Raw genomic sequence first — 72,089 nt, forward strand, 5'->3', positions numbered from 1 at the left:
TGAAGGTGCTGTAACAACTGCACACTCTTTCACTTTTAACAGTGTTGTTTTCTTGTTGGGCGCAAGCCTGTCAATTATTGAACCCCTTTTTAGCTCTTTTCCTTTCCACAAGTCTCTCTCGTGCTCACTCTCTCTCTCTCTCTCTCTCTCTCTCTCTCTCTCTCTCTCTCTCTCCTCATCTCTGAGAATCTACAGCAAAAACAGCAAAGCATGTTCCATCTATAAACACTAACCACTATGTTTATTGTATGAGATCTGGAGGCAAGTCTCTGCATTAGTTTCATTCTTTAACAGTGAGTTGTGTCAAATACATTCCATCTGTATGGTTCATTACAGTACGTATAATGGAGAATATGGGAGGACTGTGATATGCCTGTGGAGCAAGTACTGATTACAGAGATGCTGTTTGTATTGACTGCATTTCAGGGGAGCTTATGGAATCTCATTATAAACAAGCCAAAAAAGAAGTTTAGTGGCTTGTAAAAACCAAGGGAGAGATTTTAGGGCTTTACAGGCAGGGCAAGTATGGCTCAGTCAGACGAAATAAATCAATTAAATACAAATGAACTGTAACTTGCTGTTAGAAATACATGTAGCCTAACATTTGTTACTTAAGCCAGTGTTGTAGGACTCGGACTCAAGTCCGACTCAAGTCATGATATTCATGACTTGTGTCTCATCTTGGACTTGAACTCAGTTTATTTGGACTTGGATTTGAACATATAAGTGCATTCTGACATGGAGGAGAGGACTTGTTACAACCGTTAACTTGTTTAGTGCAGGTTTTGGAAAGAGGGGGCGTGGCTAATCAAACGGCTCAGCTCGTGGAAGCTACAGAACGGCTAAAATCGCTTACAGCACCTTTAAAATTCATTCAGCCAATACAATAACATTCGCTAGCTAGCCAGAAACCTTTAACATTACATCAACATGCCAGTACCCCATGTTGTCAGTGTCAGGTATATTTTGTTGGTTCATGTTTTTCATGTCTTTTATTTTGAAATTCTAGTTCCTGTTTCATGTCATCTGGTTCCCTTTTCATGTGATTTCATGTTCCCTCCATGTTCATGTGTCTTGTTTTCATTGGTTGATTGTCTTGTTATCTTGTTTAGAGTTCTTTGTGTTTATTGGTTATCTTTGTCATGTGTTCCCCCATGTCATGTATTTAACCCTCATGTTTTCCATGGTCTAGTGTCAGGTATTGATGTTTGTTGTTGTAACTTTGGTGGTTAAGTCAAGTTTATGTCAAGCCAAATTATTGTCAAGTCAAGGTCATGTTCATGTTTTATTCACGTTTGTAGTTAGGGTTTTTGGATTTCATGTTTGGAATAAAACTGCAACGTCTTTGTCATTACCAGCGCTAGCCCATCGTTACAGACAATACAGAGAGAACATTACAGAATACCTGACCGACACAAGATGAACCCAGCAGTTCAGCTCCTCTGTCTACGCCAGGGGAGTTGTCCCCTGGAGGATTATGTGGAGGAATTCTGTGCTCTGGCCTGCAGGGTGGATTTTAATGAGGTGGCCCTCAAGGACTGTTTCCGATTTGGACTGAATGAGCCCATCTCTTCTCTGATGCCAAACAGTCAGAGTACCCACAGCCTGACTCAGTATATCGACCTTGCCCTGCAGATTATTGGTTCTACGTTCACTGTGGGGGAGGCGGATGCCGAGCCAGAGTTCCACGTCATGGCCGCCGAGCCAGAGTTCCACGTCATGGCCACCTAGCCAGAGTTCCTCGTCATGGTCGCTGAGCTAGCGCTATCTTTTGCCCCGGATCCTCAGCCTGCTCCATGCCGTGTCACAGCAATGCCTGAGCCTGATCCATGCTGTGTCACAGCCATGCCTGAGCCTGCTCCATGCCGTGTCACAGCCACGCCTGAGCCTGCTCCATGCCACGTCACAGCCACGCCTGAGCCTGCTCCATGCCACATCACATCACAGCCACGCCTGAGCCTGCTCCATGCCACCTCACAGCCACGCCTGAGCCTGCTCCATGCCACGTCATACTCACGCCTCAGTGTGCTCCATGCCATGTCACAGCCAAGCTTCTGTCTGCTCCATGCAAGGTCTCAGGCTCATCTCTGGCCAACGAACCAGCATTGCAGGCCTCGTTCGTTCCAGAGCCATCTTTCACTGGGCTATTTGAGCTGGAATTGGTTCCTGCCCTTGTGCCCACCCTTAGTTCTCTTGATCAGGCAAGGGGAACTTTCGACCTTCCGACCCCGCTTAAACCCTCCGAGCCCTGGACTCCACCTTGGCCTGTCGATCCCTCAACATCAACTCAACTCTACGTTCCCTCGGCTCCACTGCGGTCCTTCAGTCTGTCGGCTTTACCAGGGTCCCTCGTCGCTCCAGCTCCTCTTTGGTCTGTTGGTCACTTGGATCCTCCTTGGCTCTTCGATCCTCTGGCTATGCCTCGTCTCTCCGATTCTTCAGCTCCACCGGGGACCTCCATCCCTACAGCTCCACCTTGGTCCTCAGCCCCACCGGCTCCGCCTCAGTCTTCCGATCCCCCAGCTCCGCCTTGCTCCTCCGAGCCTCCGGCGCCGCTTTGGTCCTCCCTGCCTCTGGCTCCACTCTGGCCCTTCGAGTCTTTGGCTACTCTCTGGGTACCAAGATCCCTGGTGTCACCCTTCAAGTCTCTCATGGCTCCGACTTCCATGGCTCTGCCCCTCAAGTCTCTCAAGACTCCACCCCTCGAGTGTCTCATGGCTCCACCTTCCACAGACTTTGCCCTGATCCCATGCTCCATGCCCTGTTTTACAAATCCACGCCTCAAGACCCCCCCACCCCCCACCCAGCTCCCTACAGAACTTTGGGATTATGCCATGTTTCATGTTTGTTCATGTGTTGTGTCGTCGGGAGCCGCACCTAGTGGGGGGTGGGGGGTGGGGGGGCGTTGGGGGGGGATATAACAGGTGTATTTTTTTTCAAGTTTTTCATGTCTTTTATTTTGAAATTCTAGTTCCTATTTCATGTCATATGGTTCCCTTGTCATGTGATTTCATGTTCCCTCCATGTTCATGTGTCTTGTTTTCATTGGTTGATTGTCTTGTTATCTTGTTTAGAGTTCTTTGTGTTTTTTGGTTATCTTTGTCATGTGTTCTCCCATGTCATGTATTTAGCCCTCATGTTTTCCATGGTCTAGTGTCAGGTATTGATGTTTGTTGTTGTAACTTTGGCGGTTAAGTCAAGTTTATGTCAAGCCATGTTATTGTCAATGTCAAGTTATTGTTTTGGTTACAATGATTTTACCTCAGATGTGAAGAAATGTTTAGCAAAATGCCAAAGTTGTCAAAGAGTGATCGAGAAGAAGCAGGGGACAACCTCCAATTTAAACAGGCATCTCTCTCGGGTGCATTCTGAAAGGTAAGCTATCTCCTAGAGTTCTCACTCATCCCTTATAATAAGTGATTATTTATTTTTAAAAATAAAACGTTGCGTCCTTTATTGAACTAAAAAGGGAAGCGATTTTGTCCTGAATTTTGTATGGATTTTGATTGTTGAAATTTTTTAGTCAATGAGAGAACCTGAGAGCTGAAAGCGACATAAATGAAAGACAGGCAAACGCTGTAGGCTGTGTGAGAAATAGTACTCTGTGTTGATCCCAAAAAGAATAGAATCTACCACGATACAATGGTTCATCATTTATTTTGGTTCGCAATATTTTAAAATTCTTTATATTGTCTTATCACTACTATTTGCTGTAAAAAGCTGCGCAGAGGCAGAAACCTTTAGTGTAGATTTTATTGTGTGGCTTATAATGTGATAGACAGTGATGGACTGGGCATCTGGTGCACCGGGCATTTTTCCGGTGGGCCGGTCGAGCATTGGACGAGTCAGTTGCCCCACTCTTATTTAGTAAGCGCTGCCATTTACTGCTGTGCATGGAAAACACCAAATACTCAAAAGTATGACGAAATGCCGCCACCCGATTAAACCACGCAGCGCAAGAGCAGATCAGGACCGGCCCTCCTGCGCAACACATACACTGGCCACCATCCAAGAGCAGAGTGGGACCGGCCCACCTGCACAATTCATCCACTGGCCACAGGCAGCATGAGAGCCGAGCGGGACTGACCCTCCTGCGCAGCGCTGACGAAACTGCTCTGGGCCCCCTGACTGTATATTGCTCTGGGCCCTTTACCTATTGAAAAATACAGTTTTGAATTTGTTGTGGGCCCCCCTGGACCATTGGGCCCATAGAATCATTACCACCTTTCACCCCACTAGCTACAGCCCTGATTGCAGTTAGTAACACTCCCAGTCCAGCCCTGGTGATAGATGACATGATATGATGTCAGTTGGAGTGTGTCAGTAGTTATGATGTCATATGAAACTCTGGGCTTTGGGATGTTCATTAAGTTTGTTATGTGTACTTTAAAGTAAGTATACGTTGGAACAAATCTTGAGTGAACACCCTCCCTCCCATCCAAACACACGTACACACAAATTAGGCCGAACGGCATGCCCATTAAATTGCTGGGAAAACACGCTCATTGCAAATACGAAATTCCAGTTGTTTTAGTGGAACACCCAGCATTAACAAAGGGATTAGATGGGAACTATCACCCACAGCAGTGAACTCCCTCAAACCCCAGAATGCTTGAGAGGTTAGAAAATTAATGGGATATTTGAGGAGTATTTCACAATGGGTGAATGAGTTCACTCCAGGCTAACCTGGCTCTGGGTCAGCACTCACTCAATGTGATTAAATCTTGTTTTATTTTATCAACTTAATTCTTTCAAACTTGTGCTCTGAGACAATACCCATCCTCCTCCACATTCAGACCATCTGGAGCCACACATAGCATACACAAAATGTATGAAATGCTTTTTGATAGTTAAAAGAGTTCAAATAAAAAAGACAGTTTTCCTGAGAAAAATATATAATGAATTATACAGTGTTAGACTATCAGTTAGCGACAGCCCATAGCCCACAGCCCATGGATATGCAATTACTATTATCTCATATTAAACTTGAATAAATGATGTGTAGCTGGTGGGTTATGAATAAACAACACAGGATACAAAAATATATTTTGGGGGTTTAATCTGACGTCTGTAAAAAAAAAAAAATGGCTAATGTTAAATGAAAACACAAATGGCATTGCTTATATAATTCACAGCACCCTATTTACTTGTACTTGCTCAAACCACTCAAGGCATCTAATGCATTTAATACATGCTTAAATCACTCAAAGCATTTTATGCATTTAACATTTAATATTTTAACCAGGCTTTAAGGATGTGCATAACAGTTTAAAACAATAGAATTATCATATTTTCACATATAACACGTATTACACGTATTCACTAAACTGGAAAACGCTGGGCTATAAATAATTAAATAAGATATGATTCATTTTTTAATTTACATACCCAGCCATTGCATGTATGCAAAACGAGGTCGAACTCCACACATGCAGTCCATATCCACACATATAACCCATAACAAACACTCAATTTTAACATATAACTCTTGTGAACACATATTTCTATCAGGAAGACTTGCAGACTCGAGTGAAATTCAAGATGACATTTATTTGATGAATATAAAACAGAAAATGTAATGTCTCTCTTTGGCGTAAGCCCCGTCTGGCTGTCTGAAGAAGTTGTAGAACTCGGAACCGTCAAATCCTGCCGGAGATAGGAGGCAAGGGCGAGGAGCCTACCCCCATGCAGGACGGGACTCAACTGGTGGTGGTGGGGTGGTGGAGGTTGCCGTGTTAGCACACTGAAACAGCAATGTGATAGATTGTGAGCAGACTTATAAAGCAATGGCTTACATGTGATTGGCTAGGAGTTACCTAGCTAATGGTGCGATGATGTACAGCTGCTAGTCTTCCCACTAGAACTACGCTGTGTTTACATTTAATGCAATTTATCAGCATTTTGTGTCAAATTTGATATTTACCCAAAGAATACTCTACCAATGAAAAAAACTGGGAGCTCTTTTGCACAATGTTTATTTTCACATCTCTAACATGAGTGCCAGAAAGCGGGTGTTGCAAAACTCTTAAAGGGGCCAAGTCCAATTTTTGACTGGAGCTAAATTACATGAAATTTCTCCACTTGGCTACATATAAAGGCATAAAAATCTCAAATGTTTTTTATTGCCTCTGTTTTTTCACTTACTGAATAAAGATGCATGTGCATGCTCACCTTACTTGACTGTTGTAGAGAAGTGGCAGGTGTGTTGAGGTAATTCACAGCTTCTGGTGGTGCCTGTGTGAAAGATGCTCTGCAGACAGCTCAGTAAATATGACACATGTGTCTAAACAATTCAGATGAGACCATGTAACTTGGAGGAAACTGTTTCAGCAAGCCTTCTCTAAGCTGGGAAGGGTAAATTGGAGATACTGTATATTAAACTAATATTTAACTTTATACTCATGAAAATTACATGTGAGTGTAATTTTGTGTAATCTGTGTTACTGTGGTCACATTATTTCAAAATTACGTGGCTCCTTGCACATACTGCAGCAGTTCTGAGATAAAATGTTCACTGTTTGGCACTAATAGCAAGTATAATGTTTCCCAAACAGGGTTTGGGTTAATTCTCTATAGAGTTTTAAAAAAACAAAACCTCCCTACCCTAAACCTAAACTGTGAGATGAACAATGCAAAACTGAAACAACCACATCATTTTGTGGTGCATCAATGACACTTTCGATTTGAACATGTCGACTCAATTCTCTTCAGGATTCATGCCCAAGTCCTTTGCATCTCTGTGATAGAGTGCAACGCTCTATCAGCTGAGCAACTGCATATTTGGACCACACTCAAACTTGTAAATTGGTTAAGTTCTGTAATGCAAATTAAAATGTATTGTCTTACACTATAGTCAAGAAAGTCATGCACTATAGTAAAAGTGTTTAAATGTCATAAGATAGCATTGTGTAAGGAACAGGGCGAAACGTAAGTGAACTTATTATCTGCCGTTTTATCCGTGTGAAAGGGAATAAAAGTCATTGTTGCTGTAGCACCTCTATCTTTCATTTCACTAGAAAAGTGCTGCAATACCTACAATGAGCCATGTTAAAAATAATTTTACAAAGATGTAGGTACAGTTGTGCTCAAAAGTTTGCATACCCTGGCAGAAATTGTGAAATTTTGGCATTGATTTTGAAAATATGACTGATCATGCAAAAAAACAAACTGTCTTTTATTTAAGGATAGTGATCATATGAAGCCATTTATCATCACATAGTTGTTTGGCTCCTTTTTAAATCATAATGATAACAGAAATCACCCAAATGGCCCTGATCAAAAGTTTACATTCCCTTGAATGTTTGGCCTTGTTACAGACACACAAGGTGACACACACAGGTTTAAATGGCAATTAAAGGTTAATTTCCCACACCTGTGGCTTTTTAAATTGCAATTAGTGTCTTGTTTCAAGGAGCACAATACGACGATACTTGAACAAAAATGAGCTGCATGGTCGAGCTGCCAGAAAGAAGCCAATGCCACAAAAAAGCCCGGTTACAATATGCCCGACAACACCTTGACACGCCTCACAGCTTCTGGCACACTGTAATTTGGAGTGACGAGACCAAAATAGAGCTTTATGGTCACTTGTTACATACACACAAGGTGACACACACACGTTTAAATGGCAATTAAATGTTAATTTCCCACACCTGTGGCTTTTTAAATTGCAATTAGTGTCTGTGTATAAATAGTCAATGAGTTTGTTAGCTCTCACATGGATGCACTGAGCAGGCTAGATACTGAGCCATGGGGAACAGAAAAGAACTGTCAAAAGACCTGCGTAACAAGGTAATGGAACTTTATAAAGATGGAAAAGGATATAAAAAGATATCCAAAGCCTTGAAAATGCCAGTCAGTACTGTTCAATCACTTATTATGAAGTGGAAAATTCGGGGGTCTCTTGATATCAAGCCAAGGTCAGATAGACCAAGGAAGATTTCAGCCACAACTGCCAGAAGAATTGTTCAGGATACAAAGAAAAACCCACAGGTAACCTCAGGAGAAATACAGGCTGCTCTGGAAAAAGATGGTGTGGTTGTTTCAAGGAGCACAATATGACGATTCTTGAACAAAAATGAGCTGCATGGTCGAGTTTCCAGAAAGAAGCCTTTACTGCACCAATGCCACAAAATCCCAGTTACAATATGCCGATAACACCTTGACACGCCTCACAGCTACTGGCACACTGTAATTTGGAGTGACGAGACCAAAATAGAGCTTTATGATCACAACCATAAGCGCTATGTTTGGAGAGGGGTCAACAAGGCCTATAGTGAAAAGAATACCATCCCCACTGTGAAGCATGTTGGTGGCTCACTGATGTTTTGGGGGTGTGTGAGCTCTAAAGGCATGGGGAATCTTGTGAAAATTGATGGCAAGATGAATGCAGCATGTTATCAGAAAATACTGGCAGACAATTTGCATTCTTCTGCAAGAAAGCTGCGCATGGGACGCTCTTGGACTTTCCAGCACGACAATGAACCTAAGCACAAGGCCAAGTTGACCCTCCAGTGGTTACAGCAGAAAAAGGTGAAGGTTCTGAAATGGCCATCACAGTCTCCTGACCTTAATATCATCGAGCCACTCTGGGGAGATCTCAAATGTGCAGTTCATGCAAGACGACCAAAAACTTTGCATGACTTGGAGGCATTTTGCTAAGATGAATGGGTAGCTATACCACCTGCAAGAATTTGGGGCCTCATAGACAACTATTACAAAAGACTGCACACTGTCATTGATGCTAAAGGGGGCAATACATATTATAAAGAACTAAGGGTATGCAGACTTTTGAACAGGGGTCATTTCATTTTTTTCATTGTTGCCATGTTTTGTTTTATGATTGTGCCATTCTGTTATAACCTACAGTTGAATATGAATCCCATAAGAAATAAAAGAAATGTGTTTTGCCTGCTCACTCATGTTTTCATTAAAAATGGTACATATATTACCAATTCTCCAAGGGTATGCAAACTTTTGAGCACAAATGTATATTAATGTGATTCTTTGAGACTAGGTTGACTACGCCACAATTACATATTTCATCTTTAAAAAACAATTACAAATGGATATGATACAGTAATGACTACACACGTGACATAACACAAAAAGCACAGAGAAGTTCTTCTTCATTCTTTGTTCAGAGGTAAAACGAAGTTCGAAAAAAATGAGCAACGACATACTGTTTGCAAACATTCAGATACCGGCCACGTTTCTGCTGGAGACATTTAGAGGAACATGTAATTATGAGGACACCCAAGACTACATGTAAAACATCAACAAATATGGCATTAAAATGTGAATAGGCCCACTTTTTTGCATGGTGCTAATGTGCTAACGCACTATACACGGCCACAATATGTGCCGATTACAGTGTGTTATTGTAATTTATGATGCCACTGATACTACTGCAAAGATGGGTGTGAAAGAGTGTTAATGGGTAGAATTCAGACAAAAGAATGAAGATGAGTGCACATGAGTAACTGGGCACTTAAAAGTATTTTAGTAGATTTGATTCCTTCTGCAGACTAATTAAACAAAATAAATCACATGACACGGTCTTGGAAAATATCGCTACGTGGACAATCTTTCAGATGTAGGTAAATTTGCCCCAGGACACTAATAACTCTGCATGGCATGGTGTTCATGTTGATTGATCTTAATTTACTTAACTGGAATTAACTGTCAGTCTCAAAGTAGATGGAGCTCCAGGTCACACAAACCAATAACGTGGGACAATGGGAGTAAGGTGTTTAGCAGCTGAAAGCTGACTTTTGCCTGAAAGTTCGTCATGGCAAGCTATTAGGAACCATCTGAAATTAACTCAAAAACCTTCATTTTGGACAAATTTTGTTCTAAATAATGTCACACCCATTTGTTCTTTGATTTTGTAGGAAGAGTGCAGTGTGCTTTAGTCTCCTCTGCACTTACAGCAACTTTTAAAGAAAAATTATTTACTGCCATACACTGATGTCTACAGTGCAGTGCATCTTATACTGAATAAATGCTGTAAAAGTATTATTCATTGTTAGTTAATGTTAACTAATGTTGTTAACTAATGTTAAGAAATGGACCTTATTGTAAAGTGTTACCATTATTATTATTATTATTATTATTATTTGGTAACAGCTCTGTAATTTTCATTAAAAATGCAGAACGTTTTTTGTGAGGGTTAGGTTTAGGGGTAGGTGTATGGGATAGAATCTATAGTTCGTACAGTATAAAAGTCATTATGTCTATGGAGAGTCTTCATAAGGATAGCCACACCAACATGTGTGTGTGTGTGTGTGTGTGTGTGTGGATGGGGGTGGATAGCTGGATGGTCAACCTGTCTTATCTTATTATTATTACTAACAGCAGCACCAGTCTTTTCTTCCCCTTCCACACTTTTTCTTATCATGTACTGTAAATGTGTGTGCATGTGTGATCCATATTAATATTACCTACAGTAATCAGATGAAACTTCATTATCAAAAATTCAAACAACAATGTGGTTAATTAATGTGCCCTTAGATGCAGGATGTGATACTGAAACTCGGGGTTTAATTTAGTTAGATTAAATATTTTGTAAACAGTCTCTTAAATGTATGAAATTGAGTCAGGCTGCTTGATTTGATAAAGATATATAGCAGCAGATCTTAATCTGGACTGGATCAAATGTATGTTGATTACTGTTGTTGAAACAATAAATGATTATTTGTTGTGTGTTTGTGGTGCGTGTGTGTGTGTGTGTGTGTGTGTGTGTGTGTGTGTGTGTGTCTCTATGAAGCATCTTTTAGCATACTTTATGTTAATGCACTATATATACAAAAAGTGCTAAAGGTCCTGACTTCTAGACATTCTGTTATGTAATCCCTCTGCCCCCCCCCCCCTCTACATATATACATATATAGAGAGAGGTACCAACATTGACATCTTAAGTGCTTCTGCCATCAGCACTTTCTTGTGTAACATCCTCTCAGGGTCTATCTGGACATGTGAACTTACTTCTTTACCACTGGGCACTTCCTGTGCACTCAAAAGAGGTTTCATGTCAAGACATTTAAAAAGACCATGATAAGAGCTATTAGCTAATCACGCAATGAGAATGTTGTACTTATTATCTCAGTAAGCATTTTCTTTCACAATCTCTGAACATGGTCTTTTTTTCTGTTTTATATGGGTTTTTACGTTTACCTGCAAATTGACTTTTCCAGTTTTATCCTGTGTCATTACTAAGAAAAATGCATTGTGAATATGTCATGCTTTAATATTACACCGAAGCGTAAATTAAGTTACACCACTTAGGTTTTTCTGTTCGTACTTGGTCCTTCAAAAAAACAAGGAACAAGTTGTTGTTTTTTTCCAGCCCGCTCTCACGGGGCGCTTGAATGCCAAGGAGTCTTGTCTGTAACATCTTAAATAAATTATGACAGACAGAAGCTGGAATGTTCTTATGTAATAAAGGTAGTTTAACTATTCTGAGAGGGAAAATCATAGAAAACCATTCAGTACACATAAAATACAACTGAGGTCACTAACAGAGGGCCATGATTTATTTCATAATGTATATAAGAGCCATCTAGAAACAAAGCAGCAGCTTTTTTCCTTTCCTTTTTTCGTTTATGTTTATGCCATTTGGAGTTTAGCAAATCAGGGTCAGGCATTGGTTTTCTCGTATGACCCTTAACACAAAGTGCTGGTCAAAGTAACAGCTAATGTACAGTGGAAGAAGTGAATACAGGCATTTGGTATCTTGAGGAGCTTTTTCCACCTGATCTGACTCTCAAGAAATACTTTTTATTGATGTAACAATGTATTCAAGTTGATTTAATCATATTATATAATATATCTGGCTTGAATAAAACTAGTTCATTCAGATGTCAACACATATCAGGTTATTTGATTTTTTTTTTTTCTGTGTAGAAGCAGCAGATCAGTGGCATCATAATACTACAATGACAGATGCATTTCCTAAATGTTTAGAACATAAAAAACAGTAAGGGCTGGAATAACTCGCCGTCGAAAAAAAGAGTCAACACCAGCCATTTTCCATGGCAATGATGAAAAAAAGTGGATGGCTTTATGTGCTGAGGGGGGCAGCTGTGTGTGTGTTTGCATGTGCGTATTAAAGGAACATGTGTTTCATGTGTATTCTCCCAAGAAATAAATCAAAGCAGAGGGAAATGGAAAATGTAATGTGTCTATTGCTTGATGTCATCCTTAAGATGATAGCTGTCACACTTTTTACTCCAGTGAATATATCTCTTGTTTATTTTTGAAAGTCAAATTCTGCATTCTGCTTGAATATTTTTGTAAAATCATGGGTACAAAAAAGCTTTTGAACATTTACACAGTTTTATTCACAGGAAAAAAAGATGATAATTAAACATACCTTTTGTGACAACATACTCCCAAAACAGTGCATGCTGTCATACTTTATGGGGTAAGGTGCAAAACAGGAACTTGCCAAAGCATGATTTATAGAAAATAAATAATGAAAAAGCAAAAAGATATCATACAAACACATTAAAAAATGTTTTGTCAAACAGAAACTGTAATCATTAAGTTGTATTCAGTGACAGCATTTAAAACAATATAAATAAAAATGTGACAACCTGCACTGACTATACTGACAAAAAAATAAAATTATATATATATATATATATATATATATATATATATATATATATATATATATATATATATATATACACACTGTTGAAGTCAGAAGTTTACATACCCCTTAGCCAAATGCTCGCTCGCACACATTTTTTCAGTTATGCCCACAAATTTTCTATCAGATTGAGGTTAGGGCTTTGTGATGGCCACTCCAATACCTTGACTTTATTGTCCTTAAGCCATTTTGCCACAACTTTGGAGGTATGCTTGGGGTCATTGCCCATTTGGAAGACCCATTTGCGACCAAGCTTTAACTTCCTGGCTGATGTCCTGAGATGTTGCTTCAATATATCCACATAATTTTCCTTCCTCATGATGCCATCTATTTTGAGAAGTGCACCAGTCCCTCCTGCAGCAAAACACCCCCACAGCATGATGCTGCCACCCTCATGCTTTGTGGTTGGGATGGTGTTGTTCGGCTTGCAAACCTCACCCTTTTTCCTCCAAACATATCAATGGTCATTATGGCCAAACAGTTAAATTTTTGTTTCATTAGACCAGAGGGCATTTCTCCAGAAAGTAAGATCTTTGTCTCCATGTGCACTTGCAAACTCTAGTCTGGGTTTTTTATGACAGTTTTAGAGCATTGGCTTCTTCCTTGCTGAGCAGCCTTTCAGGTTATGTCAATACAGGACTCGTTTTACTGTAGATATAGATACTTGTCTACCTGTTTATTCCAGCATCTTCACAAGGTCCTTTGCTGTTGTTCTGGGATTGATTTGCATTTTTCGCACCAAACTACATTCATCTCTAGGAGACAGAATGCGTCTCCTTCCTGAGCAGTATGATGGCTGCATAGTCCCATGGTGTTTATACTTGCGTACTATTGTTTGTACAGATGGTGGTACCTTCAGGTATTTGGAAATTGCTCCCAAGGATGAACCAGACTTGTGGAGGTCCACAATTTTTTTTTCTGAGGTCTTGGCTGATTTCTTTTGATTTTCCCATGATGTCAAGCAAAGAGGCACTGAGTAGGAAGGTAGGCCTTAAAATACATCCACAGGTACACCTCCAATTCAGTACACCTCATATCAGAAGCTAATTGGCTAATTGCATAAAGGCTTGACATTATTTTCTGGAATTTTCCAAGCTGCTTAAAGGCACAGTTAACTTAGTGTATGTAAACTTCTGACCCACTGGAATTGTGATATAGTCAATTAAAAGTGAAACAATCTGTTTGTAAATAATTGTCGGAAAAATGACTCATGTCATGAACAAAGTAGATGTCCTAAACAACTTGCCAATATATTTTTCCAGAGAAGATTTTGGTTAAAATTTAGAATTTTTAAAATTCATTAGTTGATCCTTGCCTTAAAGGGATAGTTCACACAAAAATCATTCCCACTCTCATCATTTACTCACACTCATGCCATCCCAGATGTGTATGACTTTCTTCTGCTGAACACAAAAATATGTTTAGAAGAATGCCTCAGATCTGTAGGTCCATACAGTGCAAGTGAATGGTGACCAAAACTTTGAAGCTCCAAAAAGTCCAAAAATACAGCAATGACATTACAGGATAAAATTGGCTAATAATTATCTGATGCATGCTTCGCAGTGTCAAGGGGAAGAAAAGAAAGAAACATTGCAACCTCATCAGCTCAGAAGGATTCATCTCAGCCATCGTCTACAGTATCTCTCTCGCTGTTTATCGAGCAAACGTCACATGCAATAAATTGGCTACACGTGAGCCGGGAGCGCTCAGAGAATAATAATGTTAATGCGCATGCGCAAGGTGGAGGAGCGCTCTTAATTCACCTTCTACTGTCGAACACGTTGCATTACAGTGCCTAATTTAACAGTGTGCAACTATTAAGTGTGGACGATTACGGGTTTAGCTTTATTAAACTTGAGTCACTCACTCAAAGCCCTCTTCAGCACACTGGACAGCACTCCTCGACAATGAATGATACTTAACGCTGTTCATTTTGACCAAGAATGGAAACCAGTAAATATGAACAGCCGAGGACCAGTAAGGGGAACACGGACAGAAACCCGCGACAAATCAGCCGTTATTGACTTTGGAAAGAGACATGAACTTATTGGAAGCATTGCTGGAGTTACTAATCGTCGTCATTGCCATTGTGTCGCTCGTGGGGAACTTGCTGGTGTTAGTATGTTTCACCTGCAGCGCAGAAGTCCGTGCGCAGGTGCCGGGGATCTTTATCATGAACCTTTCTTTCTGCAACATCCTTATCGCCGTTCTCAACATGCCATCTACCTTACTTGGGGTCGTAAGACGTCAAAAGCCGTTTGGCGACTACTTTTGCTATACAGTGAGCTTTATGGACACTTTTCTGACTTCCAACACAATGCTGAGCATGGCAGCTCTCAGTATAGACCGCTGGATAGCGGTGGTTTTTCCTTTAACTTATTCAAGCAAAATGAGACACAAAGATGCTGTACTAATAGTCAGCTACGCTTGGCTACACTCACTTGCATTCTCTCTCACTGCTGTCCTGCTGTCCTGGGTCGACTATAATCCCGTTTACGCGTCGTGCACGATGCACCTTGCAGAAGAGGGTGGCCGGGGTCAGTTTATGGTGTTCACCGTGGTGTTTCACGCAGCGACTTTTGCACTCTCGTTTTTCATCCTGTGCTTCACCTACCTGAAAGTACTACAGGTTGCTCGATTCCATTGCAAGAGAATAGATGTTATAACGGTGCAGACACTTTTGCTCCTTGTCGACATTCACCCAAGGTACAGAGATTAATAAATAAATAAATAAATAAATACAACACAAATTCTATGTTTAATGTATATTTTGAAACTTTTCAGTGTGAAACAACGGTGTTTACTGGAGCAGAAAAAACGAAGACAGAGAGCCATCAAGAAAATCTGCATATTCATCGGGTCATTCATCCTGTGCTTCGCCCCATATGTCATAACACGGTAATACATTATTATTATAATGCTTTTTATTTGAATGGGGACTTTATTTCTTGTTCATTTTAACTAGAGATAGACTTTAAAACCTTACAGCAAGACATTAAGCTATATATGGAGCACTGAAGTTTGTGTGAGTGTGTGAGAGACAATGAGAGCATGAAAGAATGAATATAAGATATTATAAGATATATAACAGATACGGCTATAGAAAGTGTATATAAGTATAAATACTGTAGGGGAGACCAGGGCTAGCTGTCACTTTTAACTCCATGTTAATATTACTCAGGGTAGGCTATATATAAATATTTCTCAGGGTATATGTTTAAGAAAGTATAATAAACCTCAATTTCTGTATATGCATATACTTAAAGTTATGGCTACTAAAAAGCTATTGAACATTTCTACCATTATTGGCTAGAGAAAAATATAGGGGACAACAGAGCTAAAGGAAAGTGTGCTTTTTCTGGTCGCAAAGTGTTTCAGCACTGATTTATTTTTACGTTAATATTAAATATTGATGGAGTAACATAATTTGTGTGAAATAAATAATAACTTAAGTTTGTTTTGATTATAGTCCATAAAAAAATAAAAAATAAATAAAAAAAAAAGTGGCGAGGGGGTCTTTTACCCCTTTTGCCTTTACTTGAGGTAAAGTCCCCCCTTTGGGGCAATAATTATAGGGCAAAATTTGTCAACCTATGCAAATACTTTAGAGACAGTAAGAGGTTTTTTTTTTTTTTTTTTTTGAGTAACAAAATAAGAAAATGCTTATTCAAAATAACCACTTTAGAACAGGGTACACCATTTCCTTACAATTTCAGTCACATTTGGCATTTCATAAAATCTCAGGTATACTATAAACAAATGAATCTCCACTGTGATTGGACTAGTAAATGTGAGCCCACTTTGAACATTCTGTTTCCCCCACTTAAGAAAAACAATGGGGGCTTTTTAACCCTAACACTATTTTTCAGTTATTGGACAGTTATTAAAATCTTTTGATTTAATATCCTTGAACAAAACTAAAAATGACAAGTATTTAGCCCTGTTGTACTCTACAGTTTGTTGAACACACGTCGACCCAATACGTGGCATGTTGTCACTCTGGGGTAAGTTGTCACAGTGGAACCTGCAATTAAACAGCCTTTTGTAGGCTTTTCAGCTAAATTCAAAAAGTGAAACAATTATAAAACACAACACAATTCTTAAAAGGTAGTGTCCAAAATTATCAAAGCATTATTTTGGAAAACAAATATTGTAATAGATAAATTGCATACATTTTTAATATTTAAAACACATTTGACAACTTATCATGACCTTACATGAAAAATATCCTTGAACACAGTTCAACCATTCAGTTAAAATTGCCTGATTGTAGGCAGTGCTATAGTGGTTTTTACTGTGTTTACTTGTTTACCTGTTACCACATTTGTTATAGCCAAAATATGATGATACCGTAAGTTTAATTTGGATGCTAGAAATTACTGAACATTTTTTCCAATCAAAGAGGGCTTTGAACTAGGTGTGACAACTAGCCCTGCAGGTTTTCACTAATTAGGAATTATATATTTTTATACTTAATATCACATATCTACAAATGGTGAATTCACCAAGTAATATCAACAGATAATTATATTGTATTTACATGCATGTATTATGTGATATGACAATTAAACCAACCTCTGTATTAATTCTACTACCACTGTGGTAAAGGCTATATGCAAGATCAATTCATTGTAATTAGTTTCCAGCATGATCATAAATATACAATTCCTGTTTACCATTTTAAATGTGTGTATGATAAAAAAGATCATTATGTCCCCATAGATTGACTGAACTGGTTCCTTCAGTAAAGATCAACCATTATTGGGGGGTCGTGAGTAAGTGCCTGGTGTACAGCAAAGCTGCCTCTGACCCTTTCGTCTACTCCCTGTTACGGAAACAATATAAGAAGGCCCTCATTGGAGTGTACAATAGGATTTTGGGACGGAACTCATACACGCTCTCTGGTAACTGCAGCCCCTCAGGCACAAAAAATGAATGCTACACCCGGAGGGTTACCAAGCTTCTAAAGGATAACTGTCACTAAAGCAGGCGAAAAAGACTGAAACCTCAGTAGTTGTTTGTGCTTAGTTAATGCCAAATCAAATTGGCCATAATTAATTTGAGGTGAATTAAAACTGAAATACTGGCCTGTTTTTCTGAGATTGCGACTAGCACTATATTTGTGGGACCACAGGCTGTCTACATTTATGAAGAGGATACCAATTAATGCATTCAACATGGACAATTACATAGCTATTTTCCATCTACACACACCACTGTTATCCCTATGACTGAAAAAGAGGATGTCAGACTCATACCTAAGAGAATAATTCCATGAGATTGCAAGCATTGGCCAGAATAAGTGATATTATGATTGACACATAGTTTAGAGTGGGCCAACAGCTCCTACTTAAAGAAAACAATTTATCATACACATTTTCAAGCTCTTATTCTTGTAGATCAAGGAAAGGAAAACAGAAGTGGGAACTTTTCCAGTCACTGGATTTTCAAGATTCACAACATCCTGTAATGTGTGTTATAATGTACATACTGAAATAAAATCAAATAGCAGATGAGTAAATTTTTTATTCTTTACTTAGTAACACACACACACACACACACACACACACACACACACACACACACACACACACACACACACACAGATATATATATATATATATATATATATATTTGGATAAACTGTCCATGGTCAAGATACACTGCATTAACCCACTCACAGCCATGAGAATTCAATGTACATCACTTACAGTATGCTGTCAGTATTTCAGAATTAAAGTAATAAGTAGAGTGCCTTCAGGAGGTATTCAGAGAAGACATTAAAATAGCAAATGTCTGTTTCTTTCTTCTGTGTCTGTCTTCTACTCTAACTTCTGTACCACTCCAGCTACGATTAGAAATTGGCAGTGCGATACTTCAGATATTGTTGACTTTTGTTTGACAAACTGCTTATGTTCCTTCTTTTGTAAGTCGCTTTGGATAAAAGCATCTGCTAAATGATTAAATGTAAATGTAAAACAAACATGAAAAATGTACAACTGAACCTTAGTCTGCCAAGGCCCACTTAAGGACATTCAGAGCCTTGTCCCAAAGCCACTGTTTTTTGGCAGTGTGCGACAGGGTGTTGTCATGCCGAAAGGTGGAACTGTCCTAGTTTAAAACTTTCTAAGAGCTTTCCCTGAATACTGAATCTCTTAGTCTCTGCTACTGACAATCATCCCCACAGCAAGATTCTACCGACACCACCACCATATTTATCTATTAATATGGAATCAACCATGACTATGATCGTTCCTGTTTTTGTTACCAGGCATGACACTGTATTATGTGGGGGGATTGTTTTTGGCTTCTGGGGAGCATTTCAGAAATGGCCCTGTTAGCACCCTTCTTTGTGTGGCGCCCCTATGCGTTGCATACGTTGCATATACAGTATAATTTTTGTGCCTCTGAGTGTCAGTGTGTATTTGACAGTTTACCATGTTCGTCATTACAAAATCTGGTGAACGCTGTCACTTCCTCCATTTCTGTATTCCTGTATTGGGAATTTAGATTTGTATATCAACTTTAATCAGCTTTGAATGTTTGGAATTGCATGAATGAGTGAATCTGCAGCATATTACCTTCACAATGCACATTTACCGGTCAGAGACGGCTGAAAACAGCATATCATGTGTTGCCTTCATGCAGACCTGGGAGTATCCTACGTCCGACTCAGACATTCGTTCTTGCAACATGTCATTCAAGTCCATAACAAAATACAGAAGAAGCCAAACTAAAACAAATACACAATGAACAATGGCAAAAGCTATTTTTTCTGTGGAGATATTACACCTGCATCACTATCCGACCCATATGATTTGTTAATGCATGATATCTAACAAATTATAAATTGATTTGTATATCTGTGAAGGGTGAGTCATTAGCTTTACGTTAGTTGACTTAATGATAAGTTATATATAAAAAAATATTTTGACTGAAATAAAGCACTGAAATTAAAATAATTTTGCAAAAAATAAATAAATAAATAAATAATCATCTTTCATGCCAACACGCCCCTTCTAATGTTACAACTAGTGTAGGCTGTCATCTAGAAGTTTCCAACTGGTAAATACAACTTAGCTTGATCATTCATGTGCTCGGTACATGACATTTGGCATTCATGAGTTCAACTGTTGCCTCATCTAACCAGATAATCCTTTTCCTCATGATCTCAGAATCATTTAATTGCCATTTGGCAAACTCTAGGACAGCTGTTAGATAAAGAATGTTGTATTGCCTGGTGCCAGAAAGCTAGGGATCTCCAGGGAGATCTCCAGAAGAGCTTTGAACACTGTGCTCTTATTAATTGGTAGGTCATTGTGCTGCTAATTGATAGAGTGAACAGAATTGTTCATTTTGACCAGTTTTGCTACATCTGACAACTTCACTGCCACTACCGCCTTATAGTCCATATTGAGTTGCTATAAGGAAAACCTCTTTTATGTACCTGGGAGGCACACTGCCTTCTAAGATTCAGGTGATTGGAAACCAGGGGTTGGAGCTTGACTGGCCTCCGGTCCTCCAAGCCTGGTCTGTATTGTAATAGTAAAGTGTTCCAGCTTGCACCATTTGTCTTTTCACAAAAAAACAAAAACAAAAAAACAATGTATGTATATACACACCTGTTTTTCTTTTTCTTTTTTTCCCGCTTGTCTACATCTCGTGTTTCGACTGCGTGCATTCGTATTCTCCTCTGTGTTTTGCACAGATTATTGCATCAATTTTAAACTGCTGCTGAGCAGGAACCACCAGCAAACAATTGCATGTGGGATTAACATCTACCTCAAAACTTCGCTGCTCAAGAACCACCACCACAACAACAAACAATTGGGGTATGTCATGGCATCCACTCATATTATCGCTTCCTGCATTGCATGCCACATGTTTACTATAGCTTTTTCCGTCAGCAGTGAGGGATACATGTGATAAATTTAAGGAAATTTAAGTCAGGCTGACGGAGAAGTTAGTGACATGCATTCGAACACTAGTGGAGGTCAGTGAGAAAGAGAAGCCAGTAGATACTGTTTCAGATGCAGGTAGTACAGCGAGCAATACACACACTTTGGTTCTGGCTGTAGAGACCCCACAGCAGGGCATTTGGGTGAAATCTTGGCAGCATACTCGCTCAGCAAAGCAACACCACTCTCCCGTTCCTGTTAGGATTTCCAATCGATTCTCCCCACTCAGTGATGCACCCACTGAGAATCATATTGTAAGAGCCCTGGTTATAGGCGATTCTATTGTAAGGAATGTGGAAATAGAGACTCCAGCCACTATTGTTAAGTGCATTTTGGGGGCTCGGGCTTCTGAAATCAGATCAAATTTGTGCTGGCTAATGCTAAATGTAGATTTTCAAAAATTGTTATTCATGTCAGCACTAATGATGTCTGGCTTCGCCAGTCGGAGATCACTAGAGATAATGTTAAAGAGCTGTGTGAACCTGCAAAAACTATGTCAGACACTGTAATATGCTCTGGCCCCCTCCCTGCTCATCGTGGTGATGAGATTTATAGTAGATAAGTGTCACTGAATGGCTGGATGTCTGAGTGGTGTCCGGAGAACAGCATAGGATTCATAGACAATTGGAAGAGGTTTTGGGGTAGACCTGACTAAAGAGAGACAGACTCCATACCCCTAGGGAAGGTGCCGCTCTCTTCTCCAGTAATTTGGCTCATAATCTTAATAGTGATAGCATTTGACTAACTGGGGCCCAGGTCAGGAAGCAGACATAATGGCTTAACCATCTCTCTGCAAGCTGCCTTGAGACATCACATAGATCACATAAATTACAACACATAGAGACTGTATCACCTAGATATCATATAGAGACTGTGTCTGTTCCCTGAACTACCAAACACAAACCCCTCAATAAATTAACAAAAAACAAACAAAATTGAAGATAAAAACCATATAAAGGTAGGGCTACTAACATTAGATCTCTTTCAACCAAAGCACTAATTGTAAATGAAATCATTACAGATCATAGTTTGAATGCGCTCTGTCTGACTGAAACCTGGCTTAAACCGGATGAATATATTCGTTTAAATTTGTCTACTCCCCCAGGTTATTGTTATAAACATGAGCCTCATCTGAAGGTTCGAGGAGGAGGTGTTGCTACAATTTACAGTGAAGTTTTTAGTTTACTCAGATGACAGGATACAAAATTTAATTCTTTTGAACTAATAATGCTTAATGTGACACCATCAGCTATAAATAAAAAATCTCAGTCATCTTTTGCCCTTGCTTCAGTATATAGATCACATGGGACATATTCAGATTTCCTAGGTGAATTTGCAGATTTTCTATCAGATCTAGTAGTTACTGTGGATAGAGCTTTAATTGTTGGTGACTTCAACATTCACATAGATAATGAAAATGACACATTGGGATTAGCATTTATCGATATTCTCAACTCTCTTGGAGTCAGACAAAATGTGACAGGACCAACTCATCACCATAATAATACACTAGATTTAATTCTGTCATATGGAATTGATGTTGACACTATAGAAATTCTGCCACGGAGCGATGACATCTCAGATCATTACCTTGTCTCTTGTATGTTGCGATTAGCTAATGTCACTCAATCTACACCACTCTATCGTTCAGGTAGAACTATTCTTTTGACCACTTAAGATAGCTTCACTAATAATCTTCCAGATTTGTCTCAAATACGCAGTAATCCAAAAAGTCTAGAAGAACTTGATGTAATCACATAAAATATAAATACAGTCTTCTCTAGCACTCTTGATAATGTCACCCCCTTCAATTAAAGATAATTAAAGAAAAAATCCCTGCACCATGGTACAATGATCACACTCGTGCTCTCAAGAGAGCAGCTTGGAAAATGGAGCGCAAGTGGAAGTAAACAAACTTAGAGGTATTTCGTGGTGCATGGAAGGATAGTGTCTGTAGCTACAGAAAGGCACTAAAAACTGCCAGGTCAGCATATTTTAGCAAACTCATAGAAAATAACCACAACAATCCTAGGTGTTTATTCAGTACTGTGGCTTTAGCAATAAAGCCTCAACTGAAGCAGATTTGCTGTCACAGCACAATAGTAATGACATGAATTTCTTTACTGATAAAATTGAAAACAGAAATAATATTGGAATTATGCAATCGTCTGTCATAGCACCTCAGAAAACAGCGTCTCGTAATTTTCCTCATGAGCAACTTCAATCCTTCGCTGTCATAGGTCATGAGGAGCTAACAAAACGTATCTAAACATCAAAAGCAACAATATGACATTAGATGCAATACCAGCTGTGCTCTTAAAAGAAGTGTTCCCTGTAATCTCAGAACCTCTTAATATTTTTAACTCATGTCCCAAAAAACGTATCAAACCTCTCATTAAGAAGCCACAGCTTGATCCTGGAGAATTGGCTAATTATGGACTGATTTCAAATCTCCCATTTATGTCAGAAATACTAGAAAAGGTAGTGTCCTCCCAACTATGTTCATTTCTATAGAGAAATGGTATATATGAACAATTTAATCAGGATTTAGGCCCCATCACAGTACAGAAACTGCTCTTATCAGAGTTACAAATGACTTGCTCTTATCATCTGATCGTGGCTGCATTTCTCTTGTTATGCTTTTAGACCTTAGTGCTGCCTTCGACACCATAGATCACGGCATTCTCTTGGATGGGCTTGAGAATTATGTTGACATTTGTGGACATGCATTAACATGGTTTAGGTCCTATTTAGCAGACTGCTACCACTTTGTCTGTGTAAACGAGGAATTGTCAAATCAAACAAAAGTTAAGTATGGAGTGCTACAGGGATCAGTTTTAGGGCCTCTGCTTTTCTCCTTATATATGCTTCTACTGGGAGATATTATCAGGAATTGTGGAAGAAGTTTCCACTGTTATGCCGACAATACCCAGCTTTATATTCTTTGAAACCCAACGAAATTTCACAATCCTCCAAATTAGCAGAGTATATCAATAAAATCAAAGATTGTATGGCCAGAAATGTCCTTCTGCTCAATTCCGACAAAACAGAGGTATTAATCATTGGACATAAAACCTCTAAAAATAAGCCGCTAAAGTATAATTTTACTCTCGATGGATGTACTGTAATGTCTTCTACAGCAAAGAACTTAGGTGTTACAGTATATATGATACCAATCTGTCCTTTGAAAATCAAATTTCCAATGTTTGTAGAACAGCATTCTTCCACCTCAGAAATATTGCTAAGTTACAACACATGCTTTCTTTTGCATGTGTCATAAGGGGGGTGTACTTGCTGGTAAAGACTATGTAAAATGCCCTCTTGAAGGAATAAAGCGATTCATATTCGTTCAGTTCTAGGCCTCAGTCCATAAACGTTTTCAGTAGCCTGCCTCAATTATTTTGTATAAAGCACAAAGTCTATACCACAAAAGGGCACATTTGAAGGGTTCTGAAGGCTTTCTGAATGGACTGTAATTACAGTGGATCCCAGACAGCAGAGCGGCCGCCTACCGCGTGAAATTTTTTTGCTGTAATTTGATCATTTGGCAGCGGTGTTTAGGGCAGACTCTCCCCTAAGCGATGGGGGTAGTGGGACTTTTCGGAAGATGATCAACTTTGCACGTCGTAGCGACTGCCACATCATTCCGTTAATGGACAACAAAATGCTCACGGTTTTCGTACTTTTAAGTGCTCTAGCGACATGCATGAGCGCACCACGACGATGTGCACCAGAGGAGGAAGCATTAGGTAACGTAAACATTCATTGAAAGAGCGTTGCACGAACTTGAATACAGTTCATGTGGAAACCCGAGACGTTTTTAAGGGATAATAGTCTAAATGCAAATGGTTCACACAATCATAGAACCCCTGGAAATATCAAGGGATTTTAAAATTGTGTAAGACTGGAAAAGTCATGGAAATTAATACAATTTTAAGAACTCAGAAAAGTTATGAACATTTTGGTAACACTTTACAGTAAGGTTCCATTCGTTAACATTGGTTAATACATTAGGTATCATTAGCAAACACTTAATAGCCTATATATTTACAGCATTTATTAATCTTTGTTAATGTTAGTTCATACAAATGCAATTGTTCATTGTTAGTTCATAGTACATTAACTAATGTTAACAAATCCAACTTTTGATTTAAAACATTTCTTAGTATATGCTGAAATTAGCATTAACTAAAGTTAATAACTGCTAATAAATTAACATGAACTAAGATTAATAAGTAGCCTATTGTTCACTGTTATTTCATGTTGGCTAATGTTGTTAACTAATGTTAACATATGGAACCTTATTGTAAAGTGTTACCAACATTTTGAAAGTGGAATCTATTTTTTTCCCTTCTAGTTAAAATAGGCTACCAAGTCGGCTAGAAATTGCTTGTGCATCTCTATGATTTTAAAAATCCTTATCAAGTAGCCTAATTACGAACAAATGGAAAAGTCATGGAAAATAATGGAAAAACATTAAGTGATGACATCCTTCTATTTTAAGTGATGGGAATTTTTTTTAACTATTTTTCTTTTTTTTTTTTTTAAATAATGATATTTTTTTTTTTAAATATTAATTATTTCACTCTTTTTTTATTTATTTTGTAATACTTTTTGTGTAAGAAATAGCAAATCCAACCGCATATAAATGCCCAGTTGTCAAATTAAATTTGTGCTCTTTTTTATGGATCTCTTTTTTTTATGAGATATATGTCAAACAAATAAGCCATGCACGCGTCACAGTTAGTCCAAGTGTGCGATGGCTTGACATTTTCAAGAAATATACTTGCAGAATAATGGATTTCTTTCCCACTGCGAACTCTGCTGCCATCTAGCCTTCAGTGACCTCTGCGACCAGTTTTAACATCCTCCATGAATAATTGTTTTTCAGGAAGATGCAGAACACCTGCAGAAGAGAGACGTAAGTATTGCTTTTTTTCCAATTGTGCATGCTGAGTCAGGTTTTTGTGTGTAGGCTACCAATATAGTCCAATCTTATACATAATTGTCATATCATATTGGTTGGTTTTTCTAAACCAGGCTCTGGCCTGTTAGGTATGGGGAAGAAAGGTACTCTTAATACCAATACACCATTGCAAGATGGAACTTGTATACATAAAGGAAGTGTGTGTGAGAGACACAGACAGAAAGATGAGATATATGAAATATGTCAAAGGCCTCAAGGTGATTTAGTGTCATGGATTTAATGACTTCCTATTTTATTGAGATCCATAATCCCTAAAAAAAAAAGGGCCACAAAATTAATATGTAATGTCAAATGGGATGGCCCTGTCATGATGGGTGTCACATTCTGTCATTGTTAAAAATAATTTGCTATTAAACTGCTTCTAATAGAGGTGATGCAATCATACATTTCTCTCTTTAATCTTTAAAATATTCCAAATATTTACTGTAATTCATGAGGTCCTCCTTCAAGTATTAAAAAGCATTCCACTTCAGATGACATTTAATTAACTGTTCCATTCCATTTACTGAGAGCAGATTTACAATAGAATAATCCTATGTCTACAGTGTCTGACAACAGTTTTTTTATCCATACCCTACAGTTCATAAACCAATCCCACTCTGATCCTAAATCCGAATCCTGTCTTTCCTATCCCTAGCGCAGTGTACAGACATGGTGCTCGGCTACTGCCAGGACGTGCCCTACAGCTACACCTCATTCCCCAACATTGTGGGCCACCGTTCACGCGAAGATTTAGAGACAGGTGCAGAGTACCTACTCTTGAGTGTGATCCATGGGCTGCTGAATGGGGAGTGTTGTCCAGACATCCGTCTGCTAGGCTGCTCAGTGTTGGCTCCCCGTTGTCAAGACAACAGACTTATGAAGCCGTGCCGTAGCTCGTGTGAGATGTTGAAAAAGAGTTGTGTTCATGCCTTTGAAGCCATCGAAATGGCATGGCCATACTTTTTGGACTGTGACCGATTCTTTGTTGGTGACGAGGAGGGTTGTTACGACCCATTGTCAGAGCTGAGAGGTAAGAGATGTGGAGGAATGAAAGTAAAATTAGAATCCCAATTTAATGAAAATAAATAGCTAAACATGATGGATCACATGACTAGGCATGCTTGTCCATTTTTTAAGGGGAAGTCTATAAGTGTCATATTGCATGTTTTCAAACATGTAATAATTACTGTTCTCGAACACTCCCCCAGTCTGCTACTGGTTGAACTAAAAGATAGCCCTGTCCAAAACTGACACTGTTGATTAAGTCAATGTTGCTATTTTGGAATAGTCTGGATGCTCAAATAAAAAGAGCGATATTCTGAGAGCGCCACAGAGCCACTGTGTTTACACCTTTGGGAATCAACCTACTGTATGAATGGCTTACTACATATTAAGCTTGGGAAAAGAGAAAGTATTTTATACAGTTCACCTTTAAGAAATACAAATTGAGACACGGACATTAATTATAGGCTTTAGCTGAGATGGCTGAATTCCACATAAAAAAAAAAAATCATAAATATACATAGATCAAGATATGAAATATTAGGTTGATTGTCATGACTTTATGATGTTTTACTAGGTTTATATATAGGGCATTTAGCATATTTGAAATGTGTAGCATCTTCATGTACAGTGACTATAATATTCCTCCCTTTCTCATTCAATTCCCACAGTAAAGCAGGAGGTGGCTTTGGCCAACATATCTGATGGTGGCCTTTCCACTGTCCTCCAGTTCACTTACCACTCAAACTCTCAGATGTTCAGTATCCTTAAGAAGACAGCAGCTAAATGCCCCCAAATCTCACGCACATACAGCATTGGACGCAGTGTGGAGGGCAAAGACTTACTGGTTATTGAATTCTCCACTAACCCTGGACAACATGACCTATGTGAGTACCAGTTGCTTTTCAACACTGTTTTCACAGTGGAAGCACATCAACAGTGAATTCTTTCTTTGTTGTTCATTCTTGCACCTTAGTTTGGCCTATATGTTGAGGATGTGGAGATATGTACAGGTGGTGCTGACGCAGAAATGGGAGAGTTACAACATCACAATCCTACATTTTAACCATAATACACCTAATTTTTAACCCCACGTTTATCCAAAAGGACTGTACCAGCTTAGTGGTTCTGAATTTGCTTTACATTTAAAAATTTTAATTTACATTGGACATCAAGTGGTGACCCAAAACAGTACCAAAATTGTTTGTAGCACACAAAACATAACAAAAATGTCCTTGAAATCAAAAAACAAAATTGTAAATTTTGTACAAAACACATTGTGGTCAGCCATATTCATACCTGTCGAAAGTAAACTGTAGTCTGGGTTGTGTTTTCTTTTATCTTGCATAGATTTTGTTCATGGTTTTCAAGGATGAGGGAATCTGCTTCATCTGCTTAATTTGGCTAGCTTCTACAAAGTGGCTGATAAATTCACACCAAAAAAACTGTAGAGTTTAAGTGGATCTTTTATGTCAACAAAAGTTATAGGGAGCATTTTCTCCTCCCTTTTAATAGTTTGTAAGCCTACTTATTTTTCTTGCCTAACAATGCATAATTACATGGTTAGTTGCATTGTTAGTAAATCAGTATAGCACACAACATACTGTCTCTCTCTCTCTGTCTGTCTGTCTGTCTCTGTCTCTGTGTGTGTGTGTGTGTGTGTGTGTGTGTGTGTGTGTGTGTGTGTGTGTGTGTGTGTGTGTGTGTGTGTGTGTGTGTGTGTGGGGGGGGGCGTAGTGGGCTAAAGCACATAACTGCTAATCAGAAGGTTGCTGGTTCGATCCCCACAGCCACCACCATTGTGTCCTTGAGCAAGGCACTTAATTCCAGGTTGCTCTGGGGGTATTGTACACTGTAAGTCACTTTGGATAAAAGCGTCTGCCAAATGCATAATTGTAATGATTAGGGTTACATACTGTCCTGTATTTTCACTGAAATGATGACATCCTGTACGAACTGTATTTTATTGGTGAGGGTGATCCTCGAGGGACCCATTTTGAAGTGCTCAGTATGCTCAAGTGTTCCTGTATGTGCTTGGCGAAAAGCTGGCAAACATGCTGTTGATCCTTCCTACTCAACAGATTAATTTACATTACTTTATCTGTCTCTTCACTGCCCTCTAGTGGAGCCCGAGATGAAATTAATTGGGAACATGCATGGAAATGAGGTGCTGGGCAGGCAGCTGTTGATCTATCTGGTTCAGTATCTGTGCTCTGAGTATCTGCTTGGGAACGAGCGGATTCAGACCATCATCAACACCACACGCATCCATATACTGCCCTCCATGAATCCCGACGGCTATGAGATTGCCACCTCTGAGGTAGCCGATAGGAACGACCCTGAAAACATCTATCAGGAAGTAAATATCCCTTTGTCCGTGTCTGAGCTCAGTCTGTGTGCCTGTCTGTTTGTCAGCTGACTGACCATCTCAAACTCCCTGCACCAGAGAGTGTCCTCCATTGCAGGCCAGGCCTCAGAGGGAGTTCTTGTCAAGGGAACAAAAGCCCATGTTGTTGTAGAGTAATTGTCTTTACAACGTTAGTTCTTTTAACTTTTCACTGGCATTGAAATTAAAACAACAGAAAAACAAACAGAGAAATTAAAAATTGGTAAAATTCCTCTACTGATCGAACTATGAACTGAAAAGGACAACTGGTAGAGGGAGGCCTTGACTAACCACTCTAATGGGCGATACCTGCATTGTCTTTGTCATATAACACTCAACATTATTTTAACATTAGCTTGTAGTAGTATTAACTTAATTCATTTAACATGAACTAATTGCAGATTCCTTTAAATCTTCTCAGAATCTCCAAAACTGATCACCATGGCTGATATTTAAAAATATAACAATATTGGAAACATTTGTTGGACAGCTCATGCTATTGTGATGTTATCATTCAGTTTACTTAGTTAATTTCATTTGTGACTTAATTTTTGATTATAGGACACAAAAACAAAAAACAAAAAACGTGTTGGTCCCTTCATTTAACACTAACAGACATCTTTGCCTGGTTCTGATGTTTTCCGTGTTTTTGTTTATTTTCTTTGACTATCTTTAATCATCTACAGTCCTTAAAAGCTTGCTTTCATCTTCCCGTTCTATCTCAACGTTTGGCTCTCATTTCAGCTTTCAGATCCCTCCAAACTCCTAAATTAGAAGAAATGATAGTCTGATGTGTAGCAAATGTCTTACATGAAAATAAATGCTCCAAATACTTTGTAGATAGAGTAATAGGAATGTTCCTATATCAATATATTAGTGACTCTCTTTGAAACCTCCATGAAAGATTTGCTCAGTGTTCTTGACTGGTGGGATTTGTAACATTTAGGGCCATGAGTACAATGGATGGACCAGCGGCAGGGAAAATGCCCAGAACATTGATCTGAACCGTAACTTCCCTGACCTCACCTCCATCTTCTACAATCGCCGTCGCTTCAGGCATTTCCGTAGTGACCACATCCCTATCCCTGACTCCTATTGGTTAAATAAGGTAAGAGTACAGACAGTATGTCTTATGTCTTTCATTTGAAAATGTCGCTGCTTAACCCACCAGCCCTATCACACTGAAAGTGTTTTGGGCAAAGGTGTCATTTACGGGTGGGATGGGTGGGACATGTCCCAACCACTTTTTGCCTTGGCCAGTTTTGTCTCCACCACTTTTTGAAATAGCTTTCATCAGGTTAGGGTCTAATGCAGAAGAAACATCTCCAGTTCTTGAGCAGGAGTTTTCATTTAATTCGTGTTTGTTATAATAAGTGGTGATCCAGCACTGAAGTTTGTTATTCTTTATGTTATGATTCGTGCTCCATGCGGCTGTTATGAGGGTGTTGAGTGACAGCGAGCAGCGATGTTCTCTCGTGCATCCAGACACTCTCTACTTTTATTCAATTTTCAGACTTCTTCAAAATGCCAGTAACATTAAAAGAATTTAATATAGTTGCCTTGTGCATTGAGGGCTATTCGAATGGGAATTTGTATGCTCATCCATCGCTTTTTGTCTGCCCTCCCGGACCTGAAACTACCTAGTTTCATATGCTTCTCCATGGTGAATAAAATTAGATATTTATTTCTAAAAGTAAATGTTTCTACCCCTCTGCCTTCTACCCCTTTATTTTTTTTATTGAAACAATGTTTTTTTATAATAAAAATGTTATTCAAGTTTGGTCATTGCCACAAAAATTCTTCACATAATTTACAAAAGAAATGGAACTTTATATAAGTACAATTTCGAACTCCAGAAACAAGAAAGCAACCAAAACATCTGTCAAATGCTCTAAATTCATCATTTTATATTCAGTTTTGTTTATGTACCCTGCCATTTAAAAAAAGAGATGTTCTGTCCGTAATGCTTTCACTACAATGACGTCTATAATGACATTTATGTACCCTTTCCCTTTTCTTTTTCCTTTTTTTGTCCTGTCCATATATTGTTTTTTGTCTTTTCATTTTAGGTTTCTTTGTGTAATTTAATGTAAATGAGACTTGGATTCTTGTGATACACACGTTTTTGTACAAAAAACAAAAAAACAAAAGCAAACATGCTCAACTCACTCACTGTTGTGCAGCTCATGCTCCTTTCCAGTTAAATCGCAAAGCAAAATACAAACAGACATGTCCCAGCTCATGAGATAAGTCCAGTGACGTCCAGTTCTTTTATTTGATGAAAAAGACCAATCAGTCATTCTGGCTTAAATGTACTGATCCACGCATTTATCCACTTACAAACAAAATCCCAGTACTGACAGTGTTAGTTGTACGGATCAAGTTATCAAATAAACTATGTGAAATATTTATTGGAGAGCTTGAATTGATCAACACAAATGACTATTTAACAAAACAGTAAAATATAATAATTAATATTCATGAGTTTCTTCCCCCCCCCCCCCCAAATGGCCAGTGTTAACACACTACATTATTTACATTCAGTATTATCATGTTTGTGCCAAGAACAACATTTACTCTCAAGAACAATTACTATACAGCGAAACTTGATGTCACAAAAATCTGAGAATACAATAATTAGGAGAACAGAGAGAATTTTTTTAAGAATGTTTCTCAGATCTCACACAAATGGATATTTCTTTTTCAGGTGATTGCACCTGAGACCTATGCTATGATGAAATGGATAAGATCCATACCTTTTGTTATATCTGCTAGTCTGCATGGAGGAGAATTGGTCATCTCATATCCTTTTGACTTCTCAAGACACCCCCACGAAGACAGGATGTACTCACCCACACCAGATGAACTAGTGAGTTAATAAATCCTCCTAATGTAATTATGTTCTTTTGTTGCATGTCAATCACCAACCAAGTTAATGGATATTGTTTTATTTGCCTAACAAGACATTTCTTGTGAGTAGATTTTTAGGCAACTGGCTAGGATATATGCAGATGCCCATGCCACTATGTCTAACAATGACACTGAGAGATGCGGAGCCTTATTTGCCAATAAAGGAGGGATAACCAATGGAGCACAGTGGTATAGCTTTGCTGGAGGTAAAATATTTGTATATTATTATAGGTATAAAGCCTAATTAAATTAAATATGTTTAACTTAGCCTTCAAACAAAATGAAAGGTAGAGACACAGACCCAGAGAAACTTCCGATGATGTTATTTTACCAACACTTGTATACAGGGCCTGTACTAAGATTGGGGGGCATTTTGATCTTTAGGGTGGGCAAGTGGTTTTCTCTTCATTGGAGCAGGAGGGGGGTGTCAGAAGTTTCAGTGGGCACATGGAAAATCTGCCTCCCCCTAGTCCCCATTAGACTCAGCCATGCTTGTATATGATATTAAAGTCCACAAGTTGCCCATACATGTATCTTTAATTTTCTATTGTCTATATCTGTCTCTGTAATCATGTCAGGGATGTCAGACTTTAACTACCTGCACAGCAACTGTTATGAGATCACCGTGGAGTTGGGCTGTGATAAATTCCCTTCTGAGGAGGAGCTCTACCCTGAATGGCTCCGGAATAAAGAGGCACTTCTCAGCTTCATGGAGTCTGTGAGTCCACGTTTCTATGTGTACAATTTTTTTAATTTAGCTGATGATTTTTTTCCTGATTGGGTTACGGATAGCAGCAGAAAAGCAATTCTCAATTCCAGTAATAAAATGCTACTAACCATGTAATTTTGTTGTTGGAATAGCAAAAGAAACTGGCTTCTCAAATTGTAAAAAAGAGGAGAAAACACCTCCCATTTCATTTGTTGTTGACGTAAAGGCTGTGCGTTAAGTCTAACTCTATGGTGTTTTGTTAATCTATGGTATTTTGTTCAAATTAATCTGTTACTTGGTAGAAGTTAGGTTGCATTACATGCCCCCATCTTCGAAAACCAAGAACGAAGCTACACAAGGTCAAAGTAAAATACGACCCAGACTACCTTACATGCAGGTTCACTTGCATCAAGGATAAACAGGGTTTGTGCTGACCACAATGTATTTTGTGTGGTGAATTATTGACTGCAGAGAGCATAAAATTATCAAATTTCACGACATATTTAGAAACTAGACACTCAATAATTTAGCATTGTTGGGCGGCCTGTGCAGTTCATGATAATATTAATGTATTTCAGCATTTGATTATAAAAGCATTTTTGTCATCTTTTGTATGTTCAACCATTTTTATTCTTCTTGTGCAACTTAATTTCCAATGTAAAATTCATGTCCTGAAGCAAACTAGTTGAGAACCACTGAGTAAGAGAGACAGAAATTATTCAGTATTGTCAAAATGCCAGTTCATAGCTACCAACAGCTGAACAACACTGGTAACAACACTGGAGAGAATGTTAATTGACAAGTACTGTATGGGAACATATGGAAGATGAAAACTTAATTGCTGCAAGCTGTAATTAATTTCCCTGCCATGCAGGTCCACAGAGGTATAAAGGGTATTGTGAAGGATGAACACGGCAATGGCATTAAAGGAGCCACAATATCTATTAAGGGAATGCGGCATGACATCACTACAGGTAATAACTTTAAAAGGGGTCTAATTAGTAAATATACACTTTTTATGATGGCAATTGTGCAGTCATAACTTATTATTTTAACTTTGCGCATCCATCTCATATCGCTGATTAGGTTGCATTAAAATCAGGGACTAAAAACTGTTCAAGGAATGAAAACCAAAACAATTATTATTATTGTTATTATTATTATTATTATTATTTTTGCAGAACATAACCAAAAACCATAATGAAGTCCCTTTTATTTATTGCGGAGTTCATTTTTTTTTCTTTTTCTTTTTTTTAAATGATGTTTTTTAAACATTGTTATTTTGTTCTGATACTTTTTTCATGAAACCAAAGACCACATAACAGTATCACAGTGAATTTTTTGGGATTACACCACTTCATGTTGCTCGAAAAATTAGGCTTCTCTCTTTTTAGTTAAAAATTTTAGTTACATGATGAGCATGTACTTTGATTCTGAAAGTAACCGCTGCATCACACATTTCTTTGCCTAATTGGATGTTGTGCATGTAGCTTTCCATGAGACCTTTTTGACAACTATATATAATTACTACATATAAATGCACGGTTAATCCACATGTTATTTACCTGCTTATCCTATTAGGGGCAATTCATCTGTGAATTACACTTTCACAAGGCATCATTCAGATATGATGCATTTATACAGATTTAAAGCTTTCGGATTTTGACTGAGAAGACCTGTGAGTAAAATGAAATCTCCCTTACAGTATTTTTTACAATTTTATTTAGGCCTTACTTTATGATAGTGTTTGGTTTCAAATGCCCTATTATAGCTAAAGAGCCAAAGGAAATGAAAGTGTGCTCCTAGTATATTTGTAATATTTTAATGGCTTTTGGGGATATATTTAATATTAAGGATACATTTATTGAAAATACATTATTTTATACAGGCTACTGTATACTATGCTTGTTATGATTTATATGCTGTTCAATCTCCCCCTACAGAAAAAAATGTGATTGTATATTTTTCTTATTTTGGTGCATTTCACTCATTTTAAAAATAATGTAATTAACCGTTCTTTTATTTCATTCTAATCGGTTTTCATTTGGGAAGGAGAAAGCTGAACGCACGAACCAGAAAGGGAAAAATAAAGTTTCTGCTCATTTTAGTCCCTAATTAAAACCTTCAACAGACTTTTTCAAATGTATTATGTTCCTTGCAAATAACCTGAAATGAACAATTGTAAATGTTAATGAGAATTGTTGTCTCTCTCTAAAGCTGAAGATGGTGATTACTGGAGATTGTTGAATCCAGGTGTCAACATTGTGACCGCAGCTGCCTCTGGCTACTCTAAAGTAACCAAGCGCATTAACTTGCCAAGAAATGTGCAGGTGGGCCGGGTAGACTTTGTGCTGAAGAAGGTCCCACGAGAACCCTCTCTTGATTACTTCAACATCCCTGAACTGGACAACTATGAGCGTTTCGACCCATTTAATCAGTTTGAGCAGTACAGCCAGAGGGAGCTGGGAGAGAATGGAGAGGAGAGGACTGAGAAGCCATGGTGGTGGGCTTATTTCAGCCAGTCAGGAATATCTGCACCTACCTGGCTCCTGCGGAACTACTAAGGCCCCTCAGGACACCACAGGAGAGTAACCTGATCCCAAATATTTTGCACCCAAGCCCTACTTGAAGATTTTCATCATGATGGTAACATTAACTTCACTTGACATACAAGATGTGCAGCTTACCACTGAGCATAGTGAAGGTATTATTGCCTTCCAGTATATATTGTCTTACTGTATGTATCAGACTGGCATCATAGTAACATTATTCTGCCATAAAAGTAAGCAGAAGTACCTTTCTCTTTTAATTTGACGTCACCAGATCACTGTCTGTGATTTTTGAAGCTTCAAAAGAGAAATCTCCATTCACTTTTTAAGGACCTACTGAGCTAAGATATTTTCTATTTTTGCTTCAAATGTGTTCTGGTGAAGAGAGAAAGTCATACACACCTGGGATATCATGAGGGTGAGTAATTAATGAGAGAATTTTCATTTTTGGGTGAACTATCCCTTTAAGTGTTAGAAGAACTGTTCATTTTAATTAAGCCATTAGTTTTTGTATTGCCCTTTAAACATGAAGAGCTGAATATCCACTAGTTTGTACGAGGTAAATAAAAGAAAAAACTTTCACTTTCAGTGCAATTTCTGATTTTCTTTTTTGTTTTTACATTCTTTCCATTCTGTTAGTATTAGAGTTGTGTTACCTCAAATATTTGAGATAGGGCAAGCAAATGTTGTGCAAATCAAGGAATACAATTAAAAAAACATGCTACTTTCTTGACCCACTAGATGGCAACAAAGACTTCATAATGATGTCCAGCTGAGCCTGACGTCTAGAGTAAGCTAACAGAGCATAAGAGGTAGCCACTGCTGAGAATGCTACAGTATGATTTGAGCACATTTTGTTAATGTAAAATAAATAATCAGTTTTTACATCAAGCTAACAAAAGCTCTGCTTTTTTGGGGCCTCATCTATCACACAGGTCTAACAAAACTACACAATTTCTGCTCTAGCTAAATCTTAGTCGGATTCCTGTGGTCACTATTTACTATGTATACTACAACACTTTTCACTTTCTTATACTTTGAATATTGTGGTGTTTTGGTGACTAAAGTTACTAAATAGCTATAGTGTTTCTGCTATAATACAAACAGGATATTTCTGTCTATTGCTTAGCCATAATCCATTTGCCTTCAAACCACTTTATGACTGACCCATAAATGATTCAGTGGCACGGGTTAATCCAATGCCCCATTCACTTTAATTAAGCTTAGAAAGACCTATAGTATAGTAACATATCCATAAGAATTCATACACTTTGATCCTCCGGTAGATGAAAGAGTAAGTATGGCATTAGCCAAGTGTTGAAGGAGGGGTATTGTAGCTTTACATTTTGTTTTTCAGTTAATGTAATATAAGGCACTAGCCTTCAAAACTATACTATAACAGTATTATTTGAGAATATTACACCTTCAGAGAAGAACAATAATCTGAACACCTAATTGAGAGCACAATATTTAATGTATAGGCTATAGCAGTAATTTGAGAGTGCAAACATGCTACAAAAACAGAATCCTCCCTCCACAGTATATTAGATTTCAGCACTACATGGCTTAGGAGGACAAAGTCCCCTGAATATTTGAGGCATTAAAAATGTTATAATTAGCATTTATAATTAACACAAATAAGCAATAAAATGGCTTGCTGTCTGCTTACACGTTCAGTATATGATGTTTATCAATGTATGAAAAGCCTATTTCCTTCCACAAGAACAAATGATAGGCTACTGAATGATCCATTTGTGCTAACCAATGTGACTGCCTTGTTCCTTGTTCCTTCATGTATTTTTCTTTATACAACTGTTAAAATCCAGCCCTCGAATTTGATTGGACAAGCAGCGTTTCAAGAGTGCTAATCACTGATTTACAATACACACACATCAGTGTTCTAAAGCCTATTTAGATTCACAGTCAAATAGACTGTGTTCATGGCTTTCCAAATGGTGGGGATTTTGATTCATTCAATGTCATTCAGTGACCAACTCTGTAAATTACATATTTACGACAGTAGATGGCAACAAATAAGCATCTTATATGTTATGAGTGAGTCATTGACTCATTTGATTTGTTGAAAAAAAGCAGCAGTTCACCACCGAAACAACTGAAATAAACTTGAATGATACATAAGGGATAATGTACAGTCAACCAGTTGTTATTGCAAATGAAACCCCGACAGGGTGATCAGGACCCTAATAAAAATCAGAGGAAGAGGTGAAGAGGTTTATTTTGCAATAACAACTGACTGACTGCACATTACCCCTCTTATTACATGGCTACTAACCAAATAAATAAATACATGGACATAAAATATTGATTTGTGTTGTAATTATGTAATTATGTGAGAAGAAAGAAATCGCTGAACAGCTGAAATCCACCTCTGGTTTGCGTCGGAGTTCTGTGGGTGTTTATTTTGTGATTAATGACTGTCTGACTGCTCATTGTGCATCTTATTACAAGACTACTTGCCAAATAAATTAAAGGAATATTCCGGGTTCAATACAAGTTAAGCTCAATCGACAGCATTTGTGCCATAATATTGATTACCACCAAAATGTATTTTGACTTGCCCCTCCTTTTCTTTAAAAAAAAAGCAAAGATCTGGGTCATAGTGAGGCACTTACAATGGAAGTGAATAGGGGCTAGTTTTTATAAACATTATAATACTCACTTTTTCAAAAGTATAGCCACAAGACAATATGCATTAAAACATGATTTTAGTGTGCTAAAATCAGTAACTAACCTTTTTTGTGTAAAGTTATAGCCAATTTTACAACTTCGTTGCCATGAAGATGTAATGTCAACAAACCCTAAAATGACAATTTAAGCTACTTTACAGCTCAAATAATACATGAGTTTTAACAGAATAATTAATGTAAGTGCTTTTATAAAATTATAAGCTTCAAATTTCTGCCTTTAAACCCTCCAAAAATTGGCCACATTCACTTCCATTGTAAGTGCCTCACTGTAACCCAGATTTGTGCTTTTTTTAAAGAAAAGGAGGGACGAGTCGAAAATATTTTTTGTGGTAACCAGCATGTAACATATGCAACAAATGCTACAAATGCTGTCAATTGAGCTTAACTTGTACTGAACCCAGAATATTCCTTAAATAAATGCACATGAAACTTTAAGTTGAGTTGATACTTGTAAAGATCGCACAGTGATCCGAGAAGCAGGAAAGATGGCTCTCAAATACTTGGGTGAGAGGTCCAATACGTGGAAGTATGGTTGTTACAGAGAAATAGACTGCTAGAGGGCACCATCAACCAATCAGAATCAGTATTCCAGAGAACCGTGTAATAAGTTTACTTGCTGTAAATGATTCACTCAATTAACCAGTTTGTTCATGAACAAACGCCTCTAATTCAAACCCATGAGAATGGAGTTGTGCTTGAAGCTTTGGCTTCTTTCGGAGCTATTGTCGCTGGCGTATGATGTACAAACGAACTATGGTCGAGTCTGTAAAGTAAAGGTAACATTCAACCACTGATTCTAATTATGTCTCTGATAGGTCAGTACATCTATTAGGGAGCGTTCAGACTGAATGCGTTTTTGCGCAAAAATGATAAACAGTGCAAATATGGAGCAAAACGAAGGTGTGTCGAAATGAGTTAAAGTTCTTTTTAACTCAACACAACGACTAAATAATTTGCAGCTCCTGCAGGAGGTGCTGAAAAAACAGTGCAATGGTCACATACGTCCACCTATGTTTACATAGACACAAAAAAAAAAGAAAATAAAAACAGCGCAGACGGAAGCAAATTTGTGTTCGTCATGATTGACTCTGTGCGTGTGTATTTTGGTGGCTGACCCATCACTAGCAGCATCTCTAGTGCATGTAGGCTACTTCGGTCTGTCTTTAGAGGGGAATGCCCTCTATTATAAGACATCCGCAATCTGCATAGCCTATCCTGGAGTACAATGCAGTTGATGTGCAAGTTGTACTGTTGCAGCTGCAGCAGTAGACCTATTCTTTGCAGTTGAGCAGGTGTCTGTCCCAGTGGCTGTACAGCGAGTCTCCAATCGTCTGAAATTCAACTGCATTACTACATCCAAACACATACTGATAAAATTTACAGTACATGCAGCAAACACCACATCTAGTATTTGTTTCTTGATCTACCCATAATTGTGTTCAGCAAATGTAAGTGCCCTGGATGTAACACCAGCTGACCATATACTGTAGAACATCTTTTGAGGCATTAGCCAGAAGAATAATCTGAGTGGGGTCAAAGAATCTAAGCAAATGCGCCTCTGTAAGTGGCTTTTTCACATTGCTTTTGTCATGTTCTGCAGTCTGCTGTCCACATTCTACCTCAGCAACTTGGGACAGGTTTTTAGTCACACTCAATAGTCTCTGTAGGCTTTTTCTGTCCTCTGGTGTAAGCATGATTCCGATTGCTTTCACTTCATTGCTGTCTGACATACTGCAAGACTGCGTGAATATTCATATAATCCACAATTACCTGTATACCACTGATGTCATCACAAGCCTCACTGGATGAAATCAGGCCAAAAGTCTGATGGCAGATTTTTCAGCTTTTGCACAGTTAAGATAGGGAAGTTTTGAGGCTCTTGAAATAAATATTTAAGTTTGAGTACATACTAGGATATTTGAGATTCCTTTAAAGGGTCTCTTGAGGTTCTCCAGATGTTTTCCACCAGTGTAGCATGTGAGGAACCTCAAATAATGCCTCAAGTATCTTGTAAATTTTACAGTTTATGTAGTTTTTAACAGAATAAAATATGGATTTTACTGCTAAGATTTGGATGGCCGATAACACAAGCTTGATATCTCATTCCCCATAAGAATTGTGTGGTCACTCTATATCAACTTACTGTTTTTAGCATATCATGAATATACAATGAATACTGACCAACTGTCATCATTTTCTTTCTCTTTTTCTTCTCTCTCACTCCCCATCTCCAACTTACATTGACCTGTCTCTCTCTGCTTTCTCAGTTTTTATTTCCCCCTCCCTTTGAAGAGCAATTCAAACCCTTACCCAGTTTCTTTTTTCTGTATAATTGGAGGCAGAACATCAACAATGCAGCTTCAGTTAGAGCATGTAAGTATGGAATCCATGGTTTAGGCCCACGCTTCCGTGTCAAAGAGCTCTTTGCTCTCCTGCTTTCTTTCTCTCGGTCTCGGCAGTGAGGTGTGCTCAATGTAGCAGAGATAATTTGTTTGCTTTGCAATTATTTTCCATCAGTGGAGACAAATTGATTCGTACAGCATAAAGCGACAGTCAGAGTGTGCTCTAAGCAGCTCAGACAGATCAGCGCTAACTTGCTTATGCCAAAGTCTGACAGACAATGGCACTGTTCCTGTCATTCACTATCTGTTGAACTCAGTGGATGGTGTACCTAAGAGAAAACAACTGTAGAGCTCTAAAATCAGATTTCAGTTTGGGCAATGTGAATTGTTCGCGTTATGAGAGTTACTGAGTTAGAGACCAGTGTGGATGACTGTATCGGTAACTGGCACTAGGACATTTCTTTTATTATCTATTAGTATGATAGAGACAACAACCTGACCAATGCTGTAGGTCTAGTTTGTACACTAGTTTATGACATTGGTGTGATATTTAGCCCATGCTAGTTTCTAAACCCTAAACTGAACAAGACTGGTCAAAAATTCTGTTTTATAATCAAATAAAAAGTGAAAAATATTTTTGTTTTCTGAGTGAGTTTCATGCTAGTGTGACTAATATACAGTATTTCCAGGAGGAATTGTGCTTGTAAAGTTGATACCAGTTCTTCTAAAATGCATTTTAAATTTGTATACTTTTGTCTTTTGATTTCCTAGTTTTTGTGTAAGTTTAGTTGAAAATTGAAGTTGGAAAACTGACGTTTGAAAAAGACAGACTTTTTTTTTTTTTTTTTTTAAACATTTCACAATTTCCATTCATAAGAACTAACTACTGAATGACTTTATTCTACAACATGCCTCAACAGTGGAGTACTGTGCATTGTATGGGGTAAGTTGCCACAATGGGAAGCATTTTATAGGATATTTAATGGCTTTTTAGGTAAATTTAAACAGTAAAACAATTATCAAGCACAATTTATGAAGTTGCAAAAATTTAAAAGGTAACAAAAAAGAAAGTATTGTTTTCGTCAGCTGATTTTGTAATGAATAAATTGTTAAATTTGTAAACACAAATTCCCCGTATGACAACTATCCCTAGGCTCCCCATAGCTACATACAGTAAAAAAAATAAATAAAAATAAAATAAATATAATAATAATAATAATTAATGAGTAATAAAACTACTATGAAGCTTTACTTATTTTCACAGATTCTGTGAAAAAAAAAAAAAAATTCCCTTGTTTTGTTACAAATCAGAGGTTCCACATGGCTTGGGTTTTTGGATTCTGTTGATAGCACTTTTCTACCGACATGGTTCGGGTGCTGGTTCCTGGGCTGGAGCGAATTCTTGTACTGTTCCGTGCACTTCCACCGCAGAAAAGGCCATTCCGGGGCCGAAAACCTGGTTCGATACCGGCCCCAAAAACTTGCTGGTCTCCACGCAGGAACCGATTATGTCAGGGGGCAGAATAATGTTTCGTCAACAAATTTTTACAAACAACAAAAGTAGCTACCGTCTCAGCAAAAGTACTTCACTCTATAAAAATAATAAAAAAATAATATTCAGACATCAAAAGCGTTCAGGTAACACAACTCTTAGCTCTACTTGATATAGTCTTTACGGAGATCCTAGATAAAAAAATAAATAAAATAAAAATAGTCTACGAGATGATACAGCACGAAATGATGCACGCTGGCTTGAATCAGACAATTGACCAAATAATAAACCAATTGAAAAACACTTAAGGGAGTGCAGAGACCGTAAGAACAACCTAAAAGTGACAGTGGACAGAGCAACAATGTTTTGGACTCAGCCACCGACCAGCCTACTATCTAACCGGGACATTAAATTCAGCCAGTCACGCTCGAGATAAACACAGAATCACCAGTGTCCTCTGCAGCTGATCTCAGGAAGTTGTTATATTTGCCAACTTTGTTAGCTTTTCTAACACTGTTATCATCTTATTTTGTGCATTGTTTTGTTCAGTAAGGGAATTTTTGACCAGCTACTCTGACTTCGGAAGATCGCAGCTCTCTGTTAAGTAAACTTATGGATTCTCAGTCAAGATGTAAACATAATATTATATGCTATGACAAAACTCCAAATACAACCATCTGCGACACCAATGTTAATAATGATTCCACTGTTACAGTTTACAGAATTTTGCAAGTTAAGCCATAGTTCATACAATATAATGTAATTATATTACCTGTCATCTTTAGCTGTAACACTGGTTCTTGGAGAGGAAGAGAGGAGAAGCAGGAGTAGATACTTTTCAATGTTTTAATAGTTAACGCAGGAGTGGAACAAAACAATAACGATAAACATCACAACAAACCATTAAACATAACACTTCAAGGACTGACAAATGAATGAACAAAACTAGAGGGTATTTAAACACAATATATATATATGTATATATATATATATACACACACACACACACACACACACACACACACACATACATACATATATATACACACATACACATAGATACATATATACATACATACATACATACACACACAAATACATACACACACAGACACACACATACATACATACATACACACATACACATATGTAGTGCAAATCTAAATACAAATCGGTTATATACAGTGCAAGGGAATGTAATGGCAGAAGAGGTTGGGTGTGTTGGATAATATAACAAGACTAAGCTGTGTATTGCACATTCATTATTGCTCAATGGGGCAGTTTTAACTGTTTATGAGATGGGGGAAAAATTTGTTCCTGTACCTGACAGTTCTGGTGCTCAGAGCTCTGAAGCGTCGGCCAGAAGGCAACAGTTCAAAAAGGTAGTGGGCAGGGTGAGTAGGGTCCCTTAGTGATATTTCCAGCCTTTTTCCTCACTCTGGAAGTGTATAGTTCTTGAAGGGAGGGCAGGGGGCAACCAATAATCCTCTCAGCTGTCCGAACTGTCCTTTGTAGTCTTCTGATATCCGATTTCATAGCTGAACCAAACCAGACAGTTATAGAAGTACAGAGGACAGACTCAATGACTGCTGAGTAGAATTGTATCAGCAGCGCCTGTGGAAGGTTGAACTTCCTCAACTGGCGAAGGAAGTAGAACCTCTGCTGGGCCTTTTTCACGATGGAGTCAGTGTGGGTCTCCCACTTCAGGTCGTGTGAGATGGTAGTGCCCAGGAACCTGAATGACTCCACTGCTGCCACAGTGCTGTTTAGAATGGTGAGGAGGGATAGTGTTGGGGTGTTTCTCCTAAAGTCCACAATCATCTCCACCGTTTTGAGCATGTTCAGCTCAAGGTTGTTTTGTCTGCACCAGACAGCCAGCTGTTTAACCTCCCTTCTGTATGCAGACTCATTGTCATCTCGGATAAGGCCGATGACAGTGGTGTCGTCTACAAACTTCAGGAGTTTGACAGAGGGGTCCTTGGCGATGCAGTTGCTGATGTAGAGGGAGAAGAGTAGTGGGGAGAGTACACATCCCTGGGGGGCACCAGTGCTGATTGTACAGGTGCTGGAAGTGAATTTCCCCTGTCTCACAAGCTGCTGCCTGTCCGTCAGAAAGCTGGTAATCCACTGACAGATAGACGCGGGAACAGAGAGTTGGTGTAATTTAGTCTGGAGAATAGCTGGGATGATGGTGTTGAAAGCCAAACTGAAGTCCACAAAAAGGATCCTTGCATATGTCCCTGGTCTGTCCAGATGTTGTAGGATATGATGCAATCCCATATTGACTGCATCATCCACAGACCTGTTTGCTCGATGAGCAAATTGAAGGGGATCTAGAAAGGGTCCAGTGATGTCCTTCAGGTGGGCCAACACCAGTCTCTCAAATGACTTCATGACCACAGACTTCAGGGTGACAGGTCTGTAATCATTAAGTCCTGTGATTTTTGGTTTCTTTGGGACAGGAAACTTCACACTGCAGGGAACTTCACACTGCTCCATTGAAAATCAGTGTGAAGATGGGGGCCAGCTGGTTAGCACAGGATCTAAGACATGCAGGTGAAATGCCATCTGGGCCCTGTGATTTCCTTATCTTTTGTTTTCAAAGGACATGGCACACATCATCTTCACAGATCTTAAGTGCAGGTTGAGTAGCAGGAGGGGGGAGGAGGGGAGTTGCAGGAGGTGTTGGTGTTTGTGTGAAGTGAAGGTCAGAGCGGGTGTGGGGTGTGAGATTGGGCCTTTCAAATCCACAGTAGAACACATTCAGGTCATCAGCCAGTTGTTTGTCAACCACAGGGTTGGGGGTAGGAGTCCTGTAATTCGTAAGTTGTTTCATGCCACTCCACACTGATGCAGGGTCGTTAGCTGAAAACTTGTTTTTCAGCTTCTCAGAATATCTTCTTTTAGCCACTCTTATTTCCTTATTCAGTGTGTTCCTGGCCTGATTGTACAAGACTTTATCCCCACCTCTGTAAGCATCCTCTTTGGCCTGACGAAGCTGCCTGAGTTCTGCTGGAAACCATCATTTATCGTTGTTAAACGTTAAATAAGTCCTAGTAGGGATGCACATATCCTCACAGAAACTGATATATGATGTAACAGTATCTGTGAGTTCATCCAGATTGGTGTCTGCAGCCTCAAAAACACTCCAATCAGTGCAGTCAAAGCAGGCTTGTAGTTCCCGCTATGCTTCATTGGTCCATCCCTTTACAGTCCTTACTACTGGCTTAGCATATTTTAGTTTCTGCCTGTAGTTTGGAAGAAGATGAACCAGACAGTGATCAGAGAGTCCCAGAGCTGCTCTAGGGATAGAGCGATATTCATCCTTTATTGTTGTGTAGCAGTGATCCAATATATTTCTGTCTCTGGTGGGGCATATAATGTGCTGTCTGTATTTGGGCAGTTCACGTGTGAGGTTTGCTTTGTTAAAATCCCCAAGAATAATAATAACTGTGTCCAGGTATTGTTGTTCCGTGTCTGTGATGTGATCAGCCAGCTGTTGCAGCACTGCATTCAAACACACGTTTGGCGCGATGTAAACACTTACCAGAATAAATGAGGAAAGGCTTACAGTTGATAAAGAGCGCTTCCAAATTAGGACAGCACATCTTTTTTAACGTTGTTACATCTGCACACCAACTTTCATTGATGTAAAAGCATGTTCCACCGCCTTTCGTTTTCCCCGTTAACTCCGTGATGCGATCCGCTCTGAACAGCTGAAAGCCCGGCAGATGTAAAGCGCTGTCCGGAATGGTTTCACTCAGCCAGGTTTCTGTGAAGCACAAAGCAGCAGAGGTTGAAAAGTCGTTGTTTGTGCTGGTGAGGAGATGTAGTTCGTCCATTTTTTTAAGAGGAGAGCGGAGATTCGCAAGATGAATACTCGGCAGCGCTGTTCGAAAGCCGCGCCGACAGAGCTTGACCAGCACGCCTGCTTGTCTCCCTCGCCTGCGTCTCTTGAACAACACAGCCGCGCCTCCAACTAAAATGTCCAGCAAAACGTCTGAATATTCAAAAACCGGGAAATGATTGTCTGGTATGTGTTGTTGAATGTTCAGAATTTCGTCTCTAGTAAAACTGACTGAAAAAGATTACTAAACACAGGACAAACAAACAAAAACAACAAAACAATAGGAGCGCTCCACACCGAGGTATATCATGATGATATAAGTCATAATAGTTATAGAGCAAAATCTGTCAGCAAATGCAAATCATTTTGAAACAGCACGATGATTTTAGTGTAACAAATTAAGATCATGCTGTTTCAGAATTACTATTTTAGAAAAGAGTGCACAACTTCCTGTTAATTTCAATCACATTTGGCATTTCATAACATCTCATGTATTCTATAAACAAATGAATCTCCACTGTGATTGGATCAGTCAGTGTGAGCCCAGTTTAAAAAATAAAATAAAAAATAGGGGGACTTTAGCCCTGTTGTACCCTACTAGGTTTGTCAACATGTGATTTCTTGTATACTGATCACAAAGTAACTTCTAAAATTGTGTTATACTGCACATATTAGTGTGAAATAGTGAAAAATAAAACGTTTTGGACAAATGATCAACCAAATACTGTTAAATTGTCAATTTCAACAATGTGAATTGCGTGTTACGGTAAATACTGCAGTTGCATAAATTTTTTGTTATTATGTTTTGCATTGTATTTTAGTATGAAAAGAAAGCTGTGAAAGAGAGTAATACAGAAAGCTCAAAATCTCTCTCTCTCTTTTTTCTTTCTTTCTCTCTCTCTCACACACATACACAGCTCCCCTATGTGAGCCAGAGTTCAGGGGTCACCAATTACTTGGGGAGACTGAGAAAGGTGCAGGGGCCAACCCACAGCTGCCATGTTGAATTAATGTCTTTTTGCTTACAGGTAGGAAGTCACCAGTCAGACCTCACTACAGCTCAGTGGACCTTTAAAGTTATAAGCCAGTCATGCAATATATTTCATTTGAAATCACTGCAACATACAGTAAAAACGTATACAAATTCACCAAGCACTTTTTGGTTTTAGCCACTTTGAATATTTCGTACAAGAAGCCTATTTTTTTTTTTTTTTTTTTTTTTAAAACATTTTGACATACTGTCAGGTACTGTCAGCATAAAACAAGGAAATCTGAGACATATGTAGAACAAAAGAACATAAAACTACCATGTTTATTCTTATCAGAAGACTGATAGAATTCACTTCTCACAATATAATTTAGCACGGCTGTGATTCAGCTGTAAACTGAGATGAAAGCATGATTTGGCACCTAAAATACTTTACATTCATTTTATGGTTTTTCTAAATTGCTAAAACACTAAACCCCATTCCTGAACCAAATGCTCAGTGGCCTAAACCCATTTGTCAAATCAATCACTCTTTTTGCAAAACTCTAAACACATTCTCACTCACTAAAACACATTTCACATTGTGATGCACTTGTGTTGCAAAACGGTAAACACAGGCAGCAAAAGTTAAACACAACTTGTCATCAGTTGTCATATTTACACACAACGACTCGTTTTCACACTTGTTTCTAACAATGTGAAAACGTGATGCTGAGGCAGAATTACAGTAATCTCTCATTGACTTTGCAGTTGCACAACATTTTTGAGTGAGTGTACTGTAATACTGTACTGTTTCATTTAGAGTGTTCTTTGATCTTTGGGGTTTTGCAGTTGGACTACTGTTTTTTTACAGTATGCAAGTGCTGAATATACAGACATTCAATACTGTTTTACTTGCAGTACTTACAGTATACAATATATTCAATGTACTACTGTAACTTGTGATTACTATACTTTTTTTGACAGATGCAAAATGCGCTTACTATATATAATAAACTTTTTTTTTTTTTTTGTTCTGTAACTACATGCCCTGGATGCTGTGTTCTCCATTTTCTGATGTAGTGTCTAATGAATGCTTTGTAGTGCTTATATATTGACTTGCTGTGTGTATGAACATTGATTTTGAACACAGATGAAGTGGTTTTTAGGAAATTGTTTGAGTCTGCCAGAAGAGTCAGGGGTTTTGTGAATGTAATTTGAAGATTTGGTTTTGTGTTTAAAGTTGTGAGAAAATGGGAGAAGGTTTAAAAAAAAAATGTGTTTTAGCAATTCAGAAAAACTGTAACAACTGTAACAAAGGCTTAGCATACCTCTCACCTATCTAAACCTGGCTTTGTGAAGCCTCAGAAGTTTTGACAATAATCTTTTACAAGACAACAGTGCATGTGGTTAGAACCACATTGCTCTGTTTCTACTTTTGTTCATGTCTATGTACATATCTGTCGTAAGTCACCATAGATAAGTTACCATTTTCTTCAGAATGCTTGTTTACATGTGTTTCTGTACTTGCACTGGTATAAGCAAACTATTGTGTTCAATTACAACACATTTTTTATAGTGTATCTATCAGAACACTTGTCTCTCAGTGTGGACACACATTTATCTTTGTGTACATGTATTATGTAGCTTGTACTGGAAAGAGCGTATTAGTATTAGCTCTGGGAGTGAGAGAGAGAGAGAGAGAGAGAGAGAGAGAGAGAGAGAGAGAGAGAGAGAGAGAGAGACAGAGACAGAGAGAAGGCCCCTGTAATTACTGCCACTGAGCAGCAGGACTCAATTGAAGATGACACTGGACCTTCATTGGAAAATCAAGTGCTGTTTTTGCAAATTATGCTGGTTTGGCTGAACACAATGAATTAGACCCATTGAGACTTAAATCATTCACAAAGTGCAAAGGGCTTGCCTTCTGCAAACTCGGCCCGGAACAATGGCCACTTTTCTTTTCTTTTCCTCTCTTCATACAGAGTTGGGAGAGAGTTTTCGAAAGTTGAACACACAGCTTAACGTGTCTGAGTGACTGGTGTTATGAAAGCTATAGTGATGTGAGGAATTCCGGAATCAGATCCCAACTTTCCAAAATTAGTTTGAACAAATAATGTTATATTGGTTCATCATGAAATCTGGACATAAAATAGATGCATAATTGTTGATGATTGTGGATAGTTACATGAAATACTTTATTATTATTATTATTATTTTTTTAAGTTGACATTTGCTGCAGTTTGACATATGCTATACTTACTGTAATCAAAAACACACTGGTGGTTACACATCCTTAAATCACAATGGCCATCAATGGTGCTTAGTGAAATTTCTCTGATTTCTCTGAAATGTGGGTATTGTTTTATTTGATTTCAGCTCTAGAGGCATGACGACCACATGTCATCCGACACAAAGCATGCGTAGTTAAGGCTCTGACCCCTAAAGTAATTTAACAGCTTAAGTCTTTTCACAGTGGAGGTTTCAGCCAACAGTGTTTGTTTACATTTCCTCTTCGTTTTTCCCTCTATTTGTAATGATTTCTTTTTAACACTGTTTTCCTATAGATCTGGTTGATTTAAGGAAAATAAAAAAGTTCCAGGAATTTCTCCCTTCCTTTTGTCATGGGATTATTCAACTGAGGCTCTGTTGATATTTTCCCTAGTGAAGCTTTTTCAGTTCAGTTTCCTGGCTATGCCCTTGCTGGTAACTTCTACTAAATTGTATTAAGAACTCAAACAGAGATAAACATGTTACATTGCGGGAAATAGTAAACTAACTATTGCATTCTGGTTGTGAACTGCAAGTAATGGTGAATTTAGTAAGTCATCCAGGTGTTCGGAAAATGCTCATTGAATTTCTTTGAAATACATTGTGTGATAGTATTGTTGTGGCCGCACTTCAACCTCTAGTTTGTTAGATACTTTTTGGGGCACTTACTCTCTTATGAAATGCTTGTCTAAAATCCACCCGGTTTACAGTATATGAAGAAAATGCAGTTTACTGTTTTTTTTTTTTTTTTAATCTTCAGTATGCCTTATTATTAAGGAAAATGAGTGCTCTGTGTTATTGTATGCACTTTCTTTTGTTCTCCATCAAAAGAGCATTTGTCAAGTTAACTCAGCCGAACAGTTTGCAAGGTAATGCAGTGACTCGTTCTAGGTGCATTAACTCCTCTGAATAGCTTAATGGTTTAGATGCCTGAAGGTCACTGAAACCCAGTGAAACAAACGTAAAATGTAAGCCAAGCTACTGAAACATCAACATATATACAAGCTGAGTTTGAGAAACTACTAAATTAATCTTCAATATAGCATGACAAAACAGCCACACGGTCTTCCTTGGATTACTTAATTTGCAATTGATCTGAAATGTATAGAGTGCTGGTTGAGTCACAAAGTAAAAAGATTGATTATCTGTAATAATTAAGTGTTCCGTGCTGTTTTTCCAAAACTGACTTGAGGACATATTTTAAAGACAGCTCGATGAGAGGTGTAATTTGAATGTCTGAGTGTCTATCTTGTGACCGCAGTCCTCACAACAGAAGCTGGGCAGTTTCCAGAGGGCCATTTCAGGACCAATCTTTTCCGTTCCCTGTGGCATTTCGCTGTCACTGGCCTTATAAAATTGCTCGTATGAAGCTTTATTTATTTCTCTCTCTGCCTTTTTCTCTCTCTCTAGACTTTCCATTCCCTTCTCCCTTGCTTTCTTTTCATCCTGACGTAACTGCACCATTTGGTTAAAACGGTTCTGAATTTATTTCTGAGTGTGTGTATGTGTGCCTATTTGTGTATCTCAGTCATACGGCCTGGGCAAGTGAAGTAAATGCAATTCAATTAGATACTGCCCTCAGGCTTGTAGTGTTCCTGCGTCTCTCCATCGCACATATTTATCTTACATAACTCTCAGGAACAAGTCCATCCATTACTGCACACTCACAGTTTTTAAGTGCTTCTGCCCAGAGAATAACAAATAAAAGATGGTTGAAGGCCGTGCGTTTGTAGAATAGCAGCTCGAAAGTATTGTTATGTTGGGGGATTTATATTTTCTTGTCACCAAGGATTAGGATTCTGGATTTAGTTGTCATCGCATGTCTAATGCTCAACCCAGCACGTCAAAAGAACTATTGATTGAGTGGCTTACTGCCTATTTAGTGATTAAATTGAATTATTATATATTTTTCAACAAATAAAATGGTTTTAGGATATTAAAGTGAAGCAACAGACTGCCGATTCTTCACGAGGCCATTGTCTACACATCAGTGAGCGACAGAGTGAATCAGTTATCTGACTGTTTCTTTCAGGTGTCGCACAATGGTGTCCTTTCAGGTCAGTTAGACTAGTGAAGGCTCTCAGGTACGTCTTCGGCAGGATTCTGTTACCTTAAATATATATCATACTTAATGCTTGTTACCTGGGTTTGAGGCTTTAGGGCAAGGAATGTGTTCACTTTAATTGAAGCAACCCTGACCTTTGCTAATACTTGTATCCCCTAACCTGAAAACAATTCAAAATCTTTTCTGCTCTTTCTTTAGCACTAAATGGAAGATTTTCATAATGTAGATGAAATAGATCCAAAGCAGAATCAATCGCTGACATTGACAAGTGGAGTGACACAAACAGTGATGCATCCCATTGCTCTTGAAATAGTGCTTGTCTAATCAGACTGGAGGTCCAGAACTAACTGTTGAATAATAATTAGCTTCATAAGGCTTTAGGTGCCGGAATGGAAAGCAGTGTGCCAGCATAAAGAGAGTCACAAGACACCATATGACTGTGTAACCAGTCTCTGCTCTTTCTATCCATTCTTTCTCACCTTCACCCTGCAAACAACACATCCCTCTTTCTCTTTCCCTCTCTTCTATGCTTAAAGATGATTTAACTGATGAATCAAGCTACATTAAACCCAGAGCATTGTGCAGGCAGCAGAGCTTTGTTCCTTCGGTTGCTATTCTTGGTCAGTGTGCCTCTCAGTTACAGTAACTGAGCTCTGCAAGTGCCTCTCTGAGCTCTGAGACACTCAGCTGTCACACATCTGCTTGCCTGATAACTCTGCTGCCAGGGACAAAAAAGCAGCACATTTCCCATTTGGATGTTAAGTGGAGAGAACAAAGAAGGGGTAATATAAGTAGAATATAAGTAGAAATAGATCAATGAGGTAACAATTGCAGGTTACTGATTGTTTTCAGTGTAGCTGATGTTATAACATGTTCATTAACTTTTTTAGATCCACATCAATATTTTGGCTGTGGTTATTCTCTGCTTAGTATGTCCCTTTGGTGACTGTCAAAGTTGTGGCTGTGTGAAGCAGTGGATTGTGCACTAACCTGTGGAACAGAAAGGTGTAGGTTCAAACCTGTCCTGGGGTTGTGGGAGAGCATTCCAAAGCCGAGGAGCAACAGTCATAAATGACCTGCCTCCCATTGAAGACAACCTGAACTTCGGGACAAACAGGAAATTTGCACCAGCAGACCTTAGAGTGCGAGTGGGAATATAAGAGCGAATCAACTCACTGATGTACTGAGGGGCAAGTGTGTGAAGAGCCTTGAAAGTTATCAACAATATCTTATGTTGAATGCAATATGTAATTGGTAGCCAATGGAGCTGTTGCAGAATGGGAGTGAAGTGTGCAGACATTTTACTAGAAGTAAGAACTTTAGCTGCAGAATTTTGGATGTATTGTAGGCGATTTAGGGTTTTAGTGGGTAAACTATAGAAGAGTGAGTTACAATAATAATTTACATGATTATGAAGTTGATCATGGTAACTGTATTGCTTGGCTGTGATTTTTCTCTGCTTGGTATGTCCCTTTGGTGACTATCAATGTTGTGGCTTTGTGGTGCAGTGGATTGTGTACTGTATGTGGAATGGATAGGTTTGAATCCATCCTGAGGCGAATTGTAATGTGGTGTGTGTTTGCTCTGTATGTCACATGCACTCTATGTGTTCTTTGGGTTGTGCTTAATGTTGTGCAATGGCTACCATGTTGGTGCTTGGCCCCGTAATTGCTGCTTGCAGCTATATTTATTATTATTATTATTCCTCCACATTGGGAGTCTTTGGCAACCCATGGAAACATACACAGGAAAATGATGAACTGTATGTCCTAATGAGTCCTCCTGTGTGATGGAAATAAATGTTCTTTTTGTCTCAGAATCTTCAACATATCAACAGTACACAATCAAGGGGAAGGCTTTAAAATAAACATTGTAATGACCTGTGTTCCAGTACTTTTATCAATCTACAGCCATATCTTTAAAGATACAGATCGTTACATAACAATAACACACATTCAATCTCTCCACTGCCTGTTACACAAACACTGATTTTTTTTAAACTAAATCTCCTGCAGAACTTGGAGCATGTAAAGCATATTCCAGCACCTTTAAGACTCTAACCCCTCCAATCCTCTGCATGTGACCCGTAAGCTAGCAGAAAATCTCCCAATGATCTGTTGCTAGCACAAAGTGAGCTAATTACACTGAAGTTGAAGCTCACGGGGAGTAAAGTCACCATGCTCAGCTTCAAAATGGTGAAAAGAGGGAGAGATTTAAACAAGTACATAACTTTTTAGAGGTAAGGAGAATGCTAGTGTGTTTGGAGAGTAAAATATGGCCCCTAACAATATTAATATCAGTCTCAGTACTTGATGTCATTAAATGGTACTTGAGAAATTCTAATTGAGAAATTCAGACTGGAACATGAATTCAGATTAAAGAGCACCTATTATGGTTTTTCAAATATTACCTTTCATGTAGTGTGTTATATAGCTGTTTGTGAATGTAAAAAAAGTCTGCAAAGTTTCAAAAATCAAAGTGCATGACAAATGGAGTTATTGACTCCCATAAGAAAGAACCGATTCTGAACACCTGAAACGAGTCTTTAATAATTCCAGACTTACTTCCTGTACTAAGCTATGTAATTTGGCAACAAAAACCCACCTCTGGTCTTCATTGGCTGCTCGTGAACAGCTTTTTTTTTACACTAAGCGGTAGACCAATCACAACAGACTAGGACATCTGACCAATCAGAGCAGAGTAGGCTCTCTTAAAGGAGTAGTTTAGAATGAATCCTTTAGAACGGATCATTGAACGAGTCGTTTTTGACACTGAAAAAAAAAAGGTAATGCTGCAATTTAAATTATGAGCAAATTACAGTGTTTTTTGACATTGGATGCATGTAAATCTATTGTATGAGACCTTTAAAACTAATCTAGGCATGTTTAAAAACCATAATAGGTGCTCTTTAAAACCAAAGCCTTTGAGTTACTGAGACAATAAATACTAATCAAATAGCTACAAAATATGCCAATCACCCCCTCCCCATATACACAGGCTAATTGCTAAAACCTAGAAGTCTTCAGTAATGGGACCCCCAGTTTAGTGTAACTGTATGGCTTTGGGCCTGAAGTTGGCATCCTACTTTTGGGACAAGAAGAAAGCAGCATGACCACACTGGGGTAAGGCAGCACAACAACTGTGCATCTGGAGACAAGGGTGCATTCAGAGCCAAGTCTAACTGCAGAAAGACACATTAGATTGTTTTACATTGGGTTGAACGTGCACAAATATGTTTTCAGCTTTTACCATTAATTGGAATTCTAAGTAAAAAACTAACATTGATTACTGCGACTATGCCTTTTAAATTTAGTTTAGCATCTGAGGGTTTCCTTTTAGATGTCATTTGTGTAAAATGTCATGTGGCTCTGGCATTTTTGACTCTCATTTTTACTCATTACTCACCAGACAGTCACTTTAGTATTTCTAATGGCACATTTACTCACAGTGTGTTGTATTCGTGTATGTGAGTTAATAAATATGGCACAGATGCAGTGAGAGAGAGAAAGAGAGAGTCAGGCCCCAGCTGGAGGAGAGATAAAAACAACTATTAACTCAGTCTGTACCACCCAAACTCTTTGCAGTGAGAACTGGGACCAGCCCCTAAGTCTTTAACCTCACTACACTCATCCCATTTAGCCCTAATCTCCCCTAAAATAACACTGCTAAATCCACTATGTGACAATGTTCATGTTTTTGGGGCAATAGAATCAGGAGGCAGCAAAAAGTCTATGTGAGTATTTTTATTACTTCTTCAGTGTCACACAAATCATAAACAAAAAGGCTCTTCGTGGCCAAATATATACACAAACGAGTCGATGAGTGTTCAGTCTATAATAGCGGACACATGCAGCCAACTCTTTCTGTTGTCTCTGCTGTCTGATGGATCTGTCTGCCTTTTCAGGTCTCCCTCCACCATCACTATAACAAGACACAAGTGTTAGAGGTAATGACACCCCAGATGATGAGTCTTACCACTCTCCTTCTCCCGCAGACAGATACACGACCATGCCCCCATCCCCATATACCCCCACCACCCGACTCAGGCCAGGGAAACATCCGGCCTGCCAACTCCCCCTCCATTTTTGGAGAGAAAGTCACCCACAGCCATCTGCACCCTTGGTCTGGGGATCACCTCATATTTTAACGGCTGAAGTGCCAACGGGTGATCCGCGCCTTGGTGTCTTTCATGCGGTGGAGCCAGTGGAGTGGGGCGTGATCTGAGCAGAGGGTGAAGGCCCACCTCAGCAGGTAAAAGCAGAGGGTGAAGACAGCCCACTTGATCTCAAGACACTCCTTTTCGATGGTGCTTTACTTCGTCTCCTTTACTTCGACTGACGAACAACACCGGTTGTTCCTCCCCCCCACCTCCTGCGAGAGCACCGCTCCCGGCCCCCTGTCGGATGCATCTGTCTGCAAAATAAAGAGAGTAATTAGGAGCATTTAAAAGCGGCCCCCCACAAAATGCGGATTTTACATTTAGGAAAGCCTGTTGGCATGACTCTGTCCACTGGACTGGATCGGGGACCCCCTTTATAGTAAGATCAGTCAGTGGGCTGGTGACGTCAGAGTAACTAGGCACAAACCTTCGGTAGTAGCCAACCAGCCCCAGAAACTGTCACACCTCCTTTTTGGTCTTGGGCCTCAGGCAGGCCATGATCGCTGCGGTTTTGTTAACTTGGGGTCGCACCTGCTCATGACCCAAGTGGAACCCCAGATACCGAATTTCCACCCGCCCAATTGCGCACTTCTTTGGGTTTGCTGTGAGCCTCGCCCGTCGCAGCGATCTCAGAACAGCTCTCAGATGTTGCACGTGCCGCTGCCAGTCATTAATATAAATAATAATATAATCTAAATAAGCGGCGGCATATGCTGTATGTGGTCTGAGAATTTTATCCATGAGATGCTGGAATGTGGCAGGGGCCCCCAAATGAACCGAACGGAAGAGTCACAAATTGTTGTAAACCGAACAGTGTGGAAAAAGCCGTTTTTCTCGGGAGATTGGAGTTAAAGGGATCTTCCAATAACCCTTTGTTAAATCCAGTGTCTAATTAAATTGAGCCGCGCCCAACCAATTGAGAAACTCGTCAATCCGAGGCATTGGGTACGCGTCAAATTTGGACACCGCATTCACTTTGTGATAGTCTACACAGAACCAGACTGTCCCATCTCTCTTAGGTACCAGAACCACCGGGCTGGCCCAATCGCTGTACAACTCTTCTATTATGCCCATCTTGAGCATTGCCTCCAATTCTTCCCGAACAACCCTTTTCTTGTGTTCAGGAAGATGATAGGGGTGGCTACAAACCACCACCCCCGAGGTGGTCTTGATATGGTGTTCTTACGACCGGGGAGAGGGGAGAACATGTCTGCGAAATCCGCTTGCAACTTGGCCACATCTGTGAGCTGCGACGGCGAGAGGTGGTCTCTACACGGGACCGGGGTGAATTAATTCGGTTTGAGAGTCACCTCCGGCCCGAGCTCCACCCTCTCCGGGACTACTGTTGCCAAGGCCACAGAGACCGCCTCCCTCCACGATTTTAGGAGGTTGAGGTGGTAAATTTGATGTGCCCCACCCCTGTCCATTCGCCTAACCTCATAATCAAGATCTCTGACTCGCTGTGTGACCTCAGCTGTCTTTGGTGAGTAATTTAGAGCTTGAGGTGGGCAGTAATACAAGCACTTTATCTCCCGGTGCGAATTCCCATAGTCAAGTGCCCCTGTAATACAGTTGACTCTGACGTTCCTGAGCTTGGAGCAAATTCTCCTGTGTTAGTTGACCCAAGTTGTGGAGTTTAGCCCTAAGATCAAGAACGTATTGAATTTCATTTTTACTGTTTGAAGTTCCCTCCTCCCAAGCTTCCCATATGACGTAGAGCACGCCATGCGGCCAACGCCCATACAGCAGCTCGAATGGGGAAATCTCTGTTGAGGCTTGTGGGACCTTGTAGCACTTTTCCCAATTTCTAGCATCCTCGTGTATGAACTTACGAATCATGTTTTTTAAGGTTTTATTAAATCGTTCCACCAACCCATCCGTTTGAGAGTGGTAAACACTGGTGCAAATCGATTTAATACTAATAATTTGTACAGTTTGCGTAGTGTTCGTGACATAAATGTAGTGCCTTGATCAGTGAGGATTTCTTTTGGAATCCCCACTTGGGAGATAATTCTGAAGAGTGCCTCCACAAAACTACATGCTGAGATGTTGCGCAGGGGCACTGCTTCTGGATATCGCGTTGCATAGTCCACCAGAACTAATACAAAGCGATGCTCGCATGCGGTCCATTCTAATGGCCTGACGAGGTCCTTGCCAATTCTTTCAAAGTTGACCTCTATTAGCAGTAGAGGGCGCAATTGCACTTTTGGGGTGGCCAATGGATTCACAAACTGACAATCATAGCATGCCGCACACCACTTGCGAATGTCCCCGTAAATGTCCTGCCAAAACAAACAGGCCATTAGTGTTTTTTGTGTACTAAATGGCCAGCCATTGGATTATGGTGAGCCACCTGGAAGAGGGTTTCCCGACAGCTCTTAGGTACTAATAATTGGGTTGTATTTTCTTTTGTTTGAGTGTCTTGCGTCACTCAATACAACCAATCTTTAATAATTGAAAATGTGAGTGCGACGTTAGGCTGGAGCTGTTGACCATCGATGACTCTCACTCGGTCAAACGCGTTTGAGGGACTCGTCACGTGACTGCTCTAGAGAGAAATCCCATTCAGGGAACCCCCGACACAGAGCAGATGTAGACGGCCCTGGCACTGCCTCTCCAACCATAGCATTGCACGTCACACACTGAGACATCATTTCACAGGAGCCATCCACACATATTTCCCTTAATAAATTCTTAAAATCAGGCCAATTAGTTCCCAAAATCAGTGGATGGGTGCGGTGGGAATTAACAGCGGCTTCTACTCTATACTTTTTCCCCTGAATAGTATCTCAATGGTAACCACCGGATACATGTGAATATCACCCGTCTATTCGCATTGGTGGATAGAGGTATGAGAACAATCCGAATCCACCAAAGCTTGATATGTATCCCTTTTAAACTCACCAGTATCCAATACGCCCCTGCTTGATCGGGGGCAGCCTGCAGAGCGTGAGGGATCCAGATCAGCATCTCCACCTCCATCACTGGACACCGATCCTGGCAGTGCCCGGCTACCCCGCAGCTCCCACAGACCGGCCCAGGCTTCCCTAACATTCTCATGGGGGCGGTCTCGTCAACCTGTGGGGGAGAGCAGAGGGAGACATGGGAAAGAGACAAAGACAAGGGGAAGGGTCCTCTGGGATGGGGGAAGGGTTTTGGCGGGGTTCCTCCCCACTTCCGGGGAGCTGGAACAGGACGGAAATAGGAGGGGTGAGGGGGTGGTGGGGGGGAGGGGGGGGTGAGAGGTAGGAGAGAGAGAAGAGAGAGAAGAAAGAGTCTCTGGAACACTGCCTCCTGGAAACGCCGTCATGTAGTCTTCGGCCAGCTTGACGACCTTTTTCAGCGGTGAATTGCTCCAGTGTCACAAGGCTGACAATGTCCATGGCATCGCGGGTTCCCTCAGCCAGCAGCCATTTTCGACAGGTATTCCAGAGCTGTTGTGCGAAAGCACCAGACTACAGCCAACCCTTTGCACAATGGCCTTCTTCAGGTCTCTGTAGTCCAGGAGGCTGGCGGCAGGAAGTTGCTGGGCCGATAGATGCGCTTCCCCGGAGAGCAATGGTGGTGGCCATTTCCACACCTTGGCAGTATTCTCAAACAAGTCGAGGTAGGCTATAGGATCATCGCTCTGCCCCATCTTGATGAGGGTAATGGGTAATATGGGCTCCGGGGTCGCAGCTACAGCCCCCACTCTGTTGATCAGGCTCCGGAACTCCTGCCGATCCTCCACTTTGGCCTGGAGCAGGAGTTGGAAACGCTGTTCCTGCTCCAGGCATAAGTCCATGAGGGCTTGGTGTTGATTCTGCTGGATGCTGGTGAGGGACTTGATTACTTTATCCAGTGGTGAAGCTTCCATGATGACGTTATCCTCTGATAGCCTTCCCAGGTTTTGGTACCACAGTGACAATGTTCATGTTTTCGGGGCAATGGAGGAGTCAGGAGGCAGCGAACAGTCAATGTGAGTATTTTTATTACTCCTTCAGCTTCACATATATACATATATATGCACAAACGAATCGATGAGAGTTCAGTCTATAATAGCGGACACACGCAGCCAACTCTCTCTGCTGTCTCTCTCTGCTGTCTGATGTATCCGTCGGCCTTTTCAGGTCTCCCTCCGCCATCACTACGACAAGACACAGGTGTTAGAGATAATGACACCCCAGGTATCGAGCCTTACTGCTGTCCCTCTCCCACTGACAGATACACGCCCCCATCCTCACACACTAATCAACCTAATCAACCATGAAAGCCAGGGACGGTGGGTATAGTTCACCAAAATAAATTAAAATGTCTTGATTTGTCTCTTTATTTCAGTTTTTCATTTACTTAAAGGGATAGTTCACATAAAAAATTAAATTCTCTCATCATTTACTTCCCCTTATGCCATCCCAGATGTGTATGACTTTGTTTCTTCTGCAGAACTCAAACAAAGATTTTTAGAAGAATATTTCAGCTCTGCAGGTCCATGCAATGCAAGTGAATGGTGGCCAGTACATTGAATCTCCAAAAATCACATAAAGGCAGCATAAAAGTAATCCATATGAATCCATGTCTTCTGAAGCCATATGATAGGTGTGGGAGAAAAACAGATCAATATTTAAGTAATTTTTTATAATAAATCTCCACCTTTTGACCAGTAGGTGGTGATATGCACTAAGAATGCGAATCACCAAAAACAAAGAAGAAGAATGTGGAAGTAAAAGTGAAAGGGGAGATTTATAGTAAAAAAGGACATAAAAGTTGATCTGTTTCTCACCCACACCTATCATATCACTTCAGAAGACATGGATTTAACTACTGGATTACTTTTATGCTGACTTTATGTGATTTTATAAGATTCAAAGTTCTGGCCACAATTCACTTGCATTGTATGGACCTTTAGAGCTGAGATATTCTTCTAAAAATATTCATTTGTGTTCTGCAGAAGAAAGAAAGTCACATCTGGGATGGCATGAGGTCGAGAAATGATGAGAGAATTTTCATTTTTGGATGAACTATCCCCTTAATAGTTTATTCTCGTATGTGTATGTGATTAAGTCTGCCTACTTTCTCCTTAAAGCTCAGAGGTTATGCTTCTAAAGTGAAACAAATCAAAAGAAATATATTTAGTCATTTTCTAAGAATGGGACAGGCTATAAATGCCGTAGTGTGGACAGAAAGTGGACAGAGTGCCGTAAGTGGACAGAAATGACATGAAGTGCAGTAATAGAATAAAGAAATGAGTAATCTAGTTCTGTCTTTTTTCTTTCTCAATTTCTCCTTTTCTCTCTCATATGGAAGTGGCTGTGTCTGGCATTAAATATGTAAAATTAGCACTTTAAGTAGCACACATTTCTGTGTTGTGCTCTGAGCTCGCCCAAGCTCAGGCATGCATATGATATGCAATTGGTCATCCCCATGGCAACCCAGATTGGATGAAAAGGTTTAGTGAGTGAAAGTGGATCAGATTGGGATGATTTTTTATTTAGTGAGTTTATTCATGGCATAACTCATACCAAGTGTCTGCTAGAAATGCTGTATGTGTCTCTGTGGGAAAAGAGAGCTATAGACAGTCAGTGAGATAACTGTTGTGTTTGATAATGCCCATTTGACTCTAAGAAAACACAACATTTTGAGGAAATGAATTGTGGGGGCGGGGTGGAATAGTTGTGTCCCATAATATTGACTGAACGCTGTTACCTGAACACATTCACCCCTATTAAATATTTGGAATATTCCACAAATCACATGTTCAACAGGAAGTGACATCATTCTAATTTCCTAAATGCCATGGGAAGATGAAAGGTAAATTCACAAATCCATTCCAATTAATTATAGGCCAATTGCATTAACTTCTAATTTATGTAAACTGATGAAAAAAATTATTATACATAGGCTAAACTATATATTAGAAATAAAAGGACATAGCAGAGTGGATTTAGGGTGGGTCGGAATACAATGGATGCTGTTTTAAGCCTAGAAGCCAATATCAGGAAAGCTCAAGTAAATAAAGAAGTATTGGTAGCGGTTTTATTCGATATTGAGAAGCATATGATATACTTTGGAAAGAGGGACTTCTTATAAAACATAAATGTATGGGAATTGGAGGAAAGTTGTACAACTGGATTATGGATTTCCTTCTTGAAAGAACAATACAAGTTAGGGTAGGAGTTGAGTATTCTAAGACATACAAGATAGATAATGGAACTCCTCAAGGAAGTGTATGCAGCCCAGTATTTTTTAATATTATGATAAATGATATTTTTAGTAATTTTAAAGGTAACATAGGAAGGGCATTATTTGCAGATGACGGGGCAATATGGAAAAGTGGATGTAATATTACATGTGTATCACAAAGATTACAAAAAGCAGTAGATGAATTGGAGGTATGGGCAAATAATTGGAGCTTCAGATTATCAGTGGCTAAAACTCAAGTTATATGTTTTACAAAAAGGAAGAATGTACCAGAGGTTAAGTTGAAGTTATACAAACAAGAGCTGGAGCAAGTCTCAGTAGTTAAATATCTCGGTGTATGGATGGAACCTAGACTGACATTTGCAATGCATGCTAATCTGGGGCTGAATGGGGAGCTTGTAGATTATCATTGAAAATAATATATTGTACATTAATCAGATCAAATTTGGATTATGGAAGTATAATTTTCAGATTTGCATCTGAAACCTTACTCAAAAATATTGAAGCAATACTGAATCGAGCTTTAAGAATATGTTGTGGTCCATTCAGAACATCTCCCATTACAGCCATGCAGTTAGAAGTTGGGGAAGCTCCTTTATACCTTCGTAGGTATAAACTAGGAATTAATTATTGGGTTAATATAAAAGGTCATAAAGAGAGTCATCCAGTAAAGGGAGTGATAGAAGAATGCTGGAAACATGGAAACAAAAACATTAAAAGCTTTGGATGGCTTGCTAACTGGGAAGCACAAGCAGTTGGTATTGCAGACTGTGATGTTAGCCCAACTGTGATATTATCGAGTATTCCACCGTGGATATTTCCAATGCCAATAGTAGACTTTCAAATACAAATAAAAATTAAGAATGAGAAAGATAACCCTAAGAACATTATTGTACAGCAGTATTTAGATCAGACTTATTCATTGTGGTTACATATATATACTGATGGTTCTAAAGATCCTATCTCTGGAAGAACAGCTGCTGCAGTATATATTCCTAAATTTCAAACCAGTATTAAGAAAATAATAATTGATCATGTATCTGTGTATGCAGCAGAATTAATTGCCATGATGGTAGCACTCCAGTGGGTAGAGGATGTAAAACCAAGACTAGTAGTAATCTGTTCTGACTCTCATGCAGCAATCTCAAGCCTTGCTAGTGGAGTAAAATCATCAAGGCAAGACATTATTTATGAGATTCTTGGAAGCTTGTTAAGAATAAGTAGTGTAAGCTTAATAACATTTTTGTGGGTTCCTGCTCATGTGGGATTGGAGGCTAATGAAGTGGTTGATAAGCTAGCTAAGCAAGCTCTAAAGCACACAGAGATAGATATTCAAGTGACTCTTAGCAAGAAAGAGGTTAAAGGAAAATTAAAGAATTCATAAACAATGAATGGCAAGAAGTATGGAACTGTGATAGCAAGGGCAGACATACACTATATTGCCAAAAGTATTCGCTCACCCATCCAAATAATTGAATTCAGGTGTTCCAATCACTTCCATGGCCACAGGTGTATAAAATGAAGCACCTAGGCATGCAAACTGCTTCTACAAACATTTGTGAAAGAATGGGCTGCTCTCAGGAGCTCAGTGAATTCCAGCGCGGTACTGTGATAGGATGCCACCTGTGCAACAAGTCCAGTCATGAAATTTCCTCGCTACTAAATATTCCACAGTCAACTGTCAGTGGTATTATAACAAAGTGGAAGCGATTGGGAATGACAGCAACTCAGCCACGAAGTGGTAGGCCACGTAAAATGACAGAGCGGGATCAGCGGATGCTGAGGCGCATAGTGCGTAGAGGTCGCCAACTTTCTGCAGAGTCAATTGCTACAGACCTCCAAAGTTCATGTGGCCTTCAGATTAGCTCAAGAACAGTGCGTAGACAGCTTCATGGAATGGGTTTCCATGGCCGAGCAGCTGCATCCAAGCCATACATCACCAAGTGCAATGCAAAGCGTCGGATGCAGTGATGTAAAGCACGCCGCCACTGGACTCTAGAGCAGTGGAGACGTGTTCTCTGGAGTGACGAATCACGCTTCTCCATCTGGCAATCTGATGGACGAGTCTGGGTTTGGCGGTTTCCAGGAGAACGGTACTTGTCTGACTTCATTGTGCCAACTGTGAAGTTTGGTGGAGGGGGGATTATGGTGTGGGGTTGTTTTTCAGGAGCTGGGCTTGGCCCCTTAGTTCCAGTGAAAGGAACTCTGAATGCTTCAGCATACCAAGAGATTTTGGACAATTCCATGCTCCCAACTTTATGGGAACAGTTTGGGGATGGCCCCTTCCTGTTCCAACATGACTGCGCACGAATGCACAAAGCAAGGTCCATAAAGACATGGATGAGCGAGTTTGGTGTGGAAGAACTTGACTGGCCTGCACAGAGTCCTGACCTCAACCCGATAGAGCACCTTTGGGATGAATTAGAGTGAAGACTGCGAGCCAGGCCTTCTCGTCCAACATCAGTGTCTGACCTCACAAATGCGCTTCTGGAAGAATGGTCAAAAATTCCCATAAACACACTCCTAAACCTTGTGGAAAGCCTTCCCAGAAGAGTTGAAGCTGTTATAGCTGCAAAGGGTTGGCCGACGTCATATTAAACCCTATGGATTAAGAATGGGATGTCACTTAAGTTCATATGCGTCTAAAGGCAGATGAGCGAATACTTTTGGCAATATAGTGTATGTATAATATTCAGCAGCAAGTAGGAAATGGAAGAAGTGTTGTTAGGAATAGTAAAGAAGATACAATTATTACTCGCATCCAAATAGGGCATACTAGACTAAATCATTCTATGTTTCAAATAGGAAAACATGAAACAGGTCAATGTAATTATTGTGATCAGGCAGAAACAATAGAGCATGTTTTAATAAAATGTAAAAAAAAAAAAAAATATGGAAAAGAAAGGTTAAAACTCATTAAGGAAGTAAGAAACATGTGTGTTGAATCATTTAATATGCAAAGCCTTTTGAAAGAGCAGAACAATGTAAAATATATAGTGCTATTTTAAAATATATTAGATGGAAGAATTTAGTGTTTTTTTTTTTTTTTTTTTTTTAGCTGCTTATTAGTGCTCCACACTCCAGTCCAGTTGGTGGCGGTAATGCACCGGAATTTGGTTTGCCAACCGCCATTAAACATCATTAGAAGAAGAAGGTAAGTTCTTTAATTTTTTTTTTTTTGTGTATTTTCAGTGATATTGTGATCTTTACAGAAGAGGTACTGGTCAGTTTTCAACACTGTTACCTAAATTATAGATGAAACTACTTTATTAATTACAAATAAATATTTTTTGGTGAACCTGTAGAATGTCCTCAATATCCACATGGCATTAGCATTGACATTAGCTAGCTATAGTTTGCTAATTATATGCTAAAAACTAAACCATGTTACCTTCAACTCTGTTACTCATTCAAGAGATTTACAATTTATTAACAGTAAAAAATAAATAAATAAAAACTTGATAAAGATTTCTAGTTTGGGCCCAAGAAGATGGAGGGTGTGAAAAAGAGGGGCAAAGTCAGAGAACACAAACACAGTAAATTGAGTGAATAGAGACCAAGTCTTACTCTATGTGCAACCTTGTTCCACAATTTTCAATCCTGTTACATAGCATTCAACCATGTTACTTCATTATTTTATTGTGTCTGTGCTGAGTTTACCATAACAGCTCAGATTCTGCTCTACATCCCAACTGTATCAGCCCTCTACTTTACATTGCCTTGACTTTTCAGTGGATTCATTGACATGATTATGTGTGGATCAGAGTTTTTGACATCCTACTTAATTTTGATTTTGCTTTTGCTTCTGTCTCATTTAAATGTAGACTTTAATGTGCTCTCTCTTGCTGTTTTTATTTCATTGGTTTAGTATAGCTGTAGCAAAGAGAATATTTACAGTGAGAGTGGAGTATAAGGCTGATGCAACCTACTGTATATTGCTTTTGCCATTACACAAAAACAAACATTACTGTGTGTATAATATTATGACAAATTTATTTAGATATATTCATTATATTTATGTGAATATATACAGTACAATATTATCATGTCATATGTATATTCATCAAATTCTCTGTTTTTTGGGGAAACTAAAATCTTTGTTTGCAATTGTTAAGGAGCTATGAGCAATTAAAGCACAAAGCTTGGCAAAAACAATTAGGGAGTAAAATATAATTGTTTTAATAATAGCCTAGACTTTTCTGGTAGGTCTGCTTTTCACAGTTTTGTTCAATCATTTAGTAGGCTGGAATGGATTTTTTGCTAATCTTATTTGTCATTCGCAAAACTCAAGGCCTTTATCATCTAAAAGAACGAAATTTATGTTTAATCAGTGATGGCAGGTCTACAGTGAAATATATAGTATTTTTCTTTTTGGTCTGCCAATTACTTCTTTCTGAACCACTAACATGATCACACGGGAAGTCGGCATGTTGTTTACGAGAGTTCCAGTACCCTAGGATAGGCCACATTATGCCAAGCTACTGAAAAGCAGCATCTCCCATCAGACATTTTTGCATCCGCTCCAGTATGTTAAAGGTGCAATATGTAACAATTTTCATGTAATATTCACCTTTTTTTTTTTTTTTTTGCCAATGTGTGAATGGCTTGTAACACAACTTAAAAAATGAGCCCTTCCCGGACTTCCTAGGTTGCCTATTAAAGCCTGTAGACTGATTTTCATGCGAAGGGAGCGGGTCGCTTTTGCCGGGAAAATCCAAAGGATGTGTTGTTTATGCGCACTCCCGAGAGCCTTGCCTCAGACAGTAATAGTTTCTCTTCCACTATTCAACAGCGACAACAAACTGCAACACTAGGTAACGTTATCTTAGAGATGGAATCCAGCAAACGTCCGGCTCCCAGCACAACACTGACTCCTACACAAACTAAGCCAAAAAAAAAAAAAACATTTATCTACTGAATTCGGTCTTGCTAAGCGGGAACGTTAAACTAGAGTTAACATCGGCAGGGCATTTGATTCCTGGAGGGACCTTCGTTCGGTTTTGGGGATCAAAACCGTCCCTGAATTGGTGTTCTTCTTATTGGACAGGTAAGCTTACATAACTGCAAAGCATGTGAAATTTAGTGCCATAAGGATTGATCTTTGTAATTTTAGCTAACTTGATCTTGCCTGCACATTAACTGTCTTAAACAATATTAATCTGTAATTATTCAGCAAGGTAAACTACAATAACACATGAAATGAATGCTAGACAATGTTCAAGATAATGCAAAAACCTTCATTAGTGTAACATAACTTGGTTATACAGAAAATATATACATTCTATTATTATAAAACAATAGCACATCGATATGTCAAAATGACAGTTGTGATGGAATCACATCAATACTGAATTGTGTCAATATATTTATAATGTGCAGTCTATTTTATAAACAGCTATTGTCATCATCCACCAAATTTAGCTAACAGCTACTGATAAAGCTGGCTAGCTAGCTAACGCTAGCTAACATTGACTGCATTTATACGATAAATGTGTCATGCAAAGAAAAGTGATTACTTCAAACTACAGTCTCGCATAGTCAGACCTATATCCACACTTTGTCTTAGCCCTGTTCCAGCACTGGAGAGTCAAATATAATATACAGTCTCAAAGTTTGTAGTAAAACAATCATAACTGTGTAATTTTTATTATTTTTTAATCATCTGTCAGCATGATTCTGGTGGATCACGTTCAGTCTCTTTGTATGTTACGTCATTGTTTTGGATGCTACAGGTAGCTGGCTGCGGTTCACTTAATGGCCACAGGTGTCATTAATAACAAGGGTTTCTGAATCTTACATACTGCACCTTTAACCTTTCCTTGTGGTGCGACCGCGTTCAAATCCCGCACTGAAACAAGGAAGTAATTGTGTTCAGTAATCAGTGATGAGTGCGATTCGGAGGTTGCATTTCTCCCCCCTAACATTACATTTTTACTCCACTGATGGTTAGATTTAGGTTTGAGGTTTGGGTTTGTGGCTACAGATTCTAAAAATATGTATTCCTTTTCACTGTATTACATACTATGCAGCTGAAAACAACTCACTTTGCACTTGCTTTTGGCACCCCTCTGTGGACATTTAATCTGGAAAATGGAACCAACACATGCCCTTATGCCCAACAACACTTACTGCTGTGGCCACTGGGGATGGTGTTTAATATTTCGGTAAACACAGATGGATTTTAGCTAAAGAAAAGTCAGTGTACTCTTTCTGATTTCACTGTGGGTTCAGACTGCACCCACAAAGCAGACCAACCACAGGATCTAATTAAATATTCAAAAAGGTTAAAGGGTTTCTTATTGTAAAGTCACATCATTTTAAATTCCCTCGCTCTGAAATGACACAAATGAAAAAACGTAAGCATGTAGAGAATATTATTTCTTTCATATATTACAATAGTATAATAATTAGTATTGTGGATGATGATATTAGTTAAAGGGATGTATGAAAAACAGAATCCTTTTCATGCATTAAAAATACTGTAACATGTATCAAGTGCGATTTATATGCTTTAAACATATTCCTCTGGGGTCAGATTCTGTCTTGTTACGGCTTTAAACACAGTGATTAAGCATATCCACAGTTTCCGTGACAACCCAAGGGAATCCCTGGCAACATGTTTATGATTTAGCACTGTGCCTACCTTAAAGCCTGTAGAACTCTGTAGTGTCAATGATATGGCCAGGGGTTTGAAACCCTAATATTAGCCCACATGTTTCTGTTTTGACTGTGCAAGTGCTGGGAACCTCTCCCAGTTATTATGCTGCTTATTCAGTACCTTAATCACCCCACACAGTACCTGCCCTCTGTCCTCATACCGTAATGCACTGCCTCCAGCAACTGGTGGCCATTTTGGCTTCGAACCAAACCCTAATGAAGAGTCATCTGTTTCGATGGACGTTAAACACTGCTGTTGACTTTAATTTCTTTTCATGTCCCTCCTCCTTTCCTGGAGGATGAAGGGATGATAATGGATGGATGTAGGGTGCCTGTTTTTTTGCAAAATGTGAATTTGACGCCAGCCCTTTCTCTTCCTGGCTGTGGCCTAATCAATCATAACCGATCACAAATTCATCAGCTTGAATCAATTTTGGGCTGTTAAGATTAAAAGCAGAAAACTTTGCGGGAGGCTGTTTTTCCTATGCCTAATTTATTTAATTTAGGACAATTAACCCCTACCTCACTGCCTTTTAAAGCTAACTCTCGTCATTGTGGGCCTGTACTGTATTGTGTTTGCGACTGTAGAGATGACTGTAGAGAAATTCAATTAGCTATTTTCACAGCCGTTTCATAATAACAATTGCCCGATTGCATTACAATTCTACTAAACTGAACACCTCAAATACTAATATAACTTAATTCTCATTTCAATAAAAAGATGAAGGTGTACATAACAAACCCAAAAAATGGTATCAACATCATAGCTATTACTTACACTCTCTCCCTCCACATATTTAAACACTTTACCGTCCAGCTTCACGTCCGGAGTAATGTATCTGTTTTGTAAATATTGATCCCAACTCAATTGCCAATGACAACTCAAAGAAACCTTTGCATTCATCAGCATTAAAGGCCTTGGGACAAATACTGTGCCTTCAAAGGCCTTCACCCCATCCAGCAATTAGGGCTAATAGTTACTACGAGCCAAAATCTTCCCCTTCCTCCACTGCTTCTCTCTTGAGCAATTCATGGCCACCCCCCTCCCATCATCTTGGGGTGGTCACAACCAGGGGGCTAAGCACAGGAAGTTTGTCAGCTTTGAAGATCGGAATTGTGGGTCTAAGGAGCACTTTTAGGGGTGAGCTATGGTCAACTTGGTGTTTCATATTCATTTAGTGGTGGTAGGGTGGAGATATCACTGCTCTGACCTCTGACCTTCCCAAAGAGTGAGGTAAATGAAAATATTTCTCATTCCACATTCAATGCTATTATACAGACACTTCTATTACACAGAAAAAGTCTCACAGCATTTTGGTCTCTCAAAGGGATGGTTCACCCAAAAATGAAATTTCTGTCATTTACTCATCCTTTATGTTGTTCCGAACCAGTATGACTTTTTCTCTACTTCGGTAGAACATAGAAGTCGACTGTTAATCTGTTACATTCACTTTTTCCATGCAATGATAGTGAATGGTGACTGAGACCAACATTCCACCTAACATCTCTTAAGCTTTAATTTTTGGGTGAATTATCCCTTGAATTTCTCATTAATTTGTTTCTCTTTCAAAATCATCTCCAGTTGTTGTATCTATTTCTGTTGTTAAAGATACAGTCACAGCTTTAAAAGGCAGTAGTACATCGTCCGTAAATGGCCGTTCAGACCAATCGCATTCTTGTATTAAGAAAATCTAGACGCAGTGCAACAATAGAAATTGATGTAATCAATAAAATGTGAGATATTATTGTTTGCCCTCAAAGTCTGTGAGCATCTAGTTGCTTGATTTCCAGAGGACAAGTGTGACCCGTGATGCCTTTTAATCAAACACAGAATTCAGAATGTTTCTGAGATTCAGCTAAACACAATAGTGGGATGCACTCCTCTAATAGGCTATTCAGATTATTTGTCATTGGAAATGAAATTTTCAGTGGTCTATTCTTAAATAGACCACTGAATATATTTAAAAACCTATTCAGTCCGAATGGCCCCATACATTGTCTGAAAGGTCTTCTCAACAGTGTTGAACAGGTAATCCTCCTATGCTGATTTTTGACACAGTTGGCATGGGCAGCCAATCCAAGCTTATGGCAAACCTGTTTTATGCAAAACGAAATATTAGCTCTTCAACCTGCTGCAATAATAAACCCAGGAATACACCAATGTGATTGTTTATTGTGTTTAAAAACCTGATGTTGGATCACCAGAAGGAAACCATAGCTTTTCGTCTTCCAAACCAGAGTCACGCACAACCAGGTTTGTGAATCCGGTTGGCAGCGGTATATATTTCAGTGCCGACACCGTTGAGGTGAGCAGAGGTGTCAGTTTAAACTAACGTGAAAGGCCCTGGTTGCTCTCTCTCTCTCTCTGCTCCGGGCTCTTTCAGTCCAGCTCAGCCTCATCAGGATCCTGTTTCCCCCTGGCGACCAACTCCTCCAGCACCAGACGCTCAAATCAGTCACAGATTGGCACGAAGAAGAGCAGAGAAAGCACACAAGAAAGAGAAAGAAATAGTGAGAGAGAGAAATAGGAGGAAAAGGAAATCCTAATGAATAACATTTGGGGTCCACACCTTGTCTCTCTAGACTCTCCCCACCCCCCTCCTCATTTTTTCCATTCAGGCTCTTAACACTTTGATCACACATTCAATTTGTAAATGTTACCAGTGACCTCAATACCTTTTTCTTTCCCAGCTTCTCCTGCTCTGTTTCTCTCGCCTGCCTCTATACCAGAGCTCAGCCCGCGGGCCGTTGATTAGGTTTCAAAGTGTTGATCCTCATCTGAAATCTATTGCTGTTATAAAGTGGAGGAGTCAGAGAACGTCCGTCACCATGTGATCCATAATCTGTGATCTCTTTGCTTTGGGAATATGATGGTATTTTGTTTCAGTCGGTGCCCTGCAAAAGGGCATCCAACACACTTTTGAGGGGGTACATATACATTTTTCTTTACATTGAAATTTTGCCTTTCCATTTTGAACAGAACTTAAAGTGTGAGTGTGTTTCTGAGATAAAATCAAATATAATAAAAAAATCATGGGAATAATTCGAAATCACTTTCGTATTAGTCAGTTTTTCTTTGTAATTTTTGATAATGAAATGCATCATTTTTCAATCAGAAAATTTTCTAGTGCTGGTTTTATCTGTCAACTGTGTCTATGGAAATTGGTGTAATTTCTAGTCTTGGAAAACACAGCCGAGCTTGAGTGTCTTTTCAGCTCTTTCTCAGTGTCCTGCACCACAAAAGGCCGATAACATGAATATTAGCGTCGTCCCTCAACACTTCCAATGGAGAAATTCCTGGGTAATCGTTGGAGAGGGCCACAGTGATTTTGACTAGATTAGTCCGTCCTTCCTTATCCTCATTTAGATATACTTTAATGGATTTAGTTATTCATAAGTGCTGACATATACTGTAACTTAGAAGTTGTCAGAACTTGTGGAAAGCTAATTGTTTTGAAATATGTTGTTCTAGAAGTTTTATGCCAGTGTTTGTGCTGTTTGCATTGTCAATTTGAGGTTTTTCTTTAATCATTTTTGTTAATCAATTAAACTAAAATTCCCAAATCAACATACAGTATTTGTTATGTAGCTCTTTTAATATAAGAATATAATATATGTATGCAATGTTAGAATTAGATTAGATACATAAAAGTACAAGATTGCCACTGAGAACAAATACAGTTCAAGCCGATAGTTCAAATCAGGCTTGCCATGTTGTTAGCAGAACTTAATCAGAACTCACTCGCAAACCTATTTACTGGAGTCTCTATGTCAGGCATTTCTGTGATCAGTGTCTTCCACAGAGAGCCAGGACTCCAGGTGCTGAAAGAGAACTAAAGAAAGGGGTTTGTACTGACCTTATCAGCATCTAACCCCTGTCATATCACAGACTTTGGAGTCACACACATCTCAACACCATGCCCATACAAACGCACACACACACCTCAACACAAACTCAGTGCCATTCCTTACATGAAGTTCAGCTGACTTTTTTTATGGGTAATAATGTTCTAAGTATTTACAGAATGTACCATCACTGATGCACTGTAAGACAAAACCCTCAGAAATCCACCAGAACCTGGTTACAATGAAAATCAATTACTAATCTAAATAACTGAATCTGTTTAACCACACTGCAAAAAGTGAATCTGTGCAGTTCTTACCTTAATGGAATATTCCAGGTTCCATACAAGTTTAGCTCAATTGACAGCATTTGTGGGATAATGTTGATAACGTTGACTCCTTTTCATTACAGTGTGGTACTTT

At 39.1% G+C, this 72,089-nt stretch overlaps 2 protein-coding genes across 2 annotated transcripts; both read left to right on the plus strand.

The window, feature by feature from the left end:
* The first annotated feature begins 14,445 nt into the window (after positions 1 to 14,445).
* LOC127445384 (G-protein coupled receptor 26-like) lies at positions 14,446 to 18,160 on the plus strand. Its single transcript, XM_051705432.1, has 3 exons — positions 14,446 to 15,361; positions 15,440 to 15,553; positions 17,378 to 18,160. The coding sequence occupies exons 1-3, from the start codon at positions 14,694 to 14,696 to the stop codon at positions 17,637 to 17,639; spliced, it is 1,044 nt and encodes a 347-aa protein (XP_051561392.1). The 5' UTR covers positions 14,446 to 14,693; the 3' UTR covers positions 17,640 to 18,160.
* Positions 18,161 to 24,066: 5,906 nt separating this feature from the next.
* On the plus strand, positions 24,067 to 35,983 carry cpz (carboxypeptidase Z). Its single transcript, XM_051705415.1, has 11 exons — positions 24,067 to 24,362; positions 25,505 to 25,534; positions 26,238 to 26,612; positions 27,256 to 27,471; positions 28,708 to 28,943; positions 29,917 to 30,078; positions 31,678 to 31,839; positions 31,951 to 32,086; positions 32,459 to 32,598; positions 33,464 to 33,563; positions 34,807 to 35,983. The coding sequence occupies exons 1-11, from the start codon at positions 24,221 to 24,223 to the stop codon at positions 35,151 to 35,153; spliced, it is 2,046 nt and encodes a 681-aa protein (XP_051561375.1). The 5' UTR covers positions 24,067 to 24,220; the 3' UTR covers positions 35,154 to 35,983.
* Positions 35,984 to 72,089: the final 36,106 nt, after the last annotated feature.

The sequence above is a fragment of the Myxocyprinus asiaticus genome, chromosome 8 (genome assembly GCF_019703515.2).
Source record: "Myxocyprinus asiaticus isolate MX2 ecotype Aquarium Trade chromosome 8, UBuf_Myxa_2, whole genome shotgun sequence".
Lineage (NCBI taxonomy): Eukaryota > Metazoa > Chordata > Actinopteri > Cypriniformes > Catostomidae > Myxocyprinus > Myxocyprinus asiaticus.

Coding starts and splice junctions, on each gene's coding strand:
- LOC127445384 (XM_051705432.1), top strand. CDS start 14,694: ATGAACTTATTGGAAGCATTGCTGGAGTTACTAATCGTCGTCATTGCC. Junction 15,362..15,439: donor CTTGTCGACATTCACCCAAG/GTACAGAGATTA, acceptor GAAACTTTTCAG/TGTGAAACAACGGTGTTTAC. Junction 15,554..17,377: donor GCCCCATATGTCATAACACG/GTAATACATTAT, acceptor ATGTCCCCATAG/ATTGACTGAACTGGTTCCTT.
- cpz (XM_051705415.1), top strand. CDS start 24,221: ATGATCAACTTTGCACGTCGTAGCGACTGCCACATCATTCCGTTAATG. Junction 24,363..25,504: donor ACCAGAGGAGGAAGCATTAG/GTAACGTAAACA, acceptor ATTGTTTTTCAG/GAAGATGCAGAACACCTGCA. Junction 25,535..26,237: donor AACACCTGCAGAAGAGAGAC/GTAAGTATTGCT, acceptor TCCTATCCCTAG/CGCAGTGTACAGACATGGTG.